Raw genomic sequence first — 72,089 nt, forward strand, 5'->3', positions numbered from 1 at the left:
AAAGACATTTCAAGAAGATGAGCTAGTATGGAAATTAATCCTACCTCCTGGATCTAAAGACAGAGAATATGGGAAATGGTCTACCGACTGGGAAGGACCATTCTTGGTACACAGAGTAATAAAGAGAAATGCATACTAGCTATCGAGTCTAGAAGGGGAACCTCACAACAAGTTCATTAATGGAAAATATTTGAAGAAATACACTCCCACCATATGGGAGAAGTATTATTTAGAAATGACTTAATGGCTTCTTAGCCAAACATGTACTGTAGATTGCTTAATAATTTTTCTTATTATCAGTACATGAGTTATAACAGATGGCTTTTAGCCAAATGTATTATCAAAGTCAGAGGTTTGGCTATTTTAGGCTAAACTAGTATTTGTCATTAATGTCTCAGCTGAAAATTGTAATTTAATGGCTTTTAGCCATTTTCAGAAATGAAAATTAAGTTGGTCTAAAAACTAATTTGACCACTTAGAAGAGTTTGAAAAATGGTCACCTAATTGAAAAGACCATTTAAAATATAAATTCCTAAAGGTAACAACTCCTGACAAATTTTCCATGACCTCTCTAAAACCTTTCGATTTTCTAACTACTTTTGGCTACCTAAAGCTAAAAGTTCAAAGAGGATAAACCAACAACAACAAACGGCCACATAATGCAAATGTATGGCTGTAAGTGACATATGTGCTTTGTTCGTGAAACAACATAGTAAATGCAATGCATGGCTGTACCTGCAAGTGAACCTCGGTGTGGAACACAAAAAACAAACAAATGGCGACAAAACCATCTTCACACCAAGACATACATTTGAAGTTTAAAAAGTACTTGTATGGCGTCTATGCAATGCATGAACAAGTGAAAATATGTGAAAGTGTTGTGTCACAACAAGCAGATACTGGCCAAAGACCGTGTATGAAAATATGTCATCATATAAAAAGAAAAGCCAAAGGAAAAGTCCTATTGGTCTAAAAAAGGTCACAATGTCTAAAAACAAGCCATCCTAAAAACAGTTCAAGTAAAAAAAAAATTTCATCAAAGAACTGTTGTTGTAGGGGAAGAGGATGGAGGCATGGAGGTAGAAAGTGAATCCGAGAAAAGCTGCTGCAACTTGACCTACTTGGACTGGCAATCTGTTTTGTCCTGGCGAGCCTTAGCACAATTTTTGACCCATATGGTCATATCATGCCTTTTTTCTCGGATGATAACATGCAGAGGCTGGAACTGAGAGACAATCTCTTGATACTTCGTAGTTAGAGGCTTGCAAGCCTCTAAGAGTTCCAGTTGCTGGGTTTTCAAGGCGTCAATGGCTTCCTCCAGCTTCTGAATTTCCTTTTCAAATGCTTCACCCTTAGCTTCAATGTCCCGAATCTTCTCGGTCACTTCTCGCTTTTCGGATCCCAAAGACAAGTACAAGGCATTATCTGCCTTGGAGGAATCCAATTTTGGAAGGTCACTGCGCTCGACCTCCACACTAGACCTCCACAAGTTCAGCAAATCAAGAATCTCATTCTCTACCTCAGAAGTAATAATGGAATCTGGAACACGGCGCAAGATGCTGAAAGAAGAAACTAGTTCCTCCTTTTGAGGATCTGTGATGGTAGAAATATGTTGACTCAGAACTTGCTTGACTGCAGAAAGGGCTTTATGGACATCGCCCGGAAGAGGAAACGAGGAAGCACCAGCCTCGGGGGCAGCCATCTCATCCAAGAAGCTCAAATCCACCAAATCTTCTTCTTCTGTAAGGATTGAAGAGAGCTTCTTGATCTGTGATATAGGTTCCTAAAAAATTGGATTGAGAAGGGGTTAGTTCAATAGCAATGGTTAAAACAATTTTGATTAAAAGCCATGCACTTACCTCACAGGAAGAGGTAGTGGCACCTGAAGAACTGGAAGTGGCACTTGAAGGAGCAATAGCGGCACCTGAAGAATTCGAAACAGAGGCTGCAGATTGATGCTCTCCTACAGTTTCAGCAACTTCACCATCTTCAGCATCATTGGCAGCTTCTGTGTCAATGCCTTTGATTTCTTCTTCCTTGTCATATGCAGCATCTGCATCATCATTGGCAACTTCTGTGTCAATGCCTTTGATTTCTTCTTCCTTATCATATGCAGCATCTGCATCAGCAAAAAAACGACATTTAAGTAGATGGATCATGGAAAGGAAAAAGAAATATAAGAAAATTAAAATTACCAAAAAGCAGTTCTCGTATAGAAGAAGATGGAGAGGACGGTGTGTCATCATCATCTAAAATTACAGTATCAGGATCAAGCATTGGACCATCAACCTTCCTAACCGGCTTCACCATTCTCTCGGAACGCCTAGGCCGCTTCATTTTTTCAGAAGGTTCATCAACATCAAAAGATTTTTCAAAAGATTTTTCAGAAGATTCGGCGGATTCTGAAAAGGAATCATTTCTCTTTCTCTTAGCTTTTTCCTTAGACTTCTTAGGGGTTGAGGCTGCAAAGATGTGAAAATTAGACATGGAAGCAAAATGATGAAGTGCAGAATTGAGATTATTACCTGCACGCATGGAGCGGATCAATTGGAACCGCTCCGTCCACCAAGAAGCAAAGTCATGTGGAGTGGACAAATTCTCTACTAAAGGACAACGATAGTAAATTTGCATATTTAAGAGTTTTTCCACAACACTCTTAGTCCACTCAGTCACAGTAGCATAAGGGACCAAGAAAGGATGGATCTGGGCAAGACCAATCCCAAACTGTCTACTCCAACGACTACTCATATATATCTTCCACACAAGATGTTGGCTAGAAGAGCGAGTAGAAAAAGCATGGGATCCTCCCACAAACAACACTCTGGAAGTGGTGAAAGCACAAAGAAGCTTTCTCTTAACCAAGAGAAGGGCACTGCGGTGACCAGAAAAGATAGACATCCAAAGAGGCATATGATGAGGGAGGTCAAAAAATGAGATGGCAGATGCCTCTCTAGTAGTCAAAGCTCCCAAAAAGTTAAAAACCGCACCTTCCTCAAGACAACACTTTGCCTCCAAAAGATCCGCAATGGTCATACGAAGAGGACCTGGTACTTTACCCTTGAGCTCAGGAAAGTAAGAAAAGATCCACAGCTGTAACAACCACATATGACCTCCTAATCTGGCTAAGGGCTTGTTGGTAACACACTGTTGAAGAGCATGATAAAGAGCACCTAGAAATACAGACCCTAGAGCCACAAAAGTCTCATTGGCCAATTTATTCGCCAACCTCAGAGATTCCTTTGTAGGAGTGGCAGAAGGGGTGCATAAAATAAACTTACAGATGAGAACCCATAAAAACTCTGTGTGTTCTTGCGAAGAAGGGGTCTCCATTCTTCTACACCACTTCTCAATGCATGCCTTGTAGCTTTGATAGTCCGGACAAGAAAACAACTGTTTATTGTCTACCTCAAATAAACAAGGAGCATCAAAACCAATAACTGGAAGTCCGGTAAGCATAAAGACATCCTTCAGAGTAACAGACATGGGACCACAAGGGAAAAGGAAGGAATTGGCAGAGGAACTCCAATATCGAAGAAATGACCTACACATACCAGGCTGGAAGTCAAAAGTTTGTTCACTCATTCTTATCAGTTGAAGCAAGCCAAGCCTTTCCCAATCTCTTTTAAAATAAAGTCGCAAGCGGGCTATCCAAAATGTCCATCCGGTAGTTAGCCGCGGCCATGACTTATTTCCAACTAAAGAGTCTTGTAATATCTTTAGCTTCATAATTCACTAATAATGAATCTGTCTTCTGCACTGGGAATGGAGGATCTTCTGGAACACTCTTGTTGCCAATCCCTCATATAATAAGACCGTGCTTGGAGTTAGGCACCAAGGAAGTATTCCTGCAGTAATATTTGGTCAGAATCAACATAAGCTTATGATGCAACATTTGAGAAAAACTTATTGTAAAGGCTTACTTGAAGAGGATGTAAGGAGGGAAAGGGGCAAGAAGATCCTGATCCAGAATCTGTGAATAGAAATCCTGGAGAAAACAAATTTTGGTCAGACTCAAAATATGACTTTTAAAAGAAAAGGGTCATAGGAAATACCTTTTCAATGATTTGCTTTCGGTTGGGGAGTGCCGCAAGTTGAGGAGAAATCAGAATGATTAAAGCTCGAGATCCTGTAAGTACAAGGTTTAACCTCTAGAATGTAAAAAATGAAAACATCTGAAATTGGCTAATTTGAGCAAGTAATTGGTTTTTATTAATCTCACCCAACTGCATAGCCAATTTGAATAGTAAAATGGATTAAAAAGAACTGAATAAACTTGTACAAGCTAGATAATGAGTTTAGGCCTAAAATACCAAACGGCCTTAAATTACATTTAGCATGGTTACCTAAAGATTTTGTGATGTATACAGGCTAAAGATTCTAGCTGAACTCACAAAATGAAAAAGGAAAATATGCACAATATTCAGGTATCTTAGACTATTTACAAAAGATTTGCATATAAAACATTTCAACAAACCAATTGCATAGCCAAGGTAAAATTTAAAATAGTTAATGTGAACCGAATGAGATTTGTGAAAGCTAAGTAATAAATTTAGGCCTATATATCAAACGACCTTAAAATTACATTTAGCCTAACTATTTAAAGATTTTGTGATGTATACAGGCTAAAAACTCTAGCTGACCTCACAAAAAAAAAATTCGGTGAAATTTCTAATCTCATATTGGATACCATAAACTATTTACAGAATACCTGCATATAAAACATTCCAACCAACCAATCCACAAAACAAACGTAAATAATAAGTGAAATACAAGTTTACTTACCTACACCTATTAAAATAGTGGAATTGGTTATCATGGCGAAGAGTTAAAAGCTGGCTTACTTGCCGCAAACTCAGAAAAAAATGGCATTCTTGAAAGCAAGAGAACCTATTAAAGATAGCAAACACTTCAGCAAAACTGAAAATGAGACATAATATTTCTAAAGGATTTTGAAGTTCAGTTTTTACCTGTAGACTAAAACAGGTCTTTTTGCAAAGGATTGGTTGCTAAAGGAGAACAGTGTAACTCTTTGGGAGTCACACACACCTTATTCGGAATAGAAGCCGAATTAAGTTCAAAAGGAGTAGCTACTGTTATATCAGACAAATAAAAGACAGCTGGCTTGTCAGATGCCAGAGGAAATTATCGATGCACGATGTCAAAATCTACTGGCCTTATTGGTGAGAAATTTGGAAAAATAAATCCTAATTTTTAATAAAAACCAATAAACAAAACAGAAAATCATTTAGAAAATTTATACAATCATTGTCTAAATTACTGCATTATTGCCTAAAACAAATTCATTAATTAATTAAATAAAGAAAAACAAAAACAAAAAGAAGAGACAACTCACCTGCCGAAGACCTGCTGCCCGCCGGAATTGGTGCTACCGAGAGAGAAGGGCCGCCGTTCGCTGCTTCTGGCATAGGGTCATTGCCGAGCTGCGGGGGAGGAGAGCAGACCCACTGCTGCTGCTGGTTACCGGAGGGCTGCTGCCGCTGGTCGCTGGGAGGTTGCTACCGGTCGAACTCTTGGCTGAGCGGACTGATGTTGGAAGGAGCAGTCGCGGTACTGCTCGGAACGTGCAGAGGGACGCCGCCGTAAGAAGCCTGCAGCGGCCAGCTGTTGGACGCCGCCGGGAGAACTGGGGCCGCCGGATCTGCTGCCACCTGTGAAAAACCTGCTACCGATGGGAGAATCCCGGCCGAAACAGCAGCTGAGCTGAGAAGAGGATCCGCCGAGAATGGAAGAGAAGCCGGACCGCTGCTCTCCGGTTGAGAGCTGCTGACCGCCCGGTTTGTGGTGGTGATCGGTGGCTCTTGGTCTTCTCCATCTCTAATTTGTGACATGTTTTGCTTGTGGATTGGAGTAGATTGAGACAAATTAATTTTAATTTTTGAGAGATTAGGATTTTACTCTAATATTTTTGGGGAAGAAGAAGATTGCAATTTGTTTTGATTTTTTAAAATCTCTTTCACTTTTTACACTTTGGTCAATGCTTGAAATTTTTAAATTCCAATCACATAAAGGATTTTCTCCCTTCCAAAAATCCTTATCAAATTGAAAAAATAAAACCTTAGGTTTAATCATGGTGAAAGCTAAATTTTTAAATTTTGGCTAAAAGAATTTATATAAATGGCTTTATTCCTAAAAAGCCAATTATATATGGGGCATTGTTTGCACCAAAATTAAAAATATGGCCAAAAGGCCATAAAAGCACAAATTCTTTTAAAAGAATAGAAAAGCTACGTGGATAATTTCAAAAGTTGATTTCAGAAGATTCGGCATTTGAGAAGATTAATGCATTTGACAGAGGTGAATTTCAGAGGTTTGACTATTAATCTCAGAGGTTTGACCATTAATTTCAGAGATTTGACCAATTTGACCTTTGACAGAAGATTAATTTCAGAAGATTAATTTCAGAGGTTCGACCGTGAATTTCAGAGGTTTGACCAATTTGACCTTGAAGATTACTTTCAGAAGTTAATCACAGAGGTTTGACTATGAATTTCAGAGGTTTTAACCAAAATTAGACCTTTGACCAGAAGATGATTTCAGAGGTTAAATTTTGAAGGTCCAAGCAATTAAAACATTAAATCCAAGAGGTTAGAAGTCCACAATTGATGTCCAAGATTAAAAGCCCAAGCCCATAATATTGATGACGGAAGTGAAAAGCCCAGAAGCCAGAAACCCACGTGTTCTTTCTAGAAGCAAGACAGTTCTGAAAGTGGAAGGCATCGTGGTGGAGATAGTGGGCAGATGAAGAGCAAAACTCAAGCAATAGTTTTCAAAGGGCTATAAATAAGAAGGAAGCAGAACAATTTTGGCCTCCGATCAAATCCAACAAAAACCAGACCAAAGGTAAAAACTCATAAACACTTTGTATTCTCAATTTTCAATCAGTAAAGAACTTTACGATTGAATTTCTTTATTTTCATTCAAGTTCTCAGCATTAATTTTTTAGAGTACTTGTAATAAGTTTAACCAAACCCCAATCGCTTTTTCAGAAGTTAAGTTCACAATTTGGAATCTACTTCCTGACACGCCCGCATTCACACACTTTTTACGGTTTTCACAAAAACGCAAAACACCAGTAACACCACTTTAAAAAGATAAAATAAAAAAGTAGTTTAAATTATTTAAATAAATCCTATATAAAATATAATGTTAAAGCTGTACCTTTTTATTGAATTGTATATATTCAAGTGTACAACCTATCATTGGTTGACACGGCAACAGTAGAAGGAGTTCCTGCAACTTTGGTTTGCAGGAATATTTTGTTTTAAAAAAATGAAAATTAATGAGAATACTCTGTTTGTTAGCAATTGATTAATGAGAAAATTTTATTTTTTTTTAGAATGAAAAAATTCTATTTGATGTGAATTAATGAGAGCATTCTGTTATATAAGTATATAAATATAGATATAGATAGATTTTCATATATGTCATAATTACTAACAGCGTCTGATTATCATATTGTTATCACTATGACGTTATCATATCATTATCATAACACTGTAGAGAAAAACTATTTTCTATCAAGAAAAGTATTCGATTATCATATAGGTATCATTAACGTTAGCATGTCTGCATCAATAATATTATCATATCAGTATCATAATATTATACGATTATGATAATAGTATGATAAGGTTTATGATAATAGTATGATAAGATTGTGATATAGTTATGATAAAGTACGTTATGATAATGTTGTGATAATATTTTATGATATTCTTATGATAAAGTTTATTATGATAATGTTATGATAATAGTATGATAAGGTTAATGATAAAAGGTTACGATACAGCTATGATAAAGTACGTCATGATAATATTATGATAATATTTTTTATAATACTGTTATGATAAAGTATATTATGATAATGTTATGATTATTTTTATAAAAACAGATGATAATAGTATGACAAAGTTAACGAAAATAGTATGATAACGTATGAAAAATAATTTTTTTATAAAAACATTATGATACTGAGATGATAATGTCGCTGTTGCTTTTATGATAATATTATGAAAAAATTTGTGATACCGATATGATAATATCACTGCTGCTTTTTTAGATCTAGATCTGAAAGATCAAATTGTGAGATAAAAAATAATGATACGTAAATAATTGAAAATTTTTAAAATAAAATTATAAAATTGAAGATGACGGAAAATAAAAAAAAGTGAAAGTGAAAAATGCAGGAAGTGGAAGAAGAGGGAAAAAAGGAAGAAAGAAAAAGAAGAAAAGCGGAAGAAGAGAGAGAGAAAAAGAAAAAAAATGGAAAGAGAAAGAAAGATAAAAAAAATATCAGGTCATGCATTCCATAGGTTAGAGTAAAATCATTAACTTTTTGTCAGGTAGAGTAAAAATATAATATCTAGAGAGTTGTGATGTATTTTTCATAATTTTTCCGTGTTGAGGTATATTATTCTATTATTTTTGTTTTTGAGGTAAATTTGTAAGGAGCCTTAAATTTTTCCATAGGAAGTGGTATGTATTACGTAATCGGAAATTGAGGAAATTATGTAGAATTTTAAGGAAACAAGCAAAACTGCAGAAAATCATATTGTAATTACAAAAAGGAAGAAAAATTATAGTAGAATTGATGAAAAGCAAGTAAAAGTTGAAAAACAAAACAAGATTATTTAAAAATTAGGCATGGTGGTATTGATTCTTTGATTAAGGGAAGGATAATTAATTAAAGAAATATTCAATTAAGTAAGAAACTGAAGATGCATGTGATGAAAATAGAAAGAAAGTACCAGAAATTTAATGGCAGCACTGAAGAAAAAGTGGTGGCGGCAAATTCAATTGTCCTTCATGAAGAAACCGCTAATAATCGTCATCGCTTTCAAAATTTAAGTTATTGTGGCATTAGCTATACAAAATTTAAGGTAAAATGCAACTTTAGTTAATGCCACTTTGGTTTCAAGGAATATTTTGGTCTAAAAAAAGTTAAAACTAATGAGAATACTCTATTTGTTAGCAACTGATTAATGAGAAAATTCTATTTTTTTTAAAATGAGAAAATTCGATGTGAATTAATGAGAGCCTTCCGTTATATAAGTATATAAATATAGATATAGATATAGATAGATTTTCATATATGTCATATAATTACTAACACTTTTATTTTTTCTATTTAAAAATTAAATGATATTAATTTTTTTTTTTATCAATGATAGTTCTTCTATCTATTTTAGTTTTGCTCAATTGACTAAAAAATTTAAGATTTTAATATAACTTTTAAATTTATTTTTGACATAAAAATTATAAATAAATGAAATTCTATAGTTTAATAAATTCAGATTATTATTATAAACAATTTAAAATTCTGAATAAAATTACAACAGCTCCTAATAATTTAAATTTATATTACTATTAGCCCTAAAATAAATAGACTTGTGGTTAGGTGGAAATTCCTTTCTCAAAGAATCATGAGATGCAAGATCCGTTTCTTGTCGTGATTACAAGAGGGAAGGCAATAACGTATTAAAAAAATATTGCCAAACCAACCCATAAGGCAATAATGTAATCATAAATATCATATCTCTGTATGTTCTAAACCCAACACATTTGTAATTCATATCACTAATTTGCTCAGAAATTAATGGGTTCTTTTGGAAACACCAAGCCTCATGCAGTATGCATTCCTTATCCTGCACAAGGTCATGTTAACCCTCTTATGCAACTAGCCAAGCTTTTACACTCAACGGGGTTTCACATAACCTTTGTCAACACTGAATTTAACCATACTCGACTAATCCGCTCGAAAGGACCCGATTCCGTCAAGGGTCTGCCTGATTTTCGATTCGAGACTATACCCGATGGGTTGCCGCCACCGTCCGACACTTTTGATGCAACACAAGATGTTCCATCATTGTGTGATTCGACAAGAAACACTTGTTTGGAACCATTTAAAGAACTACTCAGGAAGTTAAACTCGGAATCGTCATCGGAAGTGCCTCCGGTTAGCTGCGTAATCTCCGACGGGGTCATGAGCTTCGGCATAAAAGCTGCCGAGGAGTTGAACATTCCACGGGTTACGTTTTGGACTGCCTCAGCTTGCAGCTACATGGCGTATTTGCACTACTGTGAACTGGAAAGAAGAGGAATCATGCCATATAAAGGTATATACAGATTTCATTTTATTCCTCCTCTTTTATACATACTAGATCACTGGGATAATTCAATTGGCAAAACAAATTAATATATCTAAAGCTATGATGAAATTTATATATATATTCTAAATAAAAAATTGTATCAGTTTAATTTATCAAATTTTTTTATGCTTTCGATCAACTATATCTTAACAGAAAATAAATAAATATATAAAAAAAATATAAGTGAGTAACTTAAGTTATTCGATAATAATATATATTTCTTAATTTGTATGATTTTTTATCAAATTATTGACTAATTTATCGTAATAATATATAAAGCTAAAATATATTTATTGTACTATATTATTTATTTGCTACATATATATAATCAAGATAAATTACAGAATCACTTAACCAAACTGAAATAATAATTTGTTCTAAATATATTAATCAATTTCCTTATTATTTTAGATATATCGATTTGTTTTTCCAATTCAATAAACATCAAAAATGAAAACAAATATACTAATTGTCCCCATGAGCTTACAACTGTCTGACATAATAAATAAAGAAAAAAAATTCAATACGTGATAGCCTCACACTTATTTGTTATTTCCTTTCATTACCCAATTAATTGAACAAATAGCCAGTTCAATACTGGTTAATTAAACCGTTTGAAATTAATGATTAATCAATTTAGTTATTTTTATTTTTATTTTATTACTTTAAATATTAATTTTTTAATATTATAGAAAATTCAAAAAATTATTTTACCATTATTAAATTTAAGGGTTAATGTCATAAAAATTTACAAACTTTTCACGTTTTCTTATTTTAATCACGAAGTTAAAATTCTCTCATTTTCATGCACGAACTATCACATTTTTTCAAATTCATGCATAGTGCTGAGTTGTCACGACTCCATTGGTGTAATTCGTTGAGTGGAGGTCATTTTACACCAATGAATGAGTGTCACCTCAGCACCATGTATGAATTTGAGAAAAAATAGTAGTTCGTGCATGAAAATAAGAAAATTTAAACTGCGTGATTAAAATGAAAAAAAGTGTAAAGTTCGTGATTTTTTTTAATATTAACCTTAAATTTAAATTAGATTGTTTGTTTATCGACTACTTTTTTTCAGTCTGTTAGAATCCGAAATGCCAAAAATTAAAATAAGAAACAGCAAGAAATGACTGTAAAACCGGCAGTATTATTTAACTTTGGTTATATCATAAATTATTCATGATTTTGGAAGCTTTTGAGTCAAGAATATGAAGGCACTATGCCGAAAAAGAGAACAAATTATAAAAGAAAAAGAGAGAGAAACCATCAAGAATACAACAAAAGCATACAATAATAGATAGAAATCGTAATTTACAAATAATGACTATATTGATTGTACATCTAATAAAACAATAAACAAATCAATAATAACACGAAATGGCAAGAGGATAAATCTAGCAAAAGAGTGTTTCTAAATTTTTGTTAAGGTGTATCTTTTTTTTTTTTTTTATGAATTGTTAAGGTGTATCTTAATTTAATTTGTTTAATATCAAAAATTTATATTTGTATTATTACAATAGTAACATAAAAAAATGTATTTACTAGATTAATTCATTAACCAGTACTAAACTAGCTATTTAACCAATTAATTGTAAAATAAAAGAAAATAGGTGCGACAACCCCTTAGGTTGCCAAGTATTGAATTAAAAAACTTTCATGCTGTATAGGCTATAGAAAATTTTTATTCATAAAATGAATATATTTGCAAGACCATTGTAAAATTAATTATGAAATTTAATGTTTTTTTAACTTTAATATGAACTTTGGTAATTTAAAATATGATAAAAAAAATTCTTCAATTTGAAATATTGGACAATTTTTCAATAAAACAACTTGATATGGTCCGATAAATTCAATTTTTGAATCAATAGCTTAAGATTTTTGGATTTCCATAAAAAAATTCACTAATAAAATGAAATATCAAAATTTATAATTGAACAAGTTTTCTATATAACATAGCCTTTAAACAACAATCATATACCAATAAGCTATAGCTCAAATGCTATAAGCGCTAGGCAGCAAACTGTTAGGTCGTGCGTTCGATTCCTCCCACAAGCGCTCCCCCTCTCCAATTATAAAAAAAATAAAAACAATCATATCATTCAAAGTTTAAATAAATGATAAGTCGATATTATTTGTTTCTGTTTCAGTTAAAGATTTTCTGAATAATGGCATAAGTGAAACCCTGATTGATTGGATTCCTGGCATGACCAACATTCGACTGAAGGATATGCCAACATTCATCAACACTTCAAACGATGAAATAATGTATGATTTCATGGGATCAGAAGCCTGCAACGACTTGAACTCTTCTGCAATTATCTTCAACACATTCGATGAGTTTGAACATGAAGTCTTAAAAGCAATAATGGCTAACAAGTTCCCTCGCAAAATTTACACAATAGGGCCTCTAAACGTGCTCGCGGCACACATGCCAGAAAATGAATCCAAATCATTTGCATCAAGTTTATGGAAAGAAGACTCGAACTGTCTCGAATGGCTCAATAAACAAGAATCTAACTCTGTCGTATACGTAAACTACGGGAGCGTAACGACAATGTCTGAGAAACACTTGAAAGAATTTGCATGGGGTCTTGCGAACAGCAAACACCCATTTTTATGGATAATCAGGAACGATATAGTAAATGGGGATTCTGCAATTTTGCCCCAAGAATTTCTCGACGAGATAAAGGACCGCGGTTTGCTAGCGAGTTGGTGTCAGCAAGATCAAGTGCTAGCTCATCCATCAGTTGCTGTTTTCTTGACACACTGTGGATGGAATTCGACTATGGAAGCTGTGAGTCATGGTGTGCCCTTAATTTGCTGGCCTTTTTTTGCCGATCAACAGACCAACTGCCGATATGCTTGCACTGAGTGGGGAAATGGTGTGGAGGTGAATAATGATGTGAAGAGAGATGAGATTGAAGGTCTTGTCAAGGAGATGATGGAAGGAGGTGGTGGAAAGAAAAAGAAGATGAAGGCATTAGAGTGGAAAAAAAAAGCAGAAGAAGCTACAAATAATGGAGGATCATCTTATATTAAGTTCAATAACTTCATCAAAGAGGCTCTCCATTCTGATTTGCAATTAATGGAATATGGAAAATAATTATATGATACATTAAAACTTAAATATCTTTGTATAAGGTAAAACGTTCTTTTTTTGTTTTGAATCTAAATAAAATATTCTTATTTACTCATAATTATGTCTCCCTGCTCAATTTACCATAATTTCAATTTTTTTTCAGTTCTGTTCATCATTTTTTTGAGTATAGCCAAATATATCCGTATTTAGTTTTTAGGCTACATCATTTGACCTCTAAATTATATCATTTTATTCTTTGCGACTTCTAACTAATTTTCTGTTCAATTAAACATTTTATTTTCTTTGTATTCTATTTAACCCCTCATTCGAAACGTGCAAACAACACGCACTGATGTGGATAAATTTGTTGATATGATTTGGCTGACATGGGGTTAACACTATAAGAAAAATAGTCTACTGTGACATTGTTTAAGTGGTATTTTTTAGAAACGTTACTTAACATGGTAAACATATCTTTAAATGAGATTTATATAAATGACACTAAAAATAATTATTAATTATAACAATTTTATCTTATCTTATAACATATTTTGTAAACGTTGCTTTTTCATAAGATAACATTTACGGTATATGTTATTAAAACCCAAACGACATGACAAAACACTTTGTGTTCCTTTCCTCTCCATATCGTCTCTCTCAATTCACATTTTTTTTCTAATTTGGAGTTCCTTTGATCTCTTTTAACAATTTATATCAATTTATTGATCATTTTCTATATCAGCAGTTCAAGTTTGTGTTCCAATTCTTGTTGCTCTTTTATAATTTCCAATTTTTGAGTTATCAATCCCATTGAAGGTACGTAAAATTGAAGAACTTAGATCAATTTAATATAAATATATTTTGTTTGGTTGTATTTGAATTGACTGCAATTTGTTTCACTTTATTATTTTAAGTTTGATTGATGAATCATAAGCTCAGTTTCAGTTTCGTATTGGACGGAACATCCGGCTCAACGGACGGTTCTATATTATTAACCAGCTTATGAGCCGGCTATATGCAGTATGTAAAAATTTAAGTCTGGCTCAACGGTCGGTTCAAACAAATGAACTGGTTTATGAGCCGGATTATAAAACAAATCAACTTATATGTTTTTACTCATGTTATGCTGTGTCCCTTCTTCTTAATGATATATATTATCTTTTATTTGATAAAATTGATTTATTGTAGTTTTTTTTTTATTTTAGGAACTTTTATGATGGATAAATTTTGGATATTCGAAAGCGATAGATTGAGCACAAAGTACTTACAAGAAACTGAGTATTTCTTTTGAATTTGCCCTAAAGTCTTCGGAGGATGGACGACTAGCATGTCCGTGTAATGGATATGTAAATGTATTTTGATTAGATCGAATTGTTGTCATGGATTATCTTCTTAGTATTCTCAAGGCTATACTCGTTGATATTTTCACGGGGAAGTGTTACCATCAACAAATGTTGAGTCACATTCTAAGTAATCAAGCTCAAATGCTTAAGAAAATTTAAACCAATACATTCAATATATGGCTTCCTGATATAGAAACATCGAATAAACTGCTTACAATAGAGAATTTGAAGCAAATTGTAATTTAGGGGGAGACTAAAATAATCGGCCTCAATGTGATGTGTTGAGCAAAGAAGCTAAAAAATGTCATGATTTTTTGCAGGAAAATGATGAAGAACTTTTTGAAGGATGTCGAAAACATAGAAAATTGTCATTTATTTTAGACCTTTATCATAGAAAATGCATGGGAGGGTGGAGTAATACTTCTTTTCAGGACTACTTGATGAGTTAAGAAGTACACTATCTGAGGGTGAAAATCTACCTAAATCAGCTTATAAAGTGAAGAAACTCATTAGTAAATTAGGTCTTGGATTAAAAAAGATAGATGTTTGTCCCAAAAATTGTTGTTGTTCTTGAAGAAAGATGTATATAAGCTACGATGCTCATTCTGCAATGCTTCTTGATGGCATGATGATGAAGATGAAATTTCACATAAGAAAAGAAAGAAAAAAAGAAGACCAAAGATGGTATTAAGGTGGTTTCCTTTAAAACTAAGACTTCAAAGAATGTTTATGTGTTCTAAAACAACATCTTTATTTCGATGGCATTGTGAAGATCGTAAAGATGATGTGTATTTGAGGCACCCTGCTGATTCTCCTGCATGGAAGGAATTCGACAACAGGTATAAGGATTTTGCAAATGATTCTCGTAATGTTAGACTCGGTTTAGTAAGTGATGGGTTTAATCCTTTTTATACAATGAGCATTGTACACAGCACTAGGCCAGTATTGTTAACCATATATAACTTGCCACTTTGGTTATGTATGAAACAACCTTCAAGTATGTTATCGTTGCTGATTCGCCTTGAGACAAAACTGAGTCGCCTTGAGACAAAATTGATGCATTTTTACAGCCTTTAGTTGATGAACTTAATGATTTTTGGGTTAATGGTATATAAACATTTGATGCTCATTCGAAAGAGAAATTTATAATGCGAGCTGCATTGATGTGGACGATTAATGATTTCCCCGCATACAGAATGTTGTCTAGATGGAACACTAAAAGTAAATTCGCATGTCCATCTTGTGGTTTTAGAATTCATTTAATGTGGTTGGAAAATGGTGGAAAGTATTGCTTTATTGATCAGCATGTATTTTTGCCTTCAACTCAAAAATTTAGACGGGATAAGCAAGATTTTAATAGGCAAGAAGAATGGAGACCAAGACCAACACTAGTTACCGGCTCTATTGCGTTAGCGCAACTAAGTGGTAGTGTAATTATTAGTAGTGCAAATGGTGAGATTGTTCAAAAGGAATCAGTATCGAAAAAGCGAAGCATTTTTTTAATTTGCCTTATTGGGAATTTTGAGCGGAGCGAGGTTTGGGGGCCGCTCGCCCAAGGCCTATGGCTGACTTCTCGATCTGGAAATGGTTTGAAAATTGGAGTCGCCACCTAGTTTAACTAGGAAATGCCTTTTAACCGACTAGATAGCCTTACTCGCCTCCGGTAAGACTATCATGCATCCGACCAAGGAGTAGGACCTCCCCGAGACTCTTGTGTTTGGCTTATCTGTTACCGACTTTATTTTCTGGACATATTCGTTTTTTTTATCTCATCTCAAAAGTATATGCAGTTCACATGATATGAAAGCTGCAAATAAACATGTATGAAAGCAGTAAACACGTTTGACGCGCATATGACTCGATCCGGACTGGCATTTGAGGCAAGTAGCATGTACTTCTAAACATACATCTAACCTTAGAGGTTTCTAGCAAGTAGCATAAGTCTGACTGGTTTGGATTAATTACATGCACAAAGCCTAAAAACGGATGTATAAGTGTGATTGGTTGATTTTATTAGGTGAGTCTTGAAAAACCTATACAACTGTTACTACATTTTCGTATTAGTCCTCCGATGTCTAAGTGATGGGCTGAAATTGCATTAATGGGCCAATTTTAGGTGATTAGTCCTTTAACCGGTTATTATTATATTTGGATACTTTTGGAAAGCAGTAAACAGTGCTAGCATGCTCAGGGGCAGTTGGATATACATACAGGGTCAGAGATACTTTTAAACCTCGTTGACTTTGAGTGCCTGGCACTTGCGCGAGTTTTGACCATCGGTCTGGTCAGAATGGGCTTTCGGAAAATCATGAGAGTTGCCCGTCACGTCGATCTGGTTCTACTGGTTTGATCCGGAGTCGATTCCGAGTTCGGGTTGGCCTGGAATTGGCTCTGGAAATTGGTGGTTTGCTGGGCCTCGGGCTCGTGGGCCAGGTTTATACAGTATGTTATATATTTGGACTTCGAAGTCCATTTTACATTGGGCTTGGCCCGTTATATTACAGAATATCAAACTACACTAAATTATCTACGTATGGGTTCAAACTAGGCCTGATTTAGAGTCCGGATGAGCCCGGAAACACGTTTTGAAGTTCGGATTGAAGTCTGGAGGATCTGGGAGCGAATTTGGGGAGCTGAGGAGACATGAACACAGCGCCAGTTTAATATGGCGGCGCCAGCAGTTCATTGTGGCGGTGCAACCACTTTATTCTGGTGGCGCCGTCGGTTTCAGTGGCGGTGGCGCCGTTTCGTCGGCAGGTTCCGGGGTCGTTTTGTTTTGCTTCGTTCTCACTCGTTTCAACTCCGTTTCTCATGAAAAATTAGTCAAAACCGCATAAAATCGAACAAGGAATTCAAATATCGTATAATCTATGTGTTTAGAGCTCATTTAAACAAATTTATTTTCTGGGCAGCAAGTACGAATTTGAAGTTTTCATGGCAAAACGAGCTAATATCTCCTAAAAACATACATTCTAAGAGTTCTAAATTAATTGGATTTATGTATTTGAGCTTAAACATGATTAATTACAATAATTTAACATGTCTATCATCGAATTTTATGGCAATTTATTGAAAATATCGAATTAATTAGCACGACAATTTTAATGGAAAAAATATTGAAACTACCTAAACATGCATCCTAAGCACATAATCACAGCAATCATGGAAATCTTACACATATTTATGGCAAAATCAAAGGAACATAATAAGAGGGTCCTCAGAATTACCGGTCTGAGTCCTTGGCTCGTTTGCCAACAAAGTGGATGCGAAATTCGGCTTCGAATCTTGTGCTTGCGCTGCGTTCTTGGAGAATTAACACGTACTAGGGTGTTTCAGGACTGGATTTTTGTGTGTGTCTGTATGTGTTGTGATTTTCTGATTTTCTATTCTAGGGTTGTGGCCGAATTCTGCTTAGTATTTTTTAGGGTTTGTGTGCCACCTTTTGCCAGGCTGACTTAAGGCTGTATTTATTGTGATTAGGAGTGACCTATGGTTTCCTAGAATCTTCTAGAACATTTTAGAATATTCTAGGGTGAAAGTGTGTGCAGTGATAAGTTTTTAGGTGTTAAGACTAGCTTTAAACTCTATTTTTCTAGTTAAATTCGTATTAAGGATTAGTGGCTAAGTAAACTATTGCTAAAAGTGCGTTTTGGTGCCCGAAAGTGTTAAAAAAGGTTCATCGGGCCCTATAGGTTTGGTTAAGGTCAATTTCAGTCCGTCAAACTTGCAAATTGGCCCATAAACTTCTAAGATATGGAAATTAGTCCAGTTTCTAGACTTAGATTACAATTTCTTTGGATTTTTATGGGCTATTTACGCCTAATTGCATTTTAATCCTTCAAGTTTGCAGCTGTGCACAGATTACGCCTGCTTAGATTCCAACAAGCAAATCGAAAGCCCGTCACCTAGACAGATTTCTCTGGAAATCATCATTGGACGCTTCAGTTCCTTATCACTTTTTACCAGTCCAAAAAATAGGTGTCTACAGGAATTTAACTTGGTTTGTCATAATTTTGATGTGATGCACATTGAAAAAAATGTGCATGATAATATCATTAGCACACTGTTGAATCTGGAAGGAAAAACGAAAGATAATCTCAAGGCTAGTCGGATTTGAAGAAGATGGGTTTGCGAAAGGAATTACACCCAATCAAAAAGGGAAATGGAAAGGTAGTCCTGCCCCCAGCAATGTATACTATGTCTCAAACCGAGAAGGATAAAGTTCTAAAAGTTTTGAAAGATGTTAAGATACGGGATGGATACTCTTCAAATATTTAAAGATGTGTGAACATGAAAAAACGTAAATTGATAGGGCTGAAAAGTCATTACTGTCATATTTTAATTAAAGATTTGTTACCGATGTCAATCAGAGGATCTCTACCAAAGAAGGTTTCTAAGGAAACACTTATATTGACTTAGAAAAGTGGCTAGGTGGTATTCAGAAAAGTGGCAGGTAATTATATTGATTCAATTTGACATTATTTCAATATTTTTAAAATAAAAGTTAATTAATTACTGATTTTTTAACTTAGTTTTAATTTTATGTGCTATAGACAAATCTGAAAATGGAAAAAGAAGTCGTCAAGAAATAAAAATGTCTCACACTTCGGACGCAATATCATTTACTCGACAGGCAGAGGCAAAGATAATTGATATTTGTATACGCTATATCTCACGTTATATTTCATTTTATATGATCGTTAATATATTTATTGTATATTCGTTCTTCATTATGCTATGTTCAACGTTGTAGTTTTCTTGAAGCGTCAACAAACCGAAAAATTACCATCTAAAGCTCAACTATTTATCAAGTATCATAGGCACAAAGATGGATCGTCAGTATCAAACTAAGCGTCTATAGTTATTGTAATATTCTTATTTAAATTTTATTGCTCGGTGAATTTATTGCTATTATTTTACTTATAAAAACAACTCAATAGTTTTAATAACTTAAACTGATTTATTTTATACAGCGAAGAATTGAAGAGATTCAAGTAGGAACTGAATCAATAAAGGATTCCATCGAGAATTTCGTGATCGAGAAAGGACACACTTTATCTCAAGTGCTCAGACCGGAAAAACACGGACGTGTAAGTGGAATTGGATTTGGAGTAACATGCACCAACGATGTTTAGACAATAAAAAATTGATAAATTTCAAAATACTAATGAAGAAAATGTGTCTATAAATAACAAATACGATGAACTGAAATTGAATTTTACTGACGTATTGGAGCAACTTGGTGAATTGAAGCAAACTATGAAGACCTATATCAATAGTGGTAGTGCTGGCCAAAATTTAGAGGTAAGTTTTTTAATCATGTCCAAATACTTATTATAAATATATTTTTGTATTTTGTTTGATTTCGAATTACATACTAACCTAAATACCTTCATCATATGCATATTGTTTACAATATGAATCCTACGATCATTGCCGATTCTATTAATTTATCATTGTATTTCTATTTCAGGTGTCAAGTAGGTTCCCTGAATTCCCTATTTGAGGTGAAATACTTTAATCTTTAAATACCCACATTGATAATTAATAATTAAATGATATGATTTCTTACTTTGCTTTTTGACTTAATTTGGTATAGGATACAATCACGCATGACAGATTTTGCCCAAGAAATTGAATTCAAACTTTGATTTTGTAGTATTAGGCAGCAATATTTAGACAATTTGAATTATATTTTCGGTGCTTTTAGTATTGTTATTGTTTATATAAATATTTTAATTGGTTAAATATGTATTTGAATTATCCATTATATGACAATTATATTTGTTCTTTTTAAAACTTTTTATGTTATTGTAATTAATTTCAGTAAAATACAATTTTGTCTACTAAATATTATCCACAGCCAATTTTAATTTTTTGAAACATTCGACTAATGTTGTAATAAATCAGTTAAAGGAAGCAACATAAAATTTTAAATTGCATTTGTTAAATGTTATTATATCACTTTGATAAAATATTTTCAAAATATCGCTATATATATATATATATTTAAATGACATTTTTTATAGTTTAAGCAACATGTATAAAATGTTGTAATAAATTCTCTAATGACGTTTCTTAAAATCTACAAAGTGATATTTATTAAATATTGCATTTTTATACAAACAATGACATTTAATAAAACTTGTCAAAAATGGTACATGGAATAGAAAATGGATTAATTCCTAAAAAAATCACGAACTTTACACGAATTTTTATTTAATCATGACCTTTAAAAGTTGTCCTTTAAAGGCACGAACTTTCATTTTATTTCAAATCTATCCCCAAAGTAAAATTCGGTGTATTTTATCTGACTAAAAATTCCTAATCCCAGATACTTTAACCGAAAGATAATAAGATTTGATGTTGAATAATAATTTGGGTCTTTCATTAATGGTTTAGTGAAGAATTTAGTCAATAAAAATACACTGAAATGATGAATTTGAAACAATATGAAAGTTCGTGCCTTTAAATGGCAATTTTTAATGGTCATGATTAAAATGAAACTTCGTGTAAAGTTCGTGATTTTTTTAGGAATTAACCCATAGAAAATTAGTAGTTATTGCAACACTTAATAAATATTATTATAAAAATGTTCTAACAATATATAATAAATGTCACAATAAATACCATAAAATGTTAGTATAGATGGCTACTAATTCCTAAAAAACATAGCGACACCGAAAAATATAACACTCGAGAAACATTTGCAAAAAAAATGCCGATATAAACTGTAAACGACATTTGCGATAGAACACTAAAATAGTTTAGAGGTTATAAGGAATAAAAGGGTAAAGTTTATGGGTCAAAAAATATATTAAGCCTAAATATTTTTTTTATTTAAAATAAAAAATGATGTATTTTATATAGGCTTAAATGTACCAAAAATCACGAACTTTAGCTTGTTTTTAGTATTTAACACAAACTTTTAAGTTTGGCGAAAAAGTACACCAACTTTCAATTTTTGGCAATTAAAAAACCGTTTGCGTTTCTGGTTTCGAATAGCCTACGTGGACGCCTGAGAGTGCCACGTTGTACCAATCCTTGCCAGCTATGAAACACATCGTTTCCTTATAATCAAAACGACAGCGTTCTCAAGAAATAATTTAGGACACCTTGTTAAACACAAAACGCTGCGTTTTGCCTCACCCTTTTCTATAGTCGATTTCACTCTGAATTAGGGCAACAGTTTTACCTCGTTGTTTTTTACCTCTCCTCTTTCAAAATTGAAATTACCATGAAATTAGGGCATCACAGTTCTCCATCTCCGTTCAGTTTTCCCCTATAACATTCTTCTTTCTTATAAATAAGAACCACTTCTCTTTCTCCGTTCAATTTTCCCCTTTAACGTTCCTCGCTGCCATTTTTCTAGAGCTCTCTGCTTCAACGTTGCTGAAATTAGGTCTTTGAAAGTGCAGGTACTGTTTTCTTGTTTTTGTTTGCTAGTGTAATGGATCCCTCCAGTTTCTGTGTTTATTACAATTACAATGGGAAGTTTGTTACTTTTGGGGATGAAACGTTATATTTCAATTGTGACATTATGTATCAGAGTGGGTTTAGCAAAGTTAAGGCTTGGTATTTTGATTTTAAAGCTGATATCTTGAAGTTAGGATATTCTAATTTTAAATTGTACTATGTTGTTCCTGGTTTGAAATTAAGTTATGGGTTAAGAGTTCTAGAAAAGGATAGTGATGTAGTGGATATGTTGAAGTACATTGGGGCAGAGGCTTGGACTGGATTTTTTCGGTTGTATGTCAAAGGGGTAAAGAAAAGAGATAACATTCAAACCCCTGCACTAGCTGAACAAGAAAGGGAAAGACAGCTGATTGATACTCAAACCGCTGTAGATGACACTGAAACCCCTGTAGATGATACTGAAACCCCTGTATATGATACTCGAACCAATGTAAATAAGACTCAAACCAATGTACTAGTTGGGGATGTGAGCGCTGCAAATGTTATTGATGTTAACATTGAAGATGTGAGAGATTTAGGTTCTGACAGTTATGAAAGTGAGTTAGACTCTGACTATTTTCCAGTTGGCGAAAGTGATACCAACGACGGGCTTGACAATGATGAACTGTCAAACGATGAAGAATACATTTTGCCAAGGTCGATTTAGCTAAATACAAGAGGTCATCAAATAGGTCAAAAGTTAACGAGTAGTCGATACGCAAAACTAATCTACCAAATGAAGGCTACGATGATGTAGAGTGTGCTGACCAAGAAAGGGGACATGGAAGTTATTATGATGAGTCTGATTATGATGTGAACTCAATATGCAGAGACGATGAGATTGATGAGGACGAAAATCTTGGAGGTCAGCAAATAGGCCAAAAGTTAACGAGGAGTCGATACACAAAACTAATCTACCAAATGAATGCCACGATGGTGTAGAGTGTGCTGACCAAGAAAGGGTACATGGAAGTGATTATGATGAATCTGATTGTGATGTGAACTCAATATGCAGCGACGATGAGATTGATGAGGTTGAAAATCTTGTGAAATAGAGGAAGATTTTTTATATGATCCTAAGTGTGATCATAAGGAGTTTAAGTTGGTATATTGGGTATGAGGTTTGAAAATGTACTTCAGTACAGAGAGGCTATGCAGAAATGGGTCATACTAAATGGCTATAATATAAGAAATACAAGGACCAACAAGAATCAAGTTGGAATGAGAAGCGTGGATGGCTGCCCATGGAAATTGTTTGGAAACATGGACAGAAAAGATGCAACCTTTTGCATCAAAACACTTATTAGTGAATGGAAATATAAGCTTGCAATTGACCCATTGAATGGGAAAAACATGGGGCCAGAAATTGTGGGATACCCAATTAAACCCCCTTTGTTCAAAAAGATGCATGGTAGACCTAAAAAGAACAGAAAGAGAGCACCAAAGGAGGAGGCATGGGGCAAGCTAACCAAGCATGGTAATGAAATGACATGTACAATATGTGGAAATGTTGGGCATAAAAAAAGGACATGCAAGGACAAGTATAATCCAGCTGCTCAGAAGCTGTTTAAACCACCTGTAAGTTATTTCAAATGTTCAATTAGTTGTTTGATATTGCATTATGTTTTTAAGTGTGAGTATAATATGTCTTACAAATGATTTGTTTATTTCTAGGGTAAAAGAGGTAGGCCTAGAAAGGTTTCTGTATCAAATGCTTGTTCTAATGACGTACCAGGCCCGAGTTCAGCTGTTGTTGTACCTATTTTGGTACACCCCTCGACTTCTGAACGAACAAAGCGAAGAGAACAACGATTGGTAAAACACAAATAGAAATATTAATTGCTTATGTTATAAGTCTAAATTAGTGTCCAAACATCTTAATTGCTTAGAATTTAGGGTGTAGGGTGTTTGCCTATAAGTCTAAATTAGTGTCCTTCCATTTTTTTAGGTGAGACAAGGGTATGGTCTTAGAATAATGGAGGACACTAGAAATATGTATTTGAGGATACGAATAGTGATTTCTAGTTTTGGTTCATTTAATTCAATTTATGTGAAATATGTATTTGAGGGTATAATTTGAGGTAGTCTGTTTCTTAGCTTTGTTATTTCTGGTTTTTACTTAAAATATTACTTGTATCTTAATGTACATATGCCACAATCAAAGGCAAGTGCACGTGTGACCCGTCAAAGCAACGCATCATCGGTCACCTGGACACCGTCATATGCTAGACCTACAGCCTGTAGTATATATTGCCTCGAATATCGTTACTGGAGGAGCCCGTGGAGGCCTAGGGGGCAAAAGCGGTCGTGGTGGTAGAAGCGGTCGTGGTGGCAGAAGTGGTCGAGGAGCGGTTGGAACATAAGAGAGCATTGCGTAATGATTGTGAAGATTCATTTTTTGTTTATTTTGCTATGATGTAATTAAGTAGCTGCAAATGAACAGCTTGTGAACATAGGAACGTACTTTTGAATGTTGTTTTTGGATGCTAGAATGCTAGCTTAAGGTAATTAATGTTAGTTTTTGGATGCTAGAATGCTAGCTTAGGGTGTTTGAATGTTAGTTTTTGTATGCTAGAATGCTAGCTTAGGGTGATTCAATGTTAGTTTTTGGATTTAGAAATCTGCTCGTTGAAGGATTTTGGATGTAACAAGTGCAAACTAAAACAACAGTAGGATTTTGATTGTAGAAGTGTGCAGTTTCTGTGCAGGTTATATATGTAACGTGATTGTAGTGCACAACCATTTTGGGTGCTTTAAATTATACTTCTTGTTGTTGCTTGCAATTGCATATTTCACAGAAGCAAAGCAGAGCAAGTTGTTCAAACATGACAATGATTACAATCCTAAGAGTGATAGAAATTGCTACAGTTATGATAATAAGAGTGATATAAATTGACAACTCCAAATAACAATAACTGTTTCATTCATTAATATTTGAACCCATAAAATGGCATGAAACATACAGTGACCAAAATACTAAATGTTAAAGATGTTCAACTCAAACTAATAATAACCTTTGGTTCATAAATACTAAACCCATCAAATAGCATGAACTAAAATGACCAAAATACTAAATACTACAGAAATTCATCAACGCATTCAAACTTAATCACTTAACAACTTTGATAAAACGTCATTTTTGCTGCGATAGTCACGAACCCAGCCAACATGATGTCAAGCAACCAACATGCCTTTCTTAGTTATTTTTCTTGACGTTTCTTATCTTTCTTACTCTCGATCACATATACGTTTATCTTTTCTTTTTCGCTTATGTTGCGATACTCTGATCATTCTTTTACTAACTTAGCCAACAGTTAGATTCACATGTTCTTCCTTTCGATGTCCTTGTCCACACCCTATGGTAATTAGGAATGTCTTTTCGTTTACTACTAGTCATACACTTCATGGTTTCATGAATCTCATGAAGTTGAATGCCCTTTTGGCATTACTTGATCAAAAATCACATCCTCATCCACGATGTATCTTATCTTTTGATTCTTTTAATTCTAATGAGTGTAGGACTGGTAACTTCCTTACAATCGTCTAGTGAAGCTCTTATCGTTGTCTTATTTGTTTCTCGATCATCTTGTACATCTTGTTTCAATAATTCCAATATCGACTATCGATAGGAGATTGGAAGTTACTCTTTTGAATTTATCGACGTGTTGCACTTTCGGTCGTGTGCACATCCATCTATCACCTTTTTACTAATTTCCCGTCTATCAATAAGGTTGATCTTATATCCATATCAAATTTATCTTTTTTGACCACGTGGGTCAATGACTATATAGACTTCAATCCTTTTAATCTTCTTGTTACTTTTCATGTAACGTTCCCACTTCCTTTCCTTGATTACCTTATCGAGTATTACATAATATGCTTGGGTTATTCAAACCTTTTTCCGCATAAATTTTCTTAGGCGATTTCTTCGCATCCTTTATCCATCTTTGGTTCCTATACTTCTTTATACTTGAATGCCTCTTTGTAGGTATCTTACTTCAAGCTCTTATTCTTATTTCAATCTACAGGATAACACTTTCGTGTTATAGCTCAATTCCTTATTGAATCTCTCTTTCATATTCTTTTACATTCTTCGATATCTATAGGGCTTACTAGCCTCACCGACTGTTTTTTTTATTCGCTTCTTCAAAGCATTATCGATCTATATCTTTATTCTTCTTATGGTTTACGCATTTGCGTATTACGAGTTTAAATTGCCATGATGGTTCTATACATCGATCCTACAACTTGGTATCGATACTTTCGATCATATACTTCAATGCCGTTATGTTCAGTTATCATTGCACTTCTTACTTACGAGGTGACTTACTCCCCTTATACGATTCTACCTTCACATGCTCTACCTATGAGGTGTGAAGCTATGTTCACTATCAATTATATATATATATATATATATATATATATATATATATATATATATATATATATATATATATATATATATATATATATATATATATAACTTCCTTATTTGCAGCCAAAAGTCCTTCTCGATACTTTATAGCCGCTACTACATTTAATTAACTGATTATCAACTTCTCGCTTAATTTTCATAACATATCGCATTAAAATAAAACATCTATTTCTCATTTTCAACCTTTGGTCGGTCATACTTTACACTTTTCTGGCTCGACTTTTAAATACATGTGCTCTACATGTATATTCCGCACCAGCCAGCCGAGACTTCATAGTCGCTAGGCCCGGTTATCGGTATTTTCATAGTTTGAAATCACTATTTCACAATCATTTTCAATTTCACATATATATATATGGAGCTTACATTGATAATCTTTAGTTAATTAAACTATATGTATCATACTTTGATCGCTTGCACTCTTGGCTCACTATCAAAGTTCGTATAAGTTTTCCATCGTTACTTTTGAAAACAGCCGCCATCTAGATCTCTGTTCAACAACCGCAACGGTTAATCTCTAGGTACCCGTCTTCGGAATATCATATTCCACAATAAAACCGATCCAACGGTTCAATTAAAAGATATCATGGTTTTACTATGCCATGTCAGTTTTCAGACATCATTTGAAATCATCTCATTGATATACTATCTCCATCTACTACACTTGAATCGTGTACCTTTGACTCATCTTGAGTCTTTCTTAACTCAGGTTGTACCAATCGCTAGTGAGAAATCGTGCATTTCTAACGTCTTAATCACTACTTGATTAGTAAGTTCCATCTCCTCTTTCTTACTCCTTAGTGTTTCAGGGTACTATGCCCTAGGCATCTTATTTAAGGATATTCCTATCCTTAACTCATCGTAGCTTGGATATATATCTTGATCCGATATAGGTTGGAGTTCGTTTAGCTACAACTAGCTGTGTACTTAATAGTAATAACTGTATCCTCCAACATCTGCTCTCGTATGCTTCTGCTGCATTCTCGAGAGTCACTTACTACTTAATCTCGAGTATTTACTTTTGTTACAGAATTATTGTCTAGGTATACTTACAATAAAACAAATCTTGTTTGAAATATTTCAATCATTTGCGCGTATTTTCAAAACAATTTGTTTAAAACTCACTTTTTAAACATCTGCATAATAGTGCATAGGGTGATGATACCTCTCATCCCGAAAGAGTTGCCATAACTTATTATCTATGAGTGATGCATGTTCTACTAATGCGTGTACTCATATATATGTAGTGATGCATTCATTATCAATGTCGTGACATTTATATAGATTTCTCTCATGTCTAAGCACAATTATGCTTTTAATATCATTTAAATGAATGACCATAACAGGTCATAACATTTAGTTATGTAAGTTTCTTCCGGATCCTAAACTCTGTAACCAGTAAGAATACTCCATACTACTTCATTTCTTTGAGCATGTACTTCTTTCGCAAATCGCCCTTTATATTACTGTCAAATGACTTCGACAGTGTCTTCACGTTATTTCATGCTTGATACTTATGCATCAATATCGAGTCGTCTAGACCACACACACGTGTATATTGTAGTCTTATATCCTAAAAGGGAAGGCTGAGAACCTTTGAAACCTAAAAATAGGTATATGAGACATGACTCGAATCCTATAGTTGCAGTAGTTCCTAACTTAATCTAGTGACAAAGTCAATCATTGGTACGAACAACCATCGATCACCTATAAATAATGGCCTATGGATTAAAATCATTATTCATAGACTGGTACGTGGTATCCTTCTGCCCTCAAATCATATTAGCAGTAATAATTGGACCAATTGCTCTGATACCAACTTTGTCATGACCCAAAATCTGAAGTCGAGACCGGCGCTAGGGAATGGGAATGGTAGTTCCTAAACCCGTAGTAGCAAGCCTTAAAAACATTATAAATTTTTCACAATCTTTCAATCAAATAATCATATAAACAATCATAAAACGTTTTCATAAAAACTTTTCAAAGTTTGACGTTTACAAACGTCTATTCAATTCTTGAAAACATTAAATAAGAACCTGGGTCTTATAATGCAATGTCTCACATCCTATTATAGCTCGTTCCGCATTAAAGAAAACAGTTTAAAATGCAGTTTTCAAAATCTTTCATATTCATCAGAGCATGGGTAAAACATACAAAATTGTTTGACCAATCACATATACATAATAGGACTTCACTACTGCAGCACTACTGATTAATTTCTTCCTTCTGTACATAAGACTTCTGGAACAAAGTAGAAGTCCGTCTAGTCAAAACATGTTTACCTAAAAGGAAACACTGAGTGAGTTCATAATTACTGTAGAAAATTAATAAAAAACAGATACCTTTATATGCATCCAAATATTGAACCGTGTGAAACTCTACGTTCATAATGCTTCTTGTTTATTATATTTTTCGAATACATTCATATCTTTTACTTATACGATCGATGCTTAATCATTAGTCCCAAGTCCGGGATAGTTCAACAAAGTAACTGGGGAGATACAGGTCCTGAGATAGTTCTACCGAGTGAACCTAGCATCTCGATTAATGCAGTCCCGAGATGATTCGACCGAGTTAACTTACATTAATTATTATCCTGATGCAGTCCCTGGATAGTTCAACCGAGTTAAACTAGCATCAGTCGATATTAAAAGAGGTTCTTTATGGCTTCGTACTTTATTCGATATTGTTTGTACATTATGTATATTCATGTATTATTGTTCATATCTTTAGTTCATCGAGTTTGTTGTGACCGGTGTACACACAGTTCTATTGATGCCGAATAGATAGCTTGTTTCATCATGTCTTTATTATATTTCAAAGCTTTTAAATGCAATAATGCGTTTTAAATAAAGCATTTTATGAAATAATGCAAGTATTAATAATCGACGGTAAAATATAAACTCACTGCTTGCTATCCAATAACTTCGATCAATTACAATGCCTTCCAAGCTCCCCGAGCTCCTTATCCGCTAGTAGGTTGCCTTATTGAACCTAGGACAATTATCAAATATATCTCAAGTGAGAATCTAATTTGATAGATACATTGGACTTGATAATAAATTGCATACGCATAACCTGTCATATTATCGCGTCTAACCCGATACCTTTCTATTTACGCTGATTGATATAGCGAACTTCTATTTCTTTTACGACTTTTAGGTTTATTATTTAAACCTTAACTTTAAACATCATTTGATTTATTTATCAAATAACGATCTCTTTACTTAATTTCAAACTTTACTTTTCGTCTTATTTTATTTTGTTGACTAACCGCCCTCGTAGTCAATTACAATCATTATCTGAATTCCGTATCAAATATCCTCTTATACCATATCCACTTAATATTACCCTTTTTATTATTTCTATAACTCATAACCATTATTTAAAATAAGGTTGTGCTTTATTTGGAATCGTTTGACGATTTATCGTGTAATCGTCAAACTAGCTCGTATTTGTCCAATACGTAATTTATTACGCGTCGAGACTTATACCTTTCGAATTCATGTTTTTGTTTCAATACTACTCACTCATCCCCTACATTCATTATAACCTTATTCAATACATAATTAAACATCATCAAATTCATTTAAACGTGAATTGCACCATTTTTCCGAACTATCTCATCACCTTTGCATCTAACAGTAAACATTCAAACTAAACTCAATTTTAAACATTATAAATCAAATCAACACTTCTATTTCTTAAAATTCAGCCATCATATATCTTATAAATATTCATAATCCATGTCTTAAGATCATTCTAATAATTCAATGATGAAACTGCCAAAATGGCCGAACCTTTCATGTGTATTTCAATCAATTTTTCAATCAAAGTTTAACAATCAAACTTAACATATATTTAGCTCTAACAACATATGAACAATGCCTAAGTCAACAATTGAATTCCATGTCATCATACTTATGGAATGGCCGAACACCCTAATCCATATATATACCAAATGTTTCATCAATCGTAACAACATAACTATCGAACATCATCAACTATATAAAAATTGCCGAATACATAGCCACAAAACTCATTGAATTCCATCATCCAAAACCCATCAATTTCAAAAAAATCCTTTACCTTTTATGAGGTATCTATGCCTAAGGTTTTCCATTCAATTTCACCATCAAATTGCTCCATGGAAGCTCTTGAACAGACTACAACAAACAATATCACAAAACCCCAATTCAATCTCAAGAACTCTATTTTTTCAATCATTAATTCCTTAACAATCAAACTTGAAAATCATTAATTAAACACTTTACCTTGGCTACCTTAAAATTAGGAGTGTTTTGCTTCAACAATTAATGATTTTGATGAAGAATCCATGAAGTTAGCCATGGACGTGTTGAGTTCGGCTTTTTAGAGCAAAAATGGTGAAGATGGAGTCTTTTCTCTATCTTAACCAAATGATAATGAGACTCAAATTCTCAATTAACCGTCGTGCTTAACTTTCAGAATTTCTTTTCCAATTAATTCTTAATAATATTTCACGGATGTTTTCGTGAAAATTATTAGTTCGGAGCTTGTATTTTATTTTATATTTATTTTCTTAGCTTTCACTTAGTCCCGCTAATAATGCTTTGACGAATAATAATTTCTACTTCAAATTATTATTTTATAATCCGATTAATTCTCTTATTCCTATTATACTTAGTCGAGTCTCATTCCCGATCTACTTGACCTAGATTTTCACAATTTATGACTCGTCTCACGATTCAATTATCATTTTACTTTTAGGGTTATTACATATATATTTTTTAAATTAATATTAATATTAATATTTCTTAAAATTTATTTAGAACATGTTAATTTTTTGGTATAATTTAAACAAATAAATATATAAATAATTTTTTAAAGAGGAAATATATAAATAATGCTTTTAAAATATTTAATGAAATAAAAGAAATGTATTTAATGTGCTTTTAATTGTTCAAATTGAATTGAACAATTCAAAAGAACTGACCCGCACATCACGCGTGGGTCAGTGTGCTAGTGCACTAGACAAGGTGTCAGGAGGCTTTACACATGATGATGTCAGCGCAATGTTATGCGTGCTTACGTCAGCAAAAAAGTATTGATGTGAAATTTCATGCGAAAACAGTACCAATGTAATGTTTTAGGAAACAAATAGGGCTTTTTAGATAAATACCAAAAAAAAAATATTCTCAAAAATACTACCTTAAAGTTTTTTTTTTAAAAGTACAATCTGTATTTCTTTTTGCAAAAATGACTTTTATTATTTTCAAAGATATTTTTTTTAATCTCAGGAATACGATTTTGGTTACCCAGCGGCATACTAATACCGTTGGTTAACCAACAAATAAAACTATTACAAATTCAAACCTCCATTTTTATTAAACTAGTTGAAAATTCTATTACAAATCCCTCCGCCTTCATCACCGTAAGAGCAACCATCAAATAAAATCTAAATCGTCTTTTTTAAAATCTAAAATTATTGATTAACAATTTATTTAACCAACAAGATACTAAAAACAAGGTCATCGGTGTACCATTAGTACACCATTGGTTAACTAGTAACAAACATAGAATTCATCAACTGTTTAATAACAATTTTATTAATGATATATTCAAAATAAAAATTGCAGGTTACCTAACGGTTTACCCAATGTTAATTATTGGTTACCCAATATCCAAAAATATTACAATTCTCACAAGCATTTCTTCAAGCACCTAGAGTGCAACATGCTGTGCAACACAAAAAAATCGAACCACAAACATAAAATTCAGCAATTGTGTACTAACGATTTTATTAATGATGTATTCAAAATAAAAATTATAGGTTATCTAACGGTTTACCCAATGTTAACCATTGGTTACCCAACACCCAAAAATATTACAATTCTCACAAGCATTTCTTCAAACACCTAAAGTGCAACATGTTGTGCAACACAAAAAAACCGAACCACCATTACATTAACACCATCGTTCACAAAAGAAAAACAAGAAATGGATTAAACAACACACAAAACATTGATTTGATTTTAGATCTGCAAAAGACTTGATTGAACCGATGGCGTGCGAGGACTTGTGTGCGACGGCAGTGGGCTTAGGACGACGACATCTAGCGAAAATGTCATCGGCAGTAGTGAGATTTGACGAACGGAGGCAACGGGATCTGACGAATGGCGGCGAAATTGAGATCTGAAGAACGACGAGATTGAATGGAGAAAAGGAAGGCGGGATTCTCGCAACAATCACGACATGCTTACAACGGCGGCAGCGGTAGGCTTGGGATTTTCTTTAAACGACGGTCATCTCTTCTCGAACGACGGCAGCGGCAGTCTTGAGATTTTCTGAAAACGACGGCCATCTCTTCTCGAACGGCAGCGGTGAGTAACGATGAAAGGGGTTTCGAATTAGAGTTGGAATTGAGAAAGAAAATGAAGGAGATGGAGAGAATAATCTAAGGTCGTATTTATCAAATTTAGGAAGTATAAAAATCAAAATAAAAAGAGAAGAAAATCTAATTCTCTAAAATGAAACTTACCGGCATATTTGTCTAAATAATTTGGGTAATTTCCGGTTTTTTTTAATTAAATCAGAAAAATATGCATGAAAATTGGGCCTAATAAAGGCCTAACTCTGTAATTATTCTCAAAATTTTAAGAGAGATTTATGAATTTACCTAAAAAAAGAAAATAATTTGAATTTCTACCTCAGCACGGAAAAGTCAACAAAAATACTTCATGATTTGGCCACTTTGATGCTTTTACTCTCCATGTCTAACTTATTAGAATTTTACTCTACCTATATAATGGGCTTCTCTGACACACTCTCTCTCCCTTTCTCTCTTTTTTCTTTCTCTTTCTTTCTCTCTCTTTTTCCATACCTGACGTCTCTTTCTTTCTTTTTTTCAAACTTTTATTTTGTTTACTTGTTTCAAACTTTTTTAAATTAGGTATTTTTTTATTTCTTCATACATTAAATTAACAAATTTGCTATTATAAATTACCAATAAATAAAACATTTTCTTTTCATTTATTTCAATATTATCAAATATTTTATAATTTATAAATATATACTACTATTTAAATATTTTATTATATTAATAGCATATTTTAAAATTATTTGAATTAAATAAAAAATCACAGTATCACATTATTATCATATGATTATCACTGTATTACTTTATCATATGATTATCACAGTTTCATCTTAGCATGTAATTATCAGTGTATCCTATCGTATTGTCATCTTATTATCATATTATTATCAGTATCGTATGTAACAGATTATTATATGATAATGTGATGATACTGCTGGATAATATTAGACAAAATCATATTATCATGTGATTATCACAATATTACATTATCATATGATTATCACAGTTTCACCTTATCATATAATTATCAATATATCATATTGCATTGTCATTTTATTATCATGTCATTATTAGTATCATATGTAGCAAATTATTATCATCTCGTTATCATAATTTTTCTGTAATTAGTTTTTATATAGGTATCATATTATCATACCATTATCATTTTATTATCAATAAGAACCTTATCATACTACTCTATCTTCACATTATCATCTCGTTATCATATTTTTTTATGCATTGTTTTCCATATAGGTATCATATTATCATACTATTATCATAATTTTATTATTTAATTATCATCTGGTTATCACTGGTATCATGAATCTTTTAGTAATTATATTTTCACGTACATTATCATCCAATTATCGTATTTCATTATTATCTAGTTATCATACTGCAGTGTTATATGATAATAACATGATAATCAGATGTTTTTTTTCATGCAGTGTTATGATAACAAAATGATAATATAGTGATAATAACATGATAATCATGTTATTATCACTATATTATCATATTATCATACTATTATCACAGCTTTATTATTTAATTATCATCTGGTTATCACTGGTATCATGAATCTTTTTGTAATTATATTTTCACGTACATTATCATCTAATTATCATACTACTCTATCTTCACATTATCATCTCGTTATCATCATTTTTATGCATTGTTTTCTATATAGGTATCATATTATCATACTATTATCATTACTTTATTATTTAATTATCATCTGGTTATCACTGGTATCATGAATCTTTTTATTATATTTTCATGTACATTATCATCCAATTATCATAATCTTATCATATTTCATTATCATCTGATTATCATACTGCAGTGTTATATGATAATATTATGATAATAACATGATAACCAGAGGTTTTTTTCGTGCAGTGTTATGATAACGAAATGATAATATATTGATAATAACATGATAATCAGAGGTTGTTTTTAATAAAAAAAAATCAATTTTTTCTGCAGTGTTATGATACTTACATGATAATGCAGTGATGATACTCATATGATAATCAGAAGCTGTTTTTTTTTTTTTGCAGAAAATCAATTTTTGTGTATAAAATCGTTTTTAATGCAAATGTTTAGATCTAAAAATGAGAAAATTCAAGAGTAATTCTTTTAGATCTGAAAATTAAAATAAATCGTATTAATCACCACGAGTTGAGAAAAAAAATTTAAAATTAAATATAAAAAACGGCGGAGCAATGAAAGAACGGCGGCGGAGCGACGAAGGAACAGCGGCGGAGCGACGGAGGAACAGCGGCGGAGCGATGAAGGACGGCGGTAGAGTAAAGAAAAAAATAAAGAAAGAAAGAAGAAATAAAAAAGAAGAAAAAAGAACCAGAGAATAAGAAGAAGAAGAAAAAGAAAAGGACGAGGAGAGAGGAGAGAGAAAAAGAAAGACAAATATAAAAAAAGCCAACTGTAACATGATAGGAGTAGGAAAAATATATTTGGAGTAAAAAATTAATAAATAGTAGGTATAATTATAATATAAATATGTTTTAGAGTAAAAAATAAAAACATTAAAATTGTGAGGTATTTTTTATATCTTTTCCTTGTTGAGGTAGGAAATCAAATTATTTTTAAAAATAGAGTATTTATCCTAATTTTCTCAAATTTTAAGTAGGAAAGCCCTAGACTTTTTACAATTCTATGAGCCTAATCAAAGTATTTGGGACTTAGATTCAATTTTCATACTGTATTAAAAGAGTAATCACAGAAAAAAATATTAATTATTAAATTTTTTATTAGTTTTTAGTTTGACATTTTAAAATAATATTTTTCATTTGTCAAAATTTCAAACCCTTAAATCAATTAGATTATTATTAGTATTTCTTTTTTATTTTATAAATACAAGTATAAATCTCTCATATACTAGATAAATATTTAAATTTTTATAAAATGGGTTCAACCGGTTGAACTTTATGCCGGTAGCCTCACCGGTCTGAATATTAAAACAATGATATTTTTTACAAATATTTAAAAGTAAATTATTTGAATACTCTTCTATTTTAATTTGCTCTTCAAAGTGTCTTTCTTAAAGCAATGTAGACAAATGGAATATTTTTTATTCATAGCAAATTTCTTTTTTTTTCTCCCAGATATGAAGAAAAGATAGATTACAGATTAAGCCATCACGCCATTATTACATAGTACTATAAATTTCCTTTTTACTTTCGGAGCTTTGGTGTGCGCTTCTCTGTTTTTATATCTAACATAAATACTGAAGTTTTTAGCCAACAGTAAAATGCCATAACTGTTTAAGATAATGAAATTTGGGATAAAATCCTTCTTACTTTATTAATCTCTTGAATCAGTATATATACAAGACACTATGACATGTCACTGAACCAAAACAGACTGCCAACATGGCATGTGATCAGTAAAGAATGAAAAGCAAGGATTGCCAACATGGCAAGTAATGAGCGGGAAAATTAGTTAGTCTAACTAACACACTAACTAACACACTAATTAACTAAAAGTTCGTTAAATAGATAAACTCCTATAGCCCCCCTCAAGCTGCATATAGATTCTGTATGCAAAGCTTGGACATAGCATAAGTGAGATCTCTTGCTGAAAGAGGTTTGGTGAAACAGTCAGCCAGTTGTGCTGCTGTTTTGACAGGAAAGAGATGAATAACACCTTTCTGAACCAATTCTCGAACAAGGTGACAATCAATCTCTATGTGTTTTGTTCGTTCATGGAACACTGGATTATGAGCAATATGGATAGCAGATTGATTGTCACAGTAAAGAGTAGCAGGAGCAGGATGGTGAATATGCAGATCTTGCAGTAGATATAAAAACCATTGAAGTTCACAACAAGTTGTTGCCATTGCCCTATACTCTGCTTCTGAAGATGAACGAGATATAGTCTGTTGTTTCTTGGATCTCCAAGAGACCAAGTAATCTCCAAGAACACACTGATAGGAGTATTTTACTCCTATAATTAGGGTCGATTTTACTCGGTTTTCATCATGTGTAGTATTGTTTTTATACATTATTTGGCGTTTTTACGTTTAATAGTGTTTGTTAGTGTTTCAGTGGAAATTAGGTGAAAAACGACTATTTGGGGCAAATTTATGGTGGATTGCGTGTACGAGTAAAAAGCGTAGCTTGCGGACGAAGGAATTGAAGTTCACGAACGAGATTGAGAAAAGAATAGGTTGTTCCCGTTCGAAACAGAGGTTTCCCGAACGGGAACCATGCAGAATGAGCATGAGTCCCGAACGAGAAGGCCTTGTCTCGTTCGGGACTCAAGAAGAAATCAACATCTCAAAGCTCTCGGTTCAAGTTTTTTCGAACGTGAATAAGGCTCCCGTTCGGGAACCATGTTAAATTTGGGCATGTCACGAACGGGATTATGGTTTCCCGAACGGGAAAGAAGAGAATTACGCGTGCAGCAGACTTTGAATTGGACTGGAATTCCTCCTCAAATTACAATTACAATTCCTATTACAAATTGATTTGTAATACGAATTAGAAGACTCCGGAACTTCTCCTACTATATAAAGACCTTGTACTAGACTCAATTTAAGATGTAGAATAATTTAGAATACATTAGTTTTAATTATTTTCTCTTAGATTAGCGTTTTAGTTTTCTGTTTCTCAGCAGTTTATAAGTAGTTTATAATTAGTTTCTGCAAGACGATTGTTGAAGATTTCAAGCTTAATCAAGACGATTCTTTCCGAAATTGACAACTCCGGTATTTATTGTTTAATTATGCTTTCTTCTTCATCATCCTTCTTGTTTTGTTTCAGTTTTAATATGAGTAACTAAAACCCTTGTTCAAAGGTTGATATGAACTTATAAATTTGTAATTACTTGGATTGGATGGATTAGTGTTAATTCGTGTCTTAATTATTAATCTTATTGCTTGGATTAAATTAGCTACTTAGTTCATGATTTTGTGTTTAATTAACTAATTGAGAGATTGTTAATTAAATAGACATAGATAATTAAGAACTTAGAGGAAAACGCCGTGAGAGCGGGTTGGAATTTAGGTAGTCATTGAGTTTGCTTCATAATTATAATTTGATTATTTAATTCAGTTTAATATCGTGAGAGCGAGTTAATAATTGGTTAGTTAATTAAGTTGTGATTTTATTCGGATCTTTGAGGCTTGAGAGGGCGGGATTCGGTGCTTTAGAATAGCTCGATTCACGATAAAATCACTAAGAAATCCTATTCCATAATTTTACTTATTTATTTGGGATTATCAATCCTTGAGCTTTTTAATCTTATTGTTTTAAATCATATTTTATTATTTGTTTTCAGTTTATATTAGTTTAATTAAATTACAAAACCCTATTGATTTTTCTAGCTAGCCGATTAAAAAATATTTGAAATTAGTGATTAAGTCCATTGTCTCTGTGGGATCGATACTTGGTCTTCCAAGTTATATTACTTGAGCGATATCGTACACTTGCGATTATTTGCCAACAAGTTTTTGGCGCCGTTGCCGGGGACAATTGCGTACTTAATAAATTAAGAGTATTATATTCTTGATTGTGTTAGCTTTTATTTTCTGTTTTTTATTTTTATTTTTTTTGTGTTTATTGGATTTTACGTGGGGTGTTCTTGTTTTTGGGTGTGCAGGAAATTTGATATTTGTTGGTTTATCCTCAATTTGTTTTTGGTGTACCTATTTTGGAAAGAGTAATGGCATGGAATCAAAATTATATGCAGTACCAAAATTTTCAGTATAATTGTGAAATTTGTGGGGATTTTGGTCATACTCGAGCTGACTGTCATGTACTCTATCCAGATTGGAATGGACATGCCAACTATATGGGTGATCAATGGCAAGCTAGTGAAACTTATGGTTGGAACGATATTTGGGAGAACTTCAATGAAAATTTGAACTTTAATTCAAGTTATCACCCATATCAAAACGAATGGGATTGCAATTCCAACTTTGACAATGAACCACAACAATCACCGAATTTTCAGCAAAATTGGAGTGTGGATGAAGAAAGCAAGATTGACGAATTAATTGAGGAGATAAGAACCGCTTTCCAAAATCAAGCCGCGGTCAACCACCGTCTTGAGACGCAAATTTCTCAATTGGCTATTTTGATTCAAAATATAGCTCAAGATGGTCTACCATCTACAACAGAATCAAATCTAAAAGAGCAAGTAAAAGTAATTGAGCTTCGAAGCGGAAAATCACTTGACAATCCGCATGTTATGAAGGTGGTTCAAGTTGACGATGTGCCGATCAATAGTGAGGATGAGATGGCTGAAATTCCATATGTCAATGCTTTAGTGGGACATCATCCAACAAAGGTACATGCAGAGGTCGAAAAAGAACAGTGTGAGGATGGTGAACTTGAAACTCTGATTTTCCACCCAATTACAACATCCATGAGCTTAAATAATGAAAGTGGAGAGAAATTTTGTATTACAGTACTCTACGAGGAATTCAATAAAACCTTTGATTTCAAAGATCCATTCTTAGAAGGGTTTGATTCCGAGTATGATGGAAATAATGCTAAATATATGAATATGCTTCATACTCCTCATGTTCACTACTATAGAGTACAAGCATACTCTATATCATCCGAGTTTTATTTGAAGGAGCCAACAAGGAAAAAGAGGGAGAAGATGCTACCAAGACGGCTTCCTCATGTTAGGTTTTATTTTTAGCAACCTTACGCGAAGAGTCTAGCTTTAGACTCTAACTAAAGCGCACTTGGGAGGCAATCCCAAGAGGTATTATTTTGCTTTCATCTTACACTCATGTTTTTCAATTTTTTTTATTTCATTACACTGAGGACATTGCATGAAATAGTGTGAGGATGGAGGAAAAACATATCGTTTAGTTAGGATTTTTATTTATTTATTTATTATTGTTTGTTTATTTATGTTTTCTTAGGTTTAGTTTGTGTTTTTTTTTTATTATTATTGTTTTTCTTGTGTTTTTGTGTTTTAGTAGATAGTATTAGGGTGTTTTAGGATATTTGTAGTTTATTTCAATGCCTTGTATCGCTTTAAATCTTTGTCTTTCAATTATGAAAAGTGTTAGTTGATTTGGTTTTATCTTTAAAATTTGTCAATCTTAGATTTCCCCAAATCAATGAATGTATGAACGCGACTTCTTAATTCGACAATTGATAAGTGATGCTTGCTTAATGACTTAATAATTCGTTGACATAATCCGATGAAATAAGGGTGAATTCAAAATTTAGACTTGTTCAAATCGTTGAAACATAATTGAATAACTTGATGCGGATTCATGACATGTCCATAGTTTATTTTTATAATCGTTTTTAAACTTTTGGCATAAGTAGCATAATTCTTGTAGGAATTGAGTTTATGGCATAACACTACACACTTTTGAGAGTTTTGAGCTTAATTTCCTTGTTGTGAGTGTTGATTTCATGTTTTATTCCTAGAACTTGCTCGGTGTCCGTTTAAAGTTACACGATTGAGTTTTCAACAATTAGATGATTATGGCAATTAGGTATACCCCTTTCTTTTAGACCACTTAAATAGACTACCCTTTATCCCTTAGATTACATCAATTTGAGCCTTAAGCCTTTTTATTGTTTTTACCATATTTTACCCTTTACCGTTCTATATTTTACCTCTTTTATTTACCTTATCGACTTGATACATCATTTGTTATGACTATGATGAATATAGGTGATTCGAAACTCAAGATTAATGAAAAGAGAAAGTGAACTACATTGTGCTTAAAAGATAAAGTTACGCCTTATAAAAGATTGAAAGAAAATAAAAAGAGATAGAAATTTGCAAGCAAAAAGCTTTAAAAAGAAGAAAAATTATGAGATTGCAAAAAGCAATGAGTAGAGCGTGAATTCAAAAAGAAAAGAAAGTTATAAGTTCACATAAACGAAAAACCGGAGTTAGATCAACCTAGAAGTTAATAGTAGTAATAAATAGTGTATGAAGTTGATAATTAGCCTTTGTTTAACCTTTTTACCTACCTTTTACCTTAGCCACGTTATAACCCCATAAAAGACCATATGATTTTTGTTGATTACCGAATCAAGTAGCGGAGTCCGGGACTATGAGCAAGCTTATGGTGAGTATTCATGTTTTCAATTGTGAGCTTTCTTTGTTATATACCCTACTTGTTGAAATATTGATGCCATTAGCTTAGTTTTTACTAAATTATGCTATGATTTGCCTAAGTGAGAAATTGATTATTTTCCATGTCCCGCAAGTGATAGTGAAGCTTGAAGTGTGATTCAATTTGACCTTGTACTAATGAGTTAGTAACCGTTGTTATATTGAATTATGTCATAAATTTATTATTGTTATTTGATTGCATCATTATTTAGTTGTCGGTTTTAGAAGGTTGTTTTTCATATTATTCATAGGGCCGGGGATTTCTTTGATTGATTTATTGTTAAGTTATATGCTAAGGATTTCTAACATATTTTGTAGAGTAAGATTTATTTCTTGCTTGAGGACAAGCAAAGGTTAAGTGTGAGGAGGTTTGATAGGAGTATTTTACTCCTATAATTAGGGTCGATTTTACTCGGTTTTCATCATGTGTAGTATTGTTTTTATACATTATTTGGCGTTTTTACGTTTAATAGTGTTTGTTAGTGTTTCAGTGGAAATTAGGTGAAAACGACTATTTGGGGCAAATTTATGGTGGATTGCGTGTACGAGTAAAAAGCGTAGCTTGCGGACGAAGGAATTGAAGTTCACGAACGAGATTGAGAAAAGAATAGGTTGTTCCCGTTCGAAACAGAGGTTTCCCGAACGGGAACCATGCAGAATGAGCATGAGTCCCGAACGAGAAGGCCTTGTCTCGTTCGGGACTCAAGAAGAAATCAACATCTCAAAGCTCTCGGTTCAAGTTTTTTCGAACGTGAATAAGGCTCCCGTTCGGGAACCATGTTAAATTTGGGCATGTCACGAACGGGATTATGGTTTCCCGAACGGGAAAGAAGAGAATTACGCGTGCAGCAGACTTTGAATTGGACTGGAATTCCTCCTCAAATTACAATTACAATTCCTATTACAAATTGATTTGTAATACGAATTAGAAGACTCCGGAACTTCTCCTACTATATAAAGACCTTGTACTAGACTCAATTTAAGATGTAGAATAATTTAGAATACATTAGTTTTAATTATTTTCTCTTAGATTAGCGTTTTAGTTTTCTGTTTCTCAGCAGTTTATAAGTAGTTTATAATTAGTTTCTGCAAGACGATTGTTGAAGATTTCAAGCTTAATCAAGACGATTCTTTCCGAAATTGACAACTCCGGTATTTATTGTTTAATTATGCTTTCTTCTTCATCATCCTTCTTGTTTTGTTTCAGTTTTAATATGAGTAACTAAAACCCTTGTTCAAAGGTTGATATGAACTTATAAATTTGTAATTACTTGGATTGGATGGATTAGTGTTAATTCGTGTCTTAATTATTAATCTTATTGCTTGGATTAAATTAGCTAATTAGTTCATGATTTTGTGTTTAATTAACTAATTGAGAGATTGTTAATTAAATAGACGTAGATAATTAAGAACTTAGAGGAAAACGCCGTGAGAGCGGGTTGGAATTTAGGTAGTCATTGAGTTTGCTTCATAATTATAATTTGATTATTTAATTCAGTTTAATATCGTGAGAGCGAGTTAATAATTGGTTAGTTAATTAAGTTGTGATTTTATTCGGATCTTTGAGGCTTGAGAGGGCGGGATTCGGTGCTTTAGAATAGCTCGATTCACGATAAAATCACTAAGAAATCCTATTCCATAATTTTACTTATTTATTTGGGATTATCAATCCTTGAGCTTTTTAATCTTATTGTTTTAAATCATATTTTATTATTTGTTTTCAGTTTATATTAGTTTAATTAAATTACAAAACCCTATTGATTTTTCTAGCTAGCCGATTAAAAAATATTTGAAATTAGTGATTAAGTCCATTGTCTCTGTGGGATCGATACTTGGTCTTCCAAGTTATATTACTTGAGCGATATCGTACACTTGCGATTATTTGCCAACACACACAGAAACCAGTCACAGATTTCATTGAATCAGGACAGCTAGCCCAATCTGAATCAGTAAAGGCTCTAAGCTGTAGAGAACTTGAGGTAGAAAAGAATAGGCCTTGACCAGGTGCCTTCTTGATATACCTAAGAACTCTATGCACTGCACTGAGATGATTTGCAGTGGGACAATCAAGGAACTGAGACAGGTTATGCACAGCATATTGAATATCAGGACGAGTATTGCATAGGTATAAATGTTTTCCTATGAGTTGTCTGTATTCAGTACTATTCTCAAGGGCAGGACTATCATCTTTAGACAATCTTGAAGTTGAAGAAAGAGGAGAAGAAACTGGTTTAGAATCTATAAAACCAGAATCTTGTAGTAGATCTAGTGAATACTTTCTTTGGCACAAATTGATGCCAGTCTTGGATCTTGCCACCTCAAATCCAAGAAAGTATTTAAGCTGACCTAAGTCTTTAATCTTGAATGCATCAGGCAGAAAACTTTTGACCTCGGATATTAAGGGAAGATGATCACTTGCTAGGATAACATCATCCACATAGACTAAGAGAGCAATGAAATGACCATCAGTAGATTTTGTGAACAAAGAAGAGTCAGCAGTAGCTTGAATAAACCCATGAGCAAGGAGAGAAGAAGTCAATTTGGCATTCCACATTCTACTTGCTTGTTTGAGTCCATATAAGGATTTCTTAAGCTTGCAAACTTGATTAGGATCAGAGGTATGAAATCCTGGAGGAGGGACCATGTAAACATCTTCAAGAAGCTCTCCATGTAGGAAAGCATTATTAATATCTAATTGGTGTAAAAACCAATTCTTAGCTGCAGCAATAGCTAGAAGGGCCCTGATTGTGCTCATTTTTGCAACTGGTGAGAAGGTATCAATATAGTCTAAACCACATTGTTGATTATAACCTTTAGCAACTAACCTTACTTTACACCTCTCAAGTGTTCCATCAGCATGGCATTTAACCTTATAAACCCATTTGCATCCAATGGGGTGTTTGCCAGGAGGTAAAACTGTTAGATCCCAAGTTTGATTAGTTTCCAGGGCCTTAATTTCTTGATTCATAGCATCTTTCCAACATGAGTGTTTGATTGCCTCATTATAAAAGTGAGGTTCAGTAATGGAATCTATCTGTGTAGAAAAAATGTTGTGTTTGGTAGAAAGAAGTTTATAGGAAAGAACTTTGTCAATGGTATGAGGACTTGTGATAGTTGCTGTGTTAGCAGAAGAAGAAATAGGGTTATAAATGTAATCTTGGAGTTTAGAAGGAGGTTTGATAGATCTAGATGATCTTCTAGGAGTAGGTATTGGTAAGGTTGTAGTTTGAGGTTATGGTGTGAAATTGTTAGAAGGGCCTGGTATAGGTAAAGAAGCAGAAGTTGAAATAGGTGGATAGGAATCATCATGTGTTGGGGTATTATATGACTTTGGAAAGACAAAATCTGTTTTTGTGATAGCTGGATTTTCATAAGGAAAGACAGATTCATAAAATTGAACATCCCTAGAGACAAAGAATCTCTTAGAATGAAGGTCATATAGCTTGTATCCTTTTGAGGTTGTAGAAATACCAATGAACATGCATTTATGAGCCCTGTAGTCAAACTTGGTTCTTAATTCTGCAATAGTTTATGCATAGCAAAGACAGCCAAATACTCTTATCATAGAATAATCTGGTGCATGATTATATAATACCTCAAAAGGAGTTTTATTCTGAATAACAGGTGATGGAACCCTGTTAATTAAGTAAGCAGCATGAGTTACACAGTCACTCCAAAAATCAATAGGTAGTGTTGCTTGGAACTTTAAAGCTCTGGCTACATTCAACAAGTGTTGATGTTTTCTCTCAACTATGATGTTTTGTTGAGGAGTATATACACAACTAGTCTGGTGTATGATGCCTTTAGAATTGTAAAAAGTTGGTATTAAAAATTCTAAGGCATTATCTGTTCTAATGCACTTTATTATACACTGGAACTGTGTTTCAACCAAAGTACAAAATTGCTGCACTAAACCTCTTGTTTCTCCTTTGGTTTTCAGCAGAAAAATCCAAGTATAACGACTATGATCATCAACTATAGTCAAAAAGTATCTATGACCATATAAAGAAGCAACTTTTGTTGGTCCCCAAACATCCATATGCACTAAATCAAAAACTTTATTACTGACAGAAGCACTTACAGGAAAAGGAAGTCTCTTCTGTTTAGCAAAATGACAAATATCACAGTTACTATGAATAGGTAACTTGATGTCTGGATTAGTACTTTGCAGCAGCTTTATTATTCCATTGGATAGATGCCCCTGTCTATAGTGCCATATATCTTCTTTATTAAAAACTGCAGAAGTTGTGACAGAACTGCAAACAGGTGTTATAGGTGGATCATAAGAGCTTGTCATTCTCAAATAGTATAAGCCATTTCTTTTATCAGCTGAGCCAATCATCTTCCACCCCCTGATATCCTGAATGAAACAATCATTAGAATGCAAGATCAAACAGATATGTTTAGACTGCTCAGTAAGTTTACTAGCAGAAATAAGATTGAATGAGAACTTTGGCACATATAGAACATTTTCGAGAATGGGAAAAGAATGCAGGATCACAGTACCAACATGAGTAACTGGAACACTTTCTCCATTTGGTAATCTCACAAATACTCCAGTAATAGGATAGTATGAACTAAAGGTGTCCAAAGAACAAGCAATATGGTCTGATGCACCAGTATCAATAATCCAGGTTTTCTCATGTGGCAAGTTTGAACAAGAACTTAATGAGTAAACCATACCTTCTGCTTTCTGATCTGGCTTAAAATTGCTTACAGAGTATTGACATGAGTGATGCTCTCATTGTTCTGGTGAATTAGATTCAGAATCTTTGAATATTGTTCAGGAGTAAAAGTCATAAAAGTATTTATTGCATTAGATGAAGATCCAGCATAATGTCCAGAGTGAAATCCAGTGGGATTGAAATTGGTCTTGTTGACTGCTGGATAAGAACCAGTTGGTGGCATTCCTCTGCCTTTTGGTTTATAACCAGGAGTAAACCCATGTTTTCTGTAACATATGTCAATAGTATGGCCATTATAACCATAGTGTGTGCACTTCTTTCCATAATTTGGATTAAAAGAGAAAGGTCTCTTTGGTCCATTGTATCCAACATCATTAGCATAAGCCTGTGTTTCTTGAGAGTCAAAAAATTTCTGCTCTAATGATTCAGCTGCATTTACTGATTTAGCACAGAAAAGATTGGTTTCTTTCACTACAGGAATCTTTGTTCCCAATTGCGTTTCTTCCTGTACCACCATTGAAAACACTTTATTAATCTCTGGAAGAGGTTTGAACATCATTAACTGTGACCTGACTGTTTTATAGTTTTCATTAAGTCCTCTTATGAATCGAAGAACATAATCATGATGCTGAAAATCCCTTGCAAGCTTTATTGCAACACAAGTACAAGCAGGTTCACATATGCAATTAGGAATTGCTCTCAAGTTGGATAGCTCATCCCACATGATCTTGAGATTTATAAAATAGTCAGTCACAGTTAGATCTCCTTGCTTAAAAGCAAAAATTTCTTCCTGAAGCTCTGCAATTCTGGTTGCATCCCCCTGAGAGAATCTTTCCTCCAAATCTTTCCATACATCAATAGCTCTATCTAACCACATAACACTCTTCTGTATATTAGGTGATAAAGTTTGAAAAATCCATGATTGTACCATCACATTACATCTGTCCCAAGCAGCATAGATTTCTTCTGTTTTCATTGGAGTAGCAATTGTTCCATCGATAAATTTCTCTTTTTTATTTGATCTTAAGGCCATTTTCATTGACCTAGCCCAAGAGTGGTAATTTGAACCAATCAGTGGTGTTGTTACTAGAATTAGAAAAGGATTCTCGTTAGGATGAAGGAAAAATGGACTAGAAGCCATTTCTTATGGTCTTAAAGAGTAAGTACCAGTACTCATTGATCAGAAATTTGCAGATGAAAATCTGTTTGGCAAGTGAGAAAGAAGATAAAGAAAATCTCAAATTCTTGATGAGAATCTGATTGAAAAGATAAGAAAGTTGCAATTTCTGAATCGCAAGAAGTAGATGAGAAGGAATATGTAATTTGTTTGTTGAGATACAGAATAGAAGGCAAAGAACTGAGCTGTTTGGCAGCTGAGAAAATGAAAGAAAATTGGCAGTTACAGCCTAGAAAATATATAGAGAAAAATGCTCTGATACCATGTTGAAGATAATGAAATTTGGAAAAAAATTCCTTCTTACTTTATTAATCTCTTGAATCAGTATATATACAAGACACTATGACATGTCACTGATCCAAAACAGACTGCCAACATGGCATGTGATCAGTAAATAATGAAAAGCAAGGATTGCCAACATGGCAAGTAATGAGCGGGAAAATTAATTAGTCTAACTAACACACTAACTAACACACTAATTAACTAAAAGTTAGTTAAATAGATAAGCTCCAATATAACTGTATTCTTATTACAAATTTAAATGATTTTTATAAAGCTTTTGAATATTTTTAAAGCTTATCATAAATATTGAATTATCTTTTATAATTTAACTTTTATGTTAGTTTTACTATTAATCGTCATTCGGCATATCAAATATCAAATATAAAGAGCTCCTTAGTATTCTGATTTCATAATAACCTTATTATCAAAACTAGATTTGTATTTATAAAAAGTTTAAATTTTAGATTAATATTGTGGTACCCATTATATTGACTGTGACATAAGTAAACTATGACAAAAATATTAATTTAAAACGTTAAAAATAACTAGTAATAGTATTGCATTACGTGTTATGCACGTGACTCGTAATGTGACTGGTAACAAATATTAAATTAGTTAGAGTTATTATTAAGATTATTAATAATATTTATTAATAATACTAATAATTATTATATTAATAGATTTATTATAATTATATTATTTTATTTATTATCAATATGAAATTTGTTAGTAGTTAGAATTTTTATTAGGTTAACATATAATTATTGTTAGAATTATGGTTATAAACCATGTAGGTTAAATTTGTCTATCTAGCTAGCTTTTCTCCGTTTGATCATAATTATTTGTAAATCAATTTATTAACATCATATGCATAAACAACACAGCATAAAGTGATCAAATGTTAAAATAAAGAGTAACCTTGGAGATACTCTAATGGACTCTTTTTATAATAAAAAAATTATAATTACTATGGTATTCTATAAAATAGGTGAGTTTTTTAATTGTATCAAAAGCTATTTTTTAATGAATAGTAAAAGTAGTTTAAGTTAGCTAATAAATTAAAATAACATTAAGGACATTAGCGTAAATGTTCATGTATCCCCCATCCCAATCCGTGCTTTTATATACTCCCTCCGTCCCACAAAGATAGGCCATTTGGACAAACACGAGAATTAAGAAAAAAATAGGAAAAATTTAAGGGTTAATTCCTAAAAAAATCACGAACTTTACACGAAGTTTCATTTTAATCATGAACTTTAAAAGTTGTCATTTAAAGGCACGAACTTTCATTTTGTTTCAAATTTATCGCCAAAATAAAATCCGGTATATTTTATCTTACCAAAAATTCCTAATCCTATATACTCTAACTAAAAGATAATAAGATTTGATGTCGATTTATAATTTGGGTCTTTCATTAATGGTTTATTGAAGAATTTAGTCAACAAAAATACACTGAAATGATAGATTTGAAACAAAATGAAAGTTCGTGCCTTTAAATGGCAACTTTTAAAATGAAACTTCGTGTAAAGTTCGTGATTTTTTTAGGAATTAATCCAAAACTTAATAACGTTTAACTTTCTATGAAAGTACAAAGAAAACACGGAGGTACGCGAAAACCCTAACCCTAAGCGGATTCCGGCAGAGAATTTTAGCAAAACAGCAGCAATCAGTGGAATCAGAAACAACTATGTGGAGGACAATGACAAACCTAGGAACTCATCCGTAATTTATTTCGAAAACTTCCCAATGAATTGGAGACACGTTGATCTTGAGAAGGTTTTCTCAAGATATGGGGTGAATGGATGGGTGTCGTTAGCAACAAAGGTTACGAAACGTAACGTGAGCTTTGGTTTTCTAAAAACGGATTGTAACCAAACAACAACCTGGATTATTAATCGTTTAAACATGATTTGCATTGGAAAATTTAGGTTGAGGGCTTTTGTATCAAAATTCCCAGATAAGAAAGTTTCTGTGAGTATTGCTAAGCGCCCAACAATGGTTGAATCGGGGAAACCTGTTGTGAGAACAGTGTCAACATCATCCATCCGAGATACTCGATCTTTCAAGGATGTCACATCAGGAACAGCAGTAGAGGGCCGTGTGGAACCGGTTTCTAAGGGGAAAGGAAATTCATATTTCAATCCTAAAGAAATTTGCAGAGGAGGAATGGGTCCATTGATCCATCGTAGCTAGGGTTTTTGATATTACTAAGGTGCTAAGAACGAAGAGGTATCTTGAGGAACAACATGTCCAGGTGGACAACCTAGCTTTGCTAGGAAACAATGCTGTACTTCGAACATTCTCTTCCATAACATTAGCTGAGGATTTTTTGGTGCATATTGGTTCAAGATTGTTATATTTTTTTCAGTCCTTTTCATGGGTTGAGGATTATAACCAAGCATATTCACGCTTTGTTTGGGTCTCTATATCGGGTATCCCAATTTCTCTTTGGTCTCTAGCAGTTTTCATGAAAATAGGTGATTCTATTGGCGAGGCAATTATGGTGCATGATATTGTTCATGACAGACAACGTATGGACAGAGGGTTAGTTTTAATCTCGAGTACGTGCTATTTTATCAATCAACCTCTACAGTTTCAGTTCGGAGAGAAAACTGTTACTCTATATGCAACAGAAACTACCCTACCTGTTACTTTTGGTATGATGGATGTTGGAAAATCTATGTATGCATCGGGCTTTGTCAGAGATTATACTTTAAGGGAGGACGTTGTCAAGTCTCCTTTAGACTTAATTTCAATCGACAATGAAGAACATGACTTGGAAAAGTCCGTTTTACCGATGTTAGATAGCAATGCAAGGGACAATCTAAATTATGGGATGAAGTATAATTCAATAGAGGATTTTTTTAAATGGCCAATCCTCGATGTTTAATTCAACTCAGAATGGCTCAGTGGATGGAAGTGCAGCGGTTCAGCAGCAAAACGCTTTTCAAAGAAACATAACAGTTAGCCCTATAACAAGCACATTGCAGAATGTTAATTTGGAGGACATGTAAGCAGCTTAGCAGCAGTATAATCACAGTTTGATGGCAGTAAACTCGACAACTCCTCTATTAAAACTGAACAATGGAAACCAGCAATCGATTTCACAGGCAGGGATGAGCAGTAACAGTCCACAGGCAAAGGATACAGCTGAGGTTTTACAGATCAGGTCAGAGGGTGTTAACGAAGATGCTTTACTTAAACAAAATATGATTACTGGGTCAGATGATAGTATGGGACAGCAAGTTGAGAAAGTAAAATCTTCGGGTTTACGTAGGCCAATTAAAAAAATTGATTACCTGAGCATTATACGTTCTTGCTCAGTTAGTCAAGTTGAAGAAGAAAATGACATCTCTGATGACGATATTGCCAACATAAATCGGCAAAATCAATCTGCTACAGAGGAGAACGCAGTCTCAAGTCTTGAAACTGAGGTTAACAAGACGTGGCGTATTGGTTTTGATCTAGGCGTCTTCAGAGAAGAAACAAAGGCAGCCACATTACAAGATTTGACGGAGAGGTTGGTTATGAGTCTGCAGCATGTCTGAGCTTAACTACATATCGAGGATTTTTTTTTATATGTCGATGCCTTTGTGTTTTGTTTCGTGAAATTGTAGAGGGGGTCTTTCATTTAATAGGAAGCAAATTTTTATTCGTAAGATGGTCTCTGCACATAACTTGTCTTTTATTGGCTTGGTAGAATCAAAAAAAGAAATTGTTGATGAGTTTCTCATTAGGAAATTATGGCCTAACTTGGATTTTTCTTTTGACTTTGTTCCATCTATTGGTTCTTTGGGCAGTTTGTTACTTATTTGGAACAAGGTGTTACTGAAAAATGTTACTATTTTAAAGGGTGTTAGATGGGTTTTAATCACAATAATTCTTATTATCGTCATGTCCTTATTTGTGCCAGCAATGTTGCTTCAGAGAGGTCTTTATTATGGCTTGAATTGAGTTATATGATGGGATTTCAGGGTACCATTTTTGTTAGCGGTGATTTTAATAAAATAATGGTTCCTGAGGAAAGACTGAATTGTACGTGTTATACTACATTAATGTTGGCTCTACATGATTTTGTCAATAGTTCTGAACTGCTGGATCTATCTCTGCAAGGAAGAATCTACACTTGGCAAAACTCTTACTCAAAATCTCGTATTGGAAGATGTTTGATTTCAGCTTCTGCATGTCCTTCTTGGCCGAATATGACATTAGCCGCACTGCCTAATGGTCAATCTTCCTATTTGTTTTCGTTCTGAGAATGCCATAAATTGGGGACCCAAGCCTTTTTGTTCGGGGGATGCCTGGTGGGATCACGAATTTTTTGAGGATTTTGTGAAAGATAACTGGAATGTGGTCTGTGACAATTCACTGCATCTTGTTCAAAGACTTAGAGAGCTACGACAGAAAATAAAAGTCTGGAATGTGGAGGTTTTTGGGGATCAATCTCAAAAAGTTAAGGTTAAGAAAATCCATTTGCAGAATATTGCCGCAGAGAGCAATCCGTTGACAGAAGTGGAAAGGTCCGAATATGGCAATCTTAAAGCAGCTCTGTGAGAGGCTGAAAAAAGGATTGAATCTCTTTGGATGCAGAAATCAAGGCTGAAGTGGAGTTTAGAGGGTGATAAGAATACGAAGTTTTTCCACAGCATAGCTTCGACACATTATAGAAACAATTACATTGCTTTTATTTCGGTGGATGGTATTAATTACTCTGAGCCTAAGGATATCCGTTTTCACATCAGAGAGTTTTACAGTCAACTTTATAGTCGGCAGGCAAGAACAGATTTTATTATCTCTAGCCTGAACTTCGAAACACTAAACACTGTGTAGGGGGACCGTTTAGTTAAATCCTTCGATGAGAGTGAAGGCTTCAATGCTCTCTGTTCTTGCGGTATGAAGAAAGCACCGAGTCCGGATGGGTTTAATTTTTACTTCTATAGAAAAGCTTGGCCTGTGATGAAAAAGGATATCATGGAACTGCTTAAGAATTTTCAGCGTTTTAATACCTTACCTAAAGGTATTAATTCTTCTTTTATGGTGTTGATTCCTAAGGTGGTTGGTTCAACTAATATACAGGATTATCGTCCGATAAGTCTTGTAAATGGTATATTTAAGCTTCTCTCTAAAGTGCTTTCTCGGAGACTAGCACCTTTACTTTCTGAGGTGATTTCGGATAATCAACATGCTTTTTTAAAAGGTAAAGCATTCTAGAATGCTCTACTATTACGAATGAGCTTATTCATGCTGCAACTCGGTGTAAGGAAAAACTACTTGTTTTCAAGCTTGATTTTTAGAAGGCTTTCGATAGTATAAGTTGGGATTATTTGCTCTCTGTTATGCGATGTATGAATTTTCCAGGAAAATGGATTGAGTGGATGTATTGCTGTTTGTCTTCGGGTTGTACGTCGGTGTTAGTGAATGGTAGTCCAGTTGACCCGATCTCTCTTCGAAGAGGTGTTCGTCAGGGAGATCCGATATCACCATATTTATTTCTTATCGCAGTATAGGGACTGAAACGGCTTTTGTTCAAATATGAAGAATTAGGGTTCATGCGTGGCTTTGTTTTTTCAGAGAACCATGATCCTTTATCTCTATTGTAGTTTGCAGATGACACCATCTTGTATCTTCCATTTGATATTGAACAGCTTAGGAATTTAACTCGGATTCTTCGCTGTTTTGAATTGATATCGGGCCTTCAAATTAATTTTCATAAAAGCTCCATTATGGGAATTGATGTGAATGAAGCTGACCTTCGAAATGTGGCACATATTGTTGGGTGCAAGATTGATTCTTTTCCTATAAAATATTTGGGTCTCCCTCTATCGAATAGGACGCTCTCTGCTTGCGCCTGGGATTCTGTGGTTGAACGTTTCAAATCTCGTATGGCTTTATGGAAAGGCTCTCTGTTATCTCCGGCTGGAAGGTTAGTTCTCATTAAGTCGGTTCTCTTTAGTGTGCCAGTCTATTTTATGTCGTTGTTCAATATGACGGGGTCAGTTCAGAAACAACTAGAGTCATACATGATTAAATTCTTATGGAAGGGAGATGTTTCTTCTCGGGTGTTGAGTAAAGTCTCTGGGGAAAATATTTGCAAGGACTTTAAAGATGGAGAATTGGGTATTCATAATCTTAAAATTAGAAACCAAAGTTTGCTTTTTAAATGGGTGTGGAAAGTGAGGATAAATAATAAAGATTCGCTTTGGTCTAACATTGTTTCAAGTTGCTCTAACATTGTGGATTAGAATTCGCTGTTGAATGGCGATGTTAAAAAAATGTCTTTCATTTGGAAAGGTATTAAGAAAGCATGTTGTAATGACAATCGGGCTAGGAGAATCTTTCTTAGTAACTTGAAATATAATGTTGGTAATGGGTACTCTATTTCTCTATGGAACGATAATTGGAGTGGTTTTGGTCCTCCTTGTTTTTTGCTACCTCGTCTTTATAATCTTTCGAATCAAAAGCAAGCGACTATTGGTGTTATTCAGAGGGATGGGTGGAGATGGCGAAGACGATTGAGAGGGGCTGAATTGATTTTGCTTAATGAGTTACTGTCCATGTTTAATATGATTTCTCAAAATTCGAACCAAGGTGATAATATTTGGTGGATTTTCAGATCGAAATCATATATTGCAGCTTCTATGGTTCGGTGTTTAACTATTAATGGCCCTATGGATTGGAATTTTAATCGTCAACCTACTGTTGTAGTTGTTCCGGTTATAGAAAGCAACGGCAATGAGGGCACAACTGCTGTTCCTTTTGATGATGTTCGCTTGGGGGCAGCTACGGTTAGAGGGGATGTTGATGTAGCTGCTGCAGGATGGACCACAGAGGAAACTGCTGCCGCTGCAGGTGAGACTGAAGGTGTGATAGATGCTGAACGGACAACAATTGGAACTGCTGCTGCTAGCTGGAGACCTGCTGGACGTGAAGAAAGATTTTTGGCCGAAGCTGCTGACTACACTTTCGCGCAAAGGAATATCTTAACAATCAATGACCCAGATTTAAGTAACCCAGGAGCAGCAATTATATCTCCATTTACGACAGTCTAGAGCTCTAAAGCTCCACCGCGAGTTAAGTTCTTCATTTGGTTAGCAATGCATAATCGAGTTACTTCGCTTGATTTTTTAGCTCGTCGGTCTATTATTTCAGCGAATGAATCTTTATGTATGCTATGTGGTGTGATGGAGACGCAGGATCATATTTTCATTCATTGTGACTTTGCACGAGATATTTGGTGTTCTATTTTACAGAGAATGGCCATGGTTTGGATTTTTCTTTCGTCGTTTGAGGATTTCATGCTTCAATGGCAGTATATTATTCCAAGAGGTAGCTATTGCCATCTGTGGAGAATTTTACGCTATCTTGTTATTTGGGAAATATGGAAGTGCAGGAACAATAGAATTTTCCAGAACAAGCTGCAGGATACGGAGAGTGTTATCTTTAACTGCTTCACTAAAGCATTGTTTTTGTTTAAACTTTGTAATAGGAAGTTCGCTTTTTCAGGCCAAGATTTCTATCGAAATCCAATTTGTATTATTTTTCCGGGACATTGATTTTTTGGCCTTTCTCTTAGCCGTAGCCTCTAGTGCGCCATCTTGAGTGTGACACCTCATGTGCCAAACCTTTAAACTGACCTTTTGCCACTTTTGTGGTTAATATACATACTATTCATCAAAAAAAAAATAGTTAGATTAGTTAAAATTAGTTTATTTATATACTTTTCCATTTTTAGCCTTTAATAATTTTTTAATTAAATAAATAATATAATAATGACTAATTTTTGTATTGGTATATTTTACATTGGTATTAAAACTTGATATTTATTCCACATTGGAACATGGAGAAATTAATTAAATTGAAGATAACAATGTATATTTATTACGGTAACTAAAACTTTTAGTTTTAAAATTATTAACCAAAAATAGAAGGTGACCTATAATTTGGGATGCCCAGAATAGAAAGGTGACCTATCTTTGCGGGACGGAGGGAGTATAACATAGATAACTGTGAAAATTAATGTGTAAGTGTAAGTGATCAAGATCAGTGTTTTAAAAATCGAACCGGTGATCAAACCGACAACGCTACCAGTTTCTAGTTCAATGACCGGTTTAATTTTTTAAAATATTAAACTGCCGGTTTAACTTCGGCTTCACCAATCCAACTCCCTATTTTCATCGGTTCTATTTGGTTCAATTCAGTCTGATCCGGTTCAATCTGGTTCAATTATAATTTTTAATTTTTTTAAAATTTTAGACTAGATCATTGGTCGGTTTCCGGTTTAACTGGCCGGTCCGATTCTATTTTAAAATCATTGATCAAGATATTAAATTTTAGGAACATAAATATCCATTCGTCCTTTATAAAATAGAACTTACACGAATTATTACAAAAAATAATATAAGTTAAATAGTTTTTTTTTACAACGGGTGTGTATAATTAAATAGTTTCAATATAAGTTAAAGGGAAATATAAATTAAGAAAAACTCTATATAAAGGACATGGATAGAGGTAGCTTATAGAGGCGGCTAACAAATGGTAGTCTTCGTGTCTTCGCAGCCCTTTGTGGACCCAATGATCTAATCAACCATAATAAAGAAAGGGGTGCCATGCACCAATTGGCAACAATGACACATGCCTGTCCTTTAGCTGAATTTCTAAAGGGCTAAAATATGAAAGAAGTATCATTTTAACCCCTCAACTTGACATGAAATATAAAAAACGTCAAAATTAATAAAACCAGATCACTTTTATCTCGAATATGTCAAAACCGGTTTGAACAGTTCCCTATGCTGACGTGGCACTTTAATTGGAGAGTGAATTTTATAAATATCATAATTTACTCTAACTAAACTCTAATTAATCATAATTAAACACTAATTAATACAGGGGCCTTTTTAAATCAAGAATAGTCGATCTGTTCTTGTCAAGAACAGTCGATATGTTCTTGGCAAGAACAGATCAACTGTTCTTGGAGGAGCTGCTGCTGCTCGTTCTCAGGCGAGGAGCTCCTCGCCTGAGAACGGAAATTTAAAGAAAAATTAATTTATTTTTTTGCTAAAAATAGATTATATGGTGTTAATTTAATATATAAAATTGTAAAACTAAGAGTATTAAATTGTGTTTTTAAATTATTAGATATTAATTTAAATTATTAAACAAAAATTAGGACCATTTTAAACTCTTTAACATCAAAAAACCACCTTGGAATACAAAACCACTATCAAATCCGGAGAATGTATCTCACTCTATTAGGTGAGAGTGTGGATGAGTGTTTTTATACCAAATTTGATAACTTTAGGATAAAAGTGACCCTGTTTTGGTAATTTGAATGTTTTTGATACATTATGCCAAGTTCAGAGGGTAAAATGATCCTTCGTTCGTTAAAATATTTAATCTATAGTAAAATTTATAATTTAATTATAATTTATAATTTCTTATAACATGGTGTCTGATTTTAAATTTTTAAATTTTTAATTTTTTTTATATAATTTTCTTATTTAAATAATCTTCATTTGTTTTAAGTCTAATTACTTAAAAACCATTCACCTTGAATTTTTTTCATCTACACTCTGACGTTAAAAAAGAAACCATTTACATCTTTTTTTTTGGTTTTTCATGTTTCAACTCTAACAAAAATATTAAATTGATCTCTTTTTATCTGAAAATAAATTTAAAATAATCTTTCTTTTTTTAGCCTATATTCTAATTAAATATTAATATTATTAATAATATAAAACACTTTATTCTTCAAAAAAAAATTATAAAATAATAGTATAATTGTATACACCTATTTTACGGACAAGTAAAACGTGATAAGGGACTGAAGCGTACAATAATGATTTTCAAAGAAACTAGTCTGGGTGACAAGATAGAAATTTACTTGCTGGAATCCAAGCAGGTGTAATCTGCGCACAGATGCAAACTTGGAGGATTAAAACTCAATTAGCCGTAAATAGCTCATAAAAATCCAAACAAATTGTAGTCTAAGTCTAGAAATTGGACGAATTGTAATACCTTAGAAGTTTATTGACTAATTTGCAAGTTTTATGGACTGAAATTGACCATACCGAAACCCATAGGGACTTAGTAGCATTTGTTTAACAGTTTCAGGCATCAAAACTCACTTTTAGCCCCTTTTTACTTAGCCATCAAACTATAATATGAATTTAATTAAATTAATAGTGTTTAAAGATAATCCTAATACCTAAACACCTATCACTTAAACAGTAAACCTAGAAGACTCTAGTAAACCCTAACCCTAATTCACTGCTATAAATTCAACCTTAAGTCAGTGTAGCTAAAGGTGACACATAAACCCCAGAGAATAAGACTGAAAATTTTGGTCCCCCTGAACTAGCCATAGTCGAATGTTTCAACACACACAGTCACATCAATTTCCTGTCCTAAACACAAAAACAAGTGTTAATTCTCCAAGAACGCATCACAAGCACCAGATTCGAAGCTGGGTTCCGCATCCACTTCGCCAGTAAACGAGCCAATGACCCAAACAGGCAATTCTGATGACCCTCTAATTATCCCTTTGATTTTTTTATGAATATATGCCATAATAATCATTATATTTGCTGTAATTATATGATTTACGGTGTATGTTAGCATTATTTGCCAATTTTAACCATAAAATTGTCATCTTATGTTCAATAATTATATTATCAAATTTCCATGAAATTATTGATAGGCATGTTAATTAGCTGTAGTTAACTGTTTTTATACTCAAATTCAGAAATCCAATTAATTAAAACCTCTAAAATGCATGTTTCTAGTTTTTTATAGCTATTTTTCCCATAAAAATACCTAAATAAAGTTGTTGTAATTGAATATTTTTAATGTTCAAATCACCTTAAAATGATTCTAGACTGTTATTTTTAAATTTCTTATTCGATTTTATGCGTTTTGACTGTTTTTGCACGAAACACGGAGCTGAAATGAGTGAAAACCGAGCTAAAAACGAACCAGAAAACTGCTGAAAAACGAGTTGCTGACTTGCTGCCCAAAACCGCCGCCGCCAACCACAACTGCAGCTGCGCCGACATATATAATAAATAAAATTTTCATTTTTCCATAAATATTATTTTTTAATTAATAATGGACTACTGAAATTTTTAACGAATAAATAGTTTAATATATTATTACCAAATTAATAGACATTTTTTTTTATAATTGGTATTTTTAAATATTAAAAATTAATTATAATATATCAAATTTCAAAAGTTGAGAAATTATTTCAAAATAAATTTTCATGTGTCACATGTTAAAAGATCTAGCAATATAAAAAATAGATTCATATTTAAATAATAATTCAAAACATTCACATTTTTCATTGCTAATTGAATTCTATCAAAAACGCTCTCCATGGAGAAAACCTTAGCCTCCATCCCGTTTCAGGCCGTCCTGCTATTTCTGATCAACAATCAGTCCCGTTCCACACACTCCGTAGATAGCGAGAACGCAAGGATTCCTTCGACTAACATAGTTATTTATTTTGAAAACTATCTGGGGAATTGGTTTTATGATGACATTCAAAAAGCTTTTGCAAAGCTCGGTATTCATGGCACTGTTACCCTTGCTAGAAGAAGAAACCGTTTGAATTTAAGATTTGGATTCCTTCGCATTAATCATGATCAGAACTTTTCAGCAGCTTTGAGAAAATTGAACACTATTTACGTAGGGCTGTGCAGGATTATGGCTTTTTCAATCAAAGTTTCTAAACCCTAAATTGGCTTCCCCCAAGCAACGTACCATTGTGAAACCCAAACAAATTCTACATGTCTTCAAGGAATCAGTCAGAGATGACATAACGCATATTTAAGTTGTCACAACAGATCCTTTGGTTTTCAATACCAAATCTTCTACACTGTTAATAAATTAGAATCTTGCACTCCTGGTTAATGTTCCTAAGATACAGAATTTTCCTCATGTTCATAATTTTTTAAATCAATCTCGTTCCTCAGTGGCTCAAACATGCTGATTTCATTTCACAATGAACATTATTTATCCAGGTTCAAGCATGATTTTGCAAGCATGATAGCGTTCTTTGATTCTTTTACCTCTTGTGATGAATGTTACACTTCTAAGGAACGTTTTACTTGGATTAATATAATAAGAATACCATTGACAATATGGTGTGAAGATTTTTTTCATCGAAGTTGACAATATATTTGGCAAATCTATTTCTATCCACCCTATGGTTCTTTCTAATGAACGTCTGGACTCAGGTTCATTTCTTATTTCTACTCCCAAGTAGTGTATTGATTGTTTCCTCCTAGTCATTTGCAATGGAAAAGAATCAATCATCCAAGGTATTGAATCCCCATTTCCTATCTTGATCTTCAACAGTCTTCATAATACGGAATCCTCATCAGCTTATGAATTGGATTCAAACTCAGATTATCCAAAAGACAAAGCTGATGTGGAAAAAGCCTACAAAATTGTAGCTTATTGAGTAATGTAAGGTACTTGTTGAGAAGTACAAAGAGCTAATGCGTGTTATTAATCTCGATGAGCAGAACATTAACGTCGAGCGTGAAAATAATCATGGGGATCATCAGATGACACCTACAACGCTCCCTACACGAAATGCCAATCCTATTGTATCACCAGGATCGTCGATATTGTCTTGAAAATTGACTAATTTATTTCCAACTCCAGACATGACAAATATTACACAAGGGGCTAAGTTTCCTTCCAGCAGCAATCCAGTGGCAGACACTATTCCAACAGATTCTCCTATTGACCAACAAGTTTTAGCTTATAGAGAAGAAGCAAAAAAGACATGGGAAATTGGACTCAATTTAGGCTTGTTTTCTGAGCATTTGGATAATAATATTGTGGACCTCTTATCAAGGAGCAGCAGATCTCTTCATAGTGTGTCTTTACTATCAAGGTTAAATTATCTTTGCTATGTCTTTTACATTTAAATTTATATCATGGAATTGCCGAGGAGCTATTACTCATTTTTGCAAACAAAGATCTATTAGATCCTTTGTCTCTACTCATATCTTATCGATTGTAGGGTTAGTTAAAACGAAAAATCTAGATTTCGACTATTATTTTCCTAGCTTCGTGGGTGCCTTCAATGGTTTGATTTGTATTTGGAATTCATCCTTGATCTATGCTACTAGAGTTTTGAAGACGGATTGATGGATTTCCTTAAATTTTTATTGGTCTGATATTCTTATTAGATTCATCCTCGTTTATGCTCTGAATTCTTAATCGGATAGAGCCGACTTATGGAATGATTTAATAGCTGAAATACACTGTAACTGTCCTCGTTTAATTGAAGGAGATGTTAATGAAGCTATTCATCATTCAAAAAGATTTAATTGTACAAGTTAGTCTCTTTTCCATGCTCGCTTTTTGAGCTTTCATTAATGAGGCGAATCTTTCTGAAGTTCGTCTTCATGGCCGATTCTTTACTTGGTAAAACAGAATATCAAAGTCCAAAATTGACAGATGTTTTGCAAACTAATTGGTTTTTAATGAATGGCCTCATCTTCATCTCAAAGTTCTATCTCGCTCCTTTCTAACCATGTCCCTATTCAGTTTTCTTCGGCTTCTAATATGGATTGGGATCCGAAACCTTTTCGATCAATAAATGCTTGGTGGAATCATCAGGATATGAAGAGTTTTTTTAAAAGAATCTTGCCGCTCCTTGAATGATTCTTCTTCTTTGATTGTCAAACTTTAGAAGCTTCGCAAATTGATTTTCTTATGGAAAAAAATGTCTTTGGAAATGATAACACAATAGATGGACCTACCTCAACATGAGGCAACAGAAACCGAGACAGACATAAGAAGACCTTTAGACCGAGACAGACACAATCAACCCAATATATACCGAAGAAGGTATATGAACGAAAGTTACAGAGACCCAACACAGGAAAGCATAAACTCTGCTTGCGGACAGAGTCGGTTAAACCGATCACGACACCTCTGGCCGAGAAAATATAACCTCTCTGATTACTAGGCGATAGCCTGACAGAAGGTACACTGACATTCTTAGCAACCACTGCACAGACAAATAGAATTACAGCAGGTTTGTCGGCCCAGACAAAGAGGAACAAAGTCATAGTATAAAAGACTAAGAAAAAGTAGGTAAAAATGTTGATACTTTTTTTCTCTCTCAACTCTTAACTCTTTTTCACTTCTTATTCTTTCTTTCACTATAACATTTATTGACTTGACCGTCGGAGAGGTTTGCCAGAATCCCTTTCCGACACCCTTCTAACGGTTATGTTGTGCTTTTTAGGTACGCCTTTGAAGATACCTCCGGACCTGAGACACGCCCCTAATCCACAAGTTATCATTTCCCGCTCTTTGTATGATTTATAGGTGAATACTTTATCCCCTCTTCGATTTGAATTATTTACTGTTTCCTCACATCTTTAATCACTTTGGCATATGAAATCTCGATTTAATTGGAGTTTATTGGGGGAGAAAAATACTTCATTTTTTCATACGGCACCCAATATTCACTTAAAAAACAATAATATTTCTGAGATCATTGTTGATAATATTTGTTACAATATTACAACGGATATCAAAAAGAATGTTCATTCTTATTTCAGGAATTTCTACAAGAAAGACATCAGCTGTACTCAATTTAGCCTTGATTCTTTGCGTTTTAAATAGCTCCAGCCTACTAGTGTAGCAGAGATTATTAAACCTTTTGATTTGGAAGAGATCAGATACGTTTTGAGGAGTTACGATGGTAACAAAGCACTAGGGTCTGATGGTTTTAACATGTTTTTCTACAAACATGCTTAGAACTTATAAAAAATGGATGTTCGGCAGATTTTCATGCTCAAACACGACATTTTTAATTTATATTCCTGAGTTCAAAGGAGCAATCCTCCTTATCTATGGTATTTTCAAGCTCCTTGCAAACCGGTTAGCTCTTGTCTTGCATTTAATTATTTTCAAAAATCAGTTTGGATTCATTAAGCCTAGAAGCATTCATGAATGTCATTCAATTGCATATGAGATTAGTGACTTATGCTCGAGAAGAAGGGAACAATATCTTATTCTAAAGTTAGACTTTCAAAAGGCTTTCGACAGTGTCACGACCCAAAATTATTGAGCCGCAACCGGCGCTAGGGAACGGGAGTGGTAGCTCCGGAACCCGTAGCAAGCCTAAACTCACAATTTATTTTTCGCAAATATAATATAAACAAATAACAACAAACAACGGAAGCAAATATACATATATATAACATATAACCGAATATGTACACTAACTGTTTCAAAACCTCGCGGGCTCTAGTTACCGTACCCTGTACGAACTGGCCTCGCGGTACTATATACATCAGTTAGTGTTTCAAACATCTCACTGGCATCTGGGGCCGTGGATCATATACAACGTACGTAGCCTATCAAAAAGCATATAGACAAATACAGCAGTTGATATATATAATCAAAATAAACTGCTGACTAGGCTACTATTCTGTTGACACAGGACCACTACTGCAGCATTAACAGAAGTCATAAACTAACATATACAGATGACTTCTGCACTCCAAAATTGGCCTCTAGCTAAGTCCACAAGCTAAGCACCTGAAAGACATCAAAGGTGAGGGGTCAGTATTTGGGGAAATACTGAGTGAGTTCACAGTTTACTAACGGTATTATTTTAAAAACATAGCATCGCATTTCAAATCAATATCAATATAAAAATACATATGAACAAGTACTCGATCCTTTCGAAACTATAATCCTGAAACATAACGTAACTCACTATAATTCAAATCATACTGATTCCATTAGTCTGACCCGGGAGCGTTCACGTTCAACCACGTCAGTCAGAACATATCTCTTAATCCCAAAGAGGTGGGTCCAACCCACTGGTAGGTCCAACCTACTAGATAAGGGGCTCAGGTTACACTGTAACCGAGTTCACTCTCGTATAGCATTCATATCATAGTTTTCATAATCAAACCATGCATGCATCTCAAATCATATCTTATAGTCAGACACACTAGACTGACTCGATTACTGGTGATCACGCAGCCTATTGACACCCAATAGGTAGCTAGTTTCGTTGGATCGTATACTAGGTTCTCGTACATTAAAACTTAATCAAAACATGTAGCATATCAACAATTCATATATATATATATAGTGCGATGCATATAAACAGTATATATATATATAGTATGATATCAACATAATATTAATCGATAATACACGAAAGTAAAGTGCAACTCACAGTGACCGCAATCCAAGAAATGATATGATCGATTTGATAGTACGCTCTCGCTAGTCCGCCTCTACTGACTTCACTACTCGCAGACACGTCTGATAAATCGTTAATAGTTAGACGTGATTCTCATATTCTTATACGTATAATACTTTTAGATTTTATGATTCAGTTTCATTTTATACTTGTTTACGTATTCAATATCTCTAGTCGTATAAACGACTTAGCGAATACTATATCTCATAATTGAGAATCGCTTAACGTCCTTGACGTTTTCCATTATTATAATTTATCTAAAACGTCGAGCTAATCTCGAGATTAATGATTCTCAAAGTCCGAAATCCGTCTTTCCACGTCCATTTACCCTAAACGTCAAACACTTAGGTCAATTATAGTTTGTATACGCGTGGGGGCGAGTTGGGGTGCACGGGCGTGCGTTTTGGTGGGTGCACGATCGTGCAACTGAGTACACGTTCGTGCACCTCAGGGGTACACGTTCGTGTACTAATTGTACACGTTCGTGTACCATGAGAAGTACATGTTCGTGTACTTCAGTACACGATCGTGTACCTCGCTAGGTGCACGTTCGTGTACATCAGTACACGGTCGTGCACCCGTGGTACACGGTCGTGTACCACGTGCACAGCCCCGGAAATCAGATTTTCCGGGGTTTCGCCACAATCCCGACGTGCCAAACATACCCACGCTCAATACCCATATCTCGGTTTCTTCAAAAACGTCATAGTAAACCCGAAAACATCAATTTCAATCCAAAATCATAATCTCATGAAAACAGCCCACAAAATCATCTTTTTCATGCCAAAACCCGACCTCTTACCTTAATTCGATGGCCGGAGGTGATAGAGCTTTCCGTTCTGAAGAAATCACCGCTTGAATCGCTCGAATCGGACGTCGAACGAAGAAACGGCGGCGAAACGACGGAATCGGATGGATTTCTCTCGCTCTCTCTGGATACTTCTTCTCCTTTCTGATTCAAATTCTAAAACCTTATATGTTAAGGTTAAAAGCTCACTTTGATCCTTTCTTTCATTCGTTGTTACCATTTATTTTTCAAACTTTTCTTTCATACGATTTAGTCCATAGCTAAATCGTTAAATTCTTTTATTACGACTTATACGTATTATTTATATCCGATAAATAATACCAAGCTCGATATTAGTACTTTCCGTCAAATTCCAATATTTCTATTTTCGACACAAAGTGGCTAAATTACCACTTTGGTCCCTGTACTTCATTTTAGACTTTTCTTGACATTTTTCCTATTAATTCCAATTCTAACTTTAGAATTGAAATATAACCTTAATTTTCTCATAGCTAATTTCTCAAAACCGACCTACTTGAAACTTATTTATCGGAAAACTTTCCAATATCGCCACTTCCGCGACTCAAAACTGGACACGTGGTCCAATTAGCTAATTAATTATTTTGGGGTATTACAGACAGTGCCTTTTTGACGATGTCTCGTGGTCCTTTATTCTAAAAGGTCTTGCAACTATGAAGTTCGATAATACCTGGATTAATTGAGTTTTTTCCTTGTTGAGCTCCTCCCAACTGTCGGTGCTTGTGAATGGCAGTCTTACGGATAATTATTATATGGGAAAGGGCGTTAGACATGGTGATACGATTTCGCCGATGCTTTTTGCTACTGCTGCAGAGGGTTTTAAAGTCATTATTAATCGAGCTAAAGATGTGGGGCTCATTTAGGGCATTGATATAAACGGTTTTCATGAATCGATCTCTTTGTTACAATTTGCGGATAATACTCTTTTATTCCTCCCTAATGACTTGAATATGGTGAATAATCTTCATTAGATATTACGTTGTTTTAAAGTTGTTCATGGGCTTAGTATTAATTATAACAGGAGCTCTATTATTGGTATTAATTCAACAAACAATGATGTGGTTTCAGCAGCTAGTATATTGAAGTGAAGGATAGACACCCTTCCCTTTCATTATCTCGGTATGCCTCTATCAAGAAGAACTTGCCTCCATTGCAGTTTACTCCGCTGATCCAAAAATTCTCTAATCGTTTGGCTAACTGGAAAGGTAATCTTCTCTCGCCTGTAGGGCGTTTGGTTTTAATCAAATCCGTTCTCTTTTGTTTGCTTGTTTATTCTATGTGTTCTATTACTCTACTGGCTTATGTTATTACTTCTATGGAGAGTTATTTAAGAAAGTTTTTATGGAATGGATCATATGATTCTAGAGGGTCGTGTAAGGTGGCTTGGAATTCAGTTTGCCTTCCATGCAGCTACGGAACCAAAGTTTATTATTAAAGTGGGTTTAGAAATTTGTGATTTGCAATAAAAATTCTTGTAGTGCTTGGTAGTTTGGGAAAGCTCGAGATTTACTTCTTGGCATGATTTGATAAACTCAAGTTACCAGAGATTATTGATTCTATGGTGAGGTATGAAGAAGCTTTGCATTAATAATGATGCTATTTGGAACTGTTTTTAGTCAAGCTCAGCTTCAAGGTGGGAGATGGGTAGAATATACGATTTTGGAAGGATCTTTTATATAATAATCAAGTTTAGCCATTAGCCACTTCTCACTTAGTTTCGTACAGTATTTCTACAATTTAGGATGGCACTTTGGCTAATTATGCAAACTGCTCACCTGGTAATACTTCAAACATATTATGGAGACGCAGTTATGGATTGGAGATGCTGAAATGCCATCTATCTTTATTGGTCAGCTTCTCGTTTTTTTTCTGCCCATAAACAGAGGATACATCTCTTTGGAACTATTCATAGCATGGTTATACCACTACAGATTTTGTCAGCTCATACACATCGGGTTCTTCTTTCGATTACTGGTTTCTGATTTCCCTTTGGAAGCAGCAAATCTCGCCTTGTATCTTGTTCTTCATTTGGCTTATGTATAGAGACATCATAACTTCCAAGCAACTTTTATTTCGTCGAAGATTGATTACCACAAACCAATCATTGTGTTCTATTTGCATGGAGGTTGAATAAGGTATTCATATTATTTTGCATTGTTTATTTTTTTGGAGGTTTTGGAGTTTGCTTCTTCGGAAAACCGATATTTGTACTTGGAGTATGCCGGGTGACATTGAAAGCTTTTCTTTCAAATGGATGGATTTTGCCAATTTCAGATTTAAAAATATTTGGAGTACTATTTGACTCTTTTGTGTTTGGGAGTTATGGCTAGCAAGAAACAAGCAAATTTTCAAATTGGAAGACACTGATTATGCGGATTTGATCTTTGTTTGTTTTAATAAGGGTGTTATTTTTTTCAAGTTTCATAACCTTCTTTTAGTTATAGTGGTAATGATGTATTTCGCAATTTAATTTTCTTTCTGAAAAGCGGATGTTCGGTGGTTTTGCCTTCCACTTCTTGTGGTCGTGCTAATATATTCATCATTTACCAAAAAAATAGTCACATTTTTCATAATTTCATGCCTTTCATCCTAGGGACTTTATATATAATAAATAACACTCGCATTTTTCCTTATTCTTAAAGAAGCTATTCTAGTGAAAATGGGTAAGATGTGAAGAATTTACAGTAAATATCACTCACATTTTTCCTTATTATTGATTCTCTTCTAGTTTCATCTAAATTTTGCTACGAGTTTTAATTCTTACGTGATAATTTTTTAAGAATAATTTGTATATTAAGACCATAACAAGTGGCAAAAAAACAAACTTCTAGCTTGCACATATAAGTGACACGCTTAAGCAGGCGCATTAAAAGCTACAACTAGAAAAAAAAAAGATAAAAACAAGGTGCGAATAAAATACAAAAAATATTTCTATAGAAATCGAGACCCGAATACGGAAACCTTCTATTAAAAACTTTAAAAAGAGAAACCGCTTGTGAGCGGAGCAGGGTTCAGAGGTCGCTCGCCCAAGACTTATGGCTGACTTCTAGATTTGGAAATGGTTTGAAAAATGGAGTCGCCACCTAGTTCAACTAGAAAATGCCTTTTAACCGACTAGGTAACCTTACTTGCTTATTGGTAACATTACCCTGCATCGGCAAAGACTAGGGTTTGTGGACATCCCCAAGACTCTTGTGGTTGGCTTATTTCTTACCGATTTATATACTGGAAATATTTGTTTTCTTCTCATCTCAACAGTATATGAAATTGACGGGATATGAAAGCTAGAAATAAACAGGGATGAAAGAAATAAACACGTTTGACGCACATATGACTCGATCAGGACTGGAATTTGAGGAAAGTAGCAAGTACTCCTAAACATACATCAAACCTTAGACCTTTACAACCATTATTAATTTGTTATGCTAGTTCTAAGATGTATACGTGACTGGCTGGAATTGCATTATTTGGAGAATCTTATGTGATTAGTCCTTTAACTAGTTAATCTTCGATTCGGTATGCTTTTGGAAAGCGGTAAACATTGCAAATTTGCCCATGTACAGTTGGTATACATGCAAGGTTAGAGATACTTCTAAACCTCATTAACTTTTATGTGTCTCTCACTCGCGCGGGTTTGACCATCGGTGTGGTCAGAATTGGCTCTCAGTCACATAACGAGAGTTGTGCATCTCTTCGATCCTATTCTACTGGTTCAATCCGGGGTCGATTCCGAGTTTGGATTAGCCCAACATCGGCTCTGGAAGTTTCTAGTTTGCTGGCCTTGGGCTCGTGGGCTCCGTTCATACACTATATTACATTATTGGACTTCTGAGTCCTTTTTACACCGGGTCAGGCCCGTTACATAACATAATTTTAAATTCTTTGAAACTCTCTACCTCTGATTTTAAACCTGGCCTCATTCTGAGTCCAGATGAGTCTGAAAACGCGTCTGGAAGTTTTAGTCGAATCTAGGAAGATTTGAGAGCGAATCCAAAAAAGCTGATGAACGACGAACACGGCACCGGTGTGACTGCCGGTGCCGGAAGGATGGAGTGGCGGCAATGCTACCTTGTTCTGGTGGCGGCGCTGGTTGCAAGAACGGCTGCGGAGGCGTGGACAACAGTTCCGAGGTTTCGTTTTTTGGTCCGCTCTCACTCGTTTTAGCTCCGTTTTTCGTGCAACGATAGTCAAAACCACATAAATTCAAACAAGGAATTCAAATGTGGCATTTATAGAATGTTTAAAGCTGATTTAAACAAAAAAATTTGAATTTCCAGCAACTATTTTTAAGTATTTTCATGGCAAACAACACTAAAAACACCTAAAAACATGTATTCGAAGGGCTTTAGTCAATTGGGTTTCTGGATTTAAGCATAAATATAGTTAATTACATCAAAATAACATACATATCAACGGTTTCATGGAAATTTGGAAATCAAATTATTAAGTCTAGCATGGCAATTTTCATGGCAAAAATCAACAATAAGTTAAACTTGCATCCTAATTTAATCATGGCACATGAAAATCAAAGGAACAAAATAAAGGGTCGTCATAATTACTGGTCTTAGTCCTTGACTCGTTTGATGGCAAAGTGGATGCGGAATCCAGTTTCAAGTCTGTGCAGGGCTGTGTTCTTGGAGAATCAAAGCATTACTTATGTGTTTTTAGGACTAGAATTGAATGATATTTTTTTGTGGTGTATGCTAGGGTGTTCGGCCAAGACAGGGATTTCTAAAGGAGGGGATCGAATTTTGCATATATGGTTTTTACCTTTCTAGTCCGACCTTTGACTCAGTTGACTAATATTAGTATTTATATGGAAAAGTATGACCTAGGGTTTACTAGAGTCTTCTGGGTGTGAAAAGTGTGTGAAGTGATAGGTCTTTAGCTCTTAGGATTAGTTCGAAACACTATTTAATTTATTAAATTCGGATTGACTCATGATGACTAAGTGAAAGAGTGCTAAAAGTTAGTTTTGGTGCCTGAAAATGTTAAAAAAAGGCTACAAAGACCCTATAGGTTTGGTTATGGTCAATTTCAGTCCGTCAAACTTGCAAATTGGCCCATAAACTTCTAAGACATTGCAATTAGTCCAATTCCTGGACTTAGACTATGTAATAACCCGGAAATTTAAAAGTTAAAATATAGCCACGTGTCTAATATTTTATTAGACGGGAGTAGGTAAATTAAATTTAAAGATAAATTTAATTTACAAGTGTCCCTAAATTTTTAATATGGCTATAGGATTGCAAATTTAAATTTTTAGAATTTAAATTTGAATAGTTATATAGTTAACGGAGAGAATATGGATTTATGAATTGGGTGCAGAATAATTCATAAGTCCCTAGCGAATATTTTTGGTGCCAATATTCGCGAAATATTTTAAAAAGGTTATCGTGAAAATTTGATAAAATTTGGAAGCAGAAATTTTATCAAGCGCAGTCAATGCGGACTTAATAAATCGAAAATGATTTATTAAGAATAAAATATAAGTCGGATGGGAATAAAAATTATATTTTTATTCTTGTTATATTTTATTAGATTTTTGGTAAAATTTTCATGAAATTTGGAAATCGTTTCCGTTTGAGCTACGGACGACTAATTAGGAAGCTAGTACTAAAATGGACATTTAGCCATTTAGTATAAATTTGATTCAAATGAATCAAATGAGGCACAACACCTCATTTCTTTTCCTTTTCAAAAGGAAAAAGAGCTTTTGCTCTCTGAAACGAAACCGAAGCTAGGGTTTCGCGCCGTCGACCCGTTTCTCGATTCTAACTCCATTTCTTCGACGATTACTCAAGTAATCGAGGTAGTATACCCGTATTAAATGTTTATTTTGATATATATATCGATATATTTCGAATATATATTCGTTTATAAACGGTTACCGTATCGAATCGAACGTAAACGTATTAGTTTTACGTTTCGAACGTGAATATGGATAGATTGGAATGTGTATACGTGTTAGGGGCGGAAAAATGGAGTTAAAGCACGTCGGAAAGCCCGAGAAATCAACTTTCTCGGGGCTGTGCACTCGGGTGCACGAACGTGCACCATTTGGTGCACGAACGTGCACCATGAGAGGGTGCACGAACGTGCACCCAAGGTGCACGAACGTGCACCATCTGGGGTGCACGAACGTGCACCAGTTGTGCACGATCGTGCACTACCCCAAGGTGCACGATCGTGCACCATGCCGAGATGTCGATAAGGGGGGACTTTTCGGGGCTTTTTTCCCTAAGTACTTGACATAGTTTTGTTTATCCGAAAACGTTTTAAAACGATAACTTGTGTTAGAAGAAATTGAAAAGGTTTTATAACCTAAACCTAAAGACTTTTAAAAGGAGATTTTAAAAGTTAAGTTAAACGTTTATAATGGACTTTAAAAGAGTTAAAGTCAACGTTTAAACGGTTTTAAAGATTTAGCAATCAGTTTTGCTAAATACTTAGTATATGACCGAGAATTGTTTTGACAATTAGGTCTATACTATAAATGGTTTTCTTTAGGTATTGTGATACCTAAAATAACTTCTAGAGAGAAGTTAGAACCTTTTCTCAAAACGAGAATTTATAATATGGTTTTAAAAGAAAACAGACCATAAGTGTTACGTGTTTAAATGATTATATGTTTGACCTAGATCTGGGTTTAAGGACCTAGAAGTTTTATAGGAAACATATATTGATGTGTTTTATCCTGTTTGCTTTGTGTGTTTAGTCCGACCAGCTAGCCAGCAGTCTGACCACAACCACAGGATTAAGTTCCAGACCTAGCGGTGTTTGTGAGTTCATTTGTTTACTTTTGAATATTATTATTCAATTGTTTTAACTCCATAAATCGCACTAAGTATGAAACTTAGCCAAGGAAGATCCACTGAAACGAGCTATCTATTGGGCAACAATAGGACTGTGTGATCACCGGTGTTAATGAACTAGATGAGAGGTAAATATTATAAGCATACATATTGAGATTAGGTTTTAAGCCAGATGCTTGCGAAGCGGCTTAAACCTATTGGGTAGTCCTGAGGTGGCAGTGATTTAGTTCCGGCCCAACAACCCTATACAGAGTTAAGAGGGCTGTGATACATAAGTATACAGCTCATCCTGTATTAAACAAGAGTTGTGCATATGCATTATACATATGATAGCACTATAAAGTAATCAGGACTAGGGTTTCATTTGGATCGAGAACTGGTAATATTTTTATATACTGATATTTTGTCTATACGCGATTTTGGTATTTAACTGTAAACCTATCTACTCACTCAGAAATATTTATATTTCTGACCCCGTTGTTGTTTATCATTTTTCAGGTACCTAACTACCGGGTTCTGGTCGAGCTTCCATCCTTTTCCATCAGGGAAGCTTATTCTGTTGTTATGTAAATAACACTTTAAACTCTTAGCTGCTGCAATAGTGTATATAGGTTTGATATGCCTGTGGCCACGTCATGGTTCCTTTGTCTATATACTCTGATAGGAACCTGACTTGTCTAGCTCTAATAAGTGGCTACTTAATAGGCATATGGTGTTTTATGGTGTCCCCTACGGGTGGGCCAAGCTTCGTGTCTTTGGTCTGCAAAGACACTGTATGTAGTTTTAGCTGGCCTTACGTTTGTGTGCCTGCTGTGCATGTTTTTAAATATGTTTGATATAACGCTTTGAAAAGGAAAGTGATCAATATATTTTATTAAACATATTGTTCGGGTGCGCGGTTTGAAACAGGGCTGCCTGCGAGGCAAGGCACGTGAGCTAAGTCCCTGTACCACCGCACCGGTTTTCAGAAATGCGCGTGGGTCAGAATAACTAGGGTTATTCAACCAGCATTTATGAAAGTGCGATATCGCCTATATGAATATTTTCAGAATGTGTTTTCCACGTTAAACGGAAAAATGTTTTAAC

At 34.0% G+C, this 72,089-nt stretch overlaps 2 protein-coding genes and 1 long non-coding RNA gene across 4 annotated transcripts; 1 reads left to right on the forward strand and 2 right to left on the reverse strand.

Annotated features, from left to right (window-relative positions):
• Positions 1–934: 934 nt before the first annotated feature.
• On the reverse strand, positions 935–7,316 carry LOC126682736 (uncharacterized). 2 transcript variants are annotated; one of them, XM_050378489.2, is made up of 9 exons: positions 5,354–7,316; positions 4,968–5,090; positions 4,783–4,887; positions 4,053–4,126; positions 3,921–3,985; positions 2,526–3,845; positions 2,196–2,462; positions 1,860–2,119; positions 935–1,783 (listed from the first exon to the last, which is right to left on the reverse strand). In XM_050378489.2, the coding sequence occupies exons 6-9, from the start codon at positions 3,724–3,726 to the stop codon at positions 1,118–1,120; spliced, it is 2,394 nt and encodes a 797-aa protein (XP_050234446.1). In that variant the 5' UTR covers positions 3,727–3,845; positions 3,921–3,985; positions 4,053–4,126; positions 4,783–4,887; positions 4,968–5,090; positions 5,354–7,316; the 3' UTR covers positions 935–1,117. The 2 variants fall into 2 exon arrangements, with proteins under 2 accessions (XP_050234446.1, XP_050234452.1); XM_050378495.2 differs by lacking the exon at positions 5,354–7,316 and having other exon boundaries at positions 4,968–5,149.
• A 2,193-nt stretch (positions 7,317–9,509) lies between these two features.
• LOC126680354 (linamarin synthase 2-like) lies at positions 9,510–13,361 on the forward strand. The gene is made up of 2 exons (XM_050375476.2): positions 9,510–10,136; positions 12,323–13,361. Exons 1-2 carry the CDS (start codon positions 9,617–9,619, stop codon positions 13,276–13,278), a joined length of 1,476 nt encoding a protein of 491 aa, XP_050231433.1. The 5' UTR covers positions 9,510–9,616; the 3' UTR covers positions 13,279–13,361.
• Positions 13,362–29,358: 15,997 nt separating this feature from the next.
• On the reverse strand, positions 29,359–30,883 carry LOC126665834 (uncharacterized). The gene is made up of 3 exons (XR_007637701.2): positions 30,762–30,883; positions 30,577–30,653; positions 29,359–29,481 (listed from the first exon to the last, which is right to left on the reverse strand). It is a non-coding gene; the product is annotated as an uncharacterized LOC126665834 (long non-coding RNA).
• Positions 30,884–72,089: the final 41,206 nt, after the last annotated feature.

The sequence above is a fragment of the Mercurialis annua genome, linkage group LG1-X (assembly GCF_937616625.2).
Source record: "Mercurialis annua linkage group LG1-X, ddMerAnnu1.2, whole genome shotgun sequence".
NCBI lineage: Eukaryota > Viridiplantae > Streptophyta > Magnoliopsida > Malpighiales > Euphorbiaceae > Mercurialis > Mercurialis annua.

Coding starts and splice junctions, on each gene's coding strand:
- LOC126682736 (XM_050378489.2), bottom strand. CDS start 3,726: ATGAAGCTAAAGATATTACAAGACTCTTTAGTTGGAAATAAGTCATGG. Junction 2,463..2,525: donor GATCCGCTCCATGCGTGCAG/GTAATAATCTCA, acceptor ACATCTTTGCAG/CCTCAACCCCTAAGAAGTCT. Junction 2,120..2,195: donor TATACGAGAACTGCTTTTTG/GTAATTTTAATT, acceptor TTGCTGATGCAG/ATGCTGCATATGATAAGGAA.
- LOC126680354 (XM_050375476.2), top strand. CDS start 9,617: ATGGGTTCTTTTGGAAACACCAAGCCTCATGCAGTATGCATTCCTTAT. Junction 10,137..12,322: donor AGGAATCATGCCATATAAAG/GTATATACAGAT, acceptor TTTCTGTTTCAG/TTAAAGATTTTCTGAATAAT.